Source organism: Syngnathus typhle, linkage group LG4 (assembly GCF_033458585.1).
Source record: "Syngnathus typhle isolate RoL2023-S1 ecotype Sweden linkage group LG4, RoL_Styp_1.0, whole genome shotgun sequence".
Classification (NCBI taxonomy): domain Eukaryota; kingdom Metazoa; phylum Chordata; class Actinopteri; order Syngnathiformes; family Syngnathidae; genus Syngnathus; species Syngnathus typhle.
Window position 1 is genome coordinate 3,527,871 of NC_083741.1, and position 72,089 is coordinate 3,599,959.

At 43.1% G+C, this 72,089-nt stretch overlaps 1 protein-coding gene across 1 annotated transcript; it reads right to left on the reverse strand.

Moving 5' to 3' along the window:
- Positions 1–9,643: 9,643 nt before the first annotated feature.
- Positions 9,644–56,882, reverse strand: stard5 (StAR related lipid transfer domain containing 5). The gene is made up of 6 exons (XM_061276218.1): positions 56,354–56,882; positions 48,640–48,689; positions 31,284–31,416; positions 30,853–30,970; positions 13,196–13,289; positions 9,644–13,031 (listed from the first exon to the last, which is right to left on the reverse strand). Exons 1-6 carry the CDS (start codon positions 56,441–56,443, stop codon positions 12,875–12,877), a joined length of 642 nt encoding a protein of 213 aa, XP_061132202.1. The 5' UTR covers positions 56,444–56,882; the 3' UTR covers positions 9,644–12,874.
- Between the last annotated feature and the right edge of the window lie 15,207 nt (positions 56,883–72,089).

Sequence of the window (72,089 nt, forward strand, 5' to 3'; positions counted from 1 at the left end):
ACCATCACTGTGACAGACATCCAAGAGAGAGTCTCAGGTATGAAGAACTGGACAGCACCCGGGCCAGATATGATCCATGCCTACTGGATTAAGAAGCTCACTGCACTCCATGAGCGCCTAGCAGAACAAATGAACCAGCTACTAAAAGTTGGAACTCACCCCGAATGGTTAACTGAAGGACGCACAATCCTGATCCTGAAGGATCCCACGAAGGGTACAGTCCCATCCAACTATCGGCCAATAACCTGTCTCCCTACAACATGGAAGATCATGTCAGGCATCATAGCGGCTAAGATAAGTGTGCACATGGCTCAATACATGAGCACAACACAGAAAGGCATAGGCAGCAATACCAGAGGAGCCAAACACCAGCTGCTGGTTGACGGAACAGTCGCCCGAGACTGCAAGACTCGACACACCAACCTGTGCACTGCCTGGATTGATTACAAGAAAGCCTACGACTCCATGCCACACTCATGGATCACTGAATGCTTGGAACTGTACAACATCAACAGGAACCTGAGAGCCTTCATTGCAAACTCGATGGGACTGTGGAAAACAACCCTTGAGGCCAATTACAAGCCAATTGCACAAGTCTCCATCAAATGTGGCATATACCAAGGAGATGCTCTGTCCCCACTGCTGTTCTGCATAGGTCTGAACCCCCTCAGCCAAATAATAAACAAGACTGGCTACGGATACCGACTCAAAAATGGGGCCACCATCAGTCACCTCCTATACATGGATGACATAAAGTTGTATGCCAAGAGCGAGCGAGACATCGATTCACTGATCCACACAACCAGGATCTACAGCACAGACATTGGAATGTCATTCGGACTAGAGAAGTGCGGTCGCATGGTGACAAAGAGAGGGAAGGTAGTCCATACAGATGGGGTCTCACTCCCAGAAGGCCAAAGGAAGAGACTCAGACCACAGATGTCAAGACACGGAAGCTCCTAACCATGCACGGAGGGTTCCACCCTAAGTCCAGCACCCTGAGACTGTACACTAGCCGCAAAGAAGGAGGCCGAGGACTACTGAGTGTGAGAGCCACTGTTCGGGATGAAACAGCCAAGATCCATGAGTACATCAAGGAAAAGGCCCGAACGGATGTCGTGCTCAGTGAATGTCTCAGACAATGGCAAACAGAGGAGGAGTGGCTAGAGACACCATCATGGGAGGACAAACCCCTACATGGGATGTACCATCGACAGATAAGTGAAGTGGCTGACATCAAGAAATCCTACCAATGGCTGGAAAAAGCTGGACTGAAGGACAGCACAGAGGCACTCATCATGGCTGCACAGGAACAGGCTCTGAACACCAGAGCAATAGAGGTCAAGATCTACCACACCAGACAAGACCCAAGGTGCAGGCTGTGCAAAGAGGCCCCTGAGACAGTCCAGCACATAACAGCAGGGTGTAAGATGCTAGCAGGGAAAGCATACATGGAACGTCATAACCAAGTGGCTGGCATAGTGTACAGGAACATCTGTGCAGAGTATGGACTGGAAGCCCCAAGTTCAAAGTGGGAAGCACCCCCTAAGGTGACAGAGAATGGGCGAGCCAAGATCCTGTGGGACTTCCAGATCCAGACTGACAAGAAGGTGATGGCGAACCAACCGGACATTGTGGTGGTGGATAAACAACAGAAGAAGGCCGTGGTAGTGGATGTAGCAATACCAAGCGATGGCAACATCAGGAAAAAAGAACTTGAGAAGCTAGAGAAATACCAGGGCCTCAAAGAAGAGCTTGAGAAGGCCTGGAAAGTGAAGGCCTCGGTGGTGCCCGTGGTCATTGGGGCACTTGGGGCAGTGACCCCCAAACTGGAGGAGTGGCTACAGCAGATTCCAGGAACAACATCAGACATCTCAGTCCAGAAGAGTGCAGTGCTAGGAACAGCCAAAATACTGCGCAGAACCCTCAAGCTCCCAGGCCTCTGGTAGAGGACCCGAGCTTGGAGTGGGAGACCACCCGCGGAGGGTGAGAGGGGATTTTTTTTTTTTTATATATATATATATGTATATATGTAGTCCTCAGCCTCCTTCTTTGCGGCTAGTGTACAGTCTCAGGGTGCTGGACTTAGGGTGGAACCCTCCGTGCATGGTTAGGAGCTTCCGTGTCTTGACATCTGTGGTCTGAGTCTCTTCCTTTGGCCATCTTATTATTCCTGCAGGGTATCTGATGACTGGCAGGGCGTAGCTGTTTATTGCCCGGATCTTGTTCTTGCCATTTAGCTGACTTCTGAGGACTTGCCTTACTCGTTGTAGGTATTTGGCTGTGGCTCCTCTCCTTGTGGCTTCATCGAGGTTGCCATTTGCTTGTTGGATACCGAGGTACTTGTAGCTGTCCTCAATGTCTGTTATTGTTCCTTCTGGGAGTGAGACCCCATCTGTATGGACTACCTTCCCTCTCTTTGTCACCATGTGACCGCACTTCTCTAGTCCGAATGACATTCCAATGTCTGTGCTGTAGATCCTGGTTGTGTGGATCAGTGAATCGATGTCTTGCTCGCTCTTGGCATACAACTTTATGTCATCCATGTATAGGAGGTGACTGATGGTGGCCCCATTTTTTTATAAACATATATATATATATATACATATATACATATATATATATATACATATATACATATATGTATATATATATATATATATATGTATATATATATATATATATATATATATATATATATATATATATATATATATATATAGTGCGTGTGTATTGTGTGTGTGTGTGTAATACTGTGTATACAGTGCCTTGCGAAAGTATTCGGCCCCCCTTGAACCTTTCAACATTTTGCGACATTTCAGGCTTCAAACAAAGATATAAAAGTTTAAAATTTTTTTCAAGAATCAACAACAAGTGGGACACAATCGTGAAGTAGAACAAAATTGATTGGATAATTTAAACTTTTTTAACGAATAAAAAACTGAAAAGTGGGGCGTGCAAAATTATTCGGGCTCCTTGCGCTAATACTTTGTAGCGCCACCTTTTGCTGCAATTACAGCTGCAAGTCGCTTGGGGTATGTCTCTATCAGTTTTGGACATCGAGAGACTGGAATTCTTGCCCATTCTTCCTTGCAAAACAGCTCGAGCTCAGTGAGGTTGGATGGAGAGCGTTTGTGAACAGCAGTCTTCAGCTCTTTCCACAGATTCTCGATTGGATTCAGGTCTGGACTTTGACTTGGCCATTCTAACACCTGGATACGTCTATTTGTGAACCATTCCATTGTAGATTTGGCTTTATGTTTTGGATCATTGTCCTGTTGGAAGATAAATCTCCGTCCCAGTCTCAGGTCTTTTGCAGACTCCAACAGGTTTTCTTCCAGAATGGTCCTGTATTTGGCTCCATCCATCTTCCCATCAATTTTAGCCATCTTCCCTGTCCCTGCTGAAGAAAAGCAGGCCCAAACCATGATGCTGCCATCACCATGTTTGACATTGGGGATGGTGTGTTCAGAGTCATGAGCTGTGTTGCTTTCACGCCAAACATATCGTTTTGCATTGTGGCCAAAAAGTTCGATTTTGGTTTCATCTGACCAGAGCACCTTCTTCCACATGTTTGGTGTGTCTCCCAGGTGGCTTGTGGCAAACTTTAAACAAGACTTTTTATGGATATCTTTGAGAAATGGCTTTCTTCTTGCCACTCTTCCATAAAGGCCAGATTTGTGCAGTGCACGACTGATTGTTGTCCTATGGACAGACTCTCCCACCTCAGCTGTAGTTATCTGCAGTTCATCCAGAGTGATCATGGGCCTCTTGGCTGCATCTCTGATCAGTCTTCTCCTTGTTTGAGAGGAAAGTTTGGAGGGACGGTGGGTCTTGGTAGATTTGCAGTGGTCTGATACACCTTCTATTTCAATATAATTGCTTGCACAGTGCTCCTTGAGATGTTTAAAGCTTGGGAAATCTTTTTGTGTCCAAATCCGTCTTTAAACTTCTCCACAACAGTATCTCGGACCTGCCTGGTGTGTTCCTTTGTCTTCATGGTTCTCTCTGCGCTTTAAATAGAATCCTGAGACTATCAAAGAGCAGGTGCATTTATACGGAGACTTGATTACACACAGGTGCATTCTATTTATCATCATCAGTCATTTAGGACAACATTGGATCATTCAAAGATCCTCACTGAACTTCTGGAGTGAGTTTGCTGCACTGAAAGCAAAGGGGACGAATAATATTGCACGCCCCACTTTTCAGTTCTTTATTTGTTAAAAAACTTTAAATTATCCAATAAATTTCGTTCCACTTCACGATTGTTTCCCACTTGTTGTTGATTCTTGACAAAAAACTAAAATTTTACATCTTTATGTTTGAAGCCTGAAATGTGGCGAAATGTTGAAAGGTTCAAGGGGGCCGAAGACTTTTTCAAGGCACTGTATGTTCCTCATCCTACACACTTGATTCAAATTATCAGCTCAAAAGCAAGCTCTGTATAGACATGATAACAAATCTGATCATTTCAATAAGGTGTGTTGTGGGCGGGACGTTTTAGATAGGTGCCCTGGAGGACTGGAGTTAGTGCCCCTGATGTATCAGATGGAGACAAAAGCTTTAATTCGCTGGCCTTATGTTTTTGTAGCAATACGCTCAGGTAAATTCAATATGAATATATATAATTGTTTCTACTTGCAGATAAACACATTCACAGTACTGAATTGCCATGTCATTGACATATAGACATTGCACATATTTTAGATGTGGGACCACCGTGAGTCTGCTATAGTAACATATTCACAAAGTATGACAGTATTAAAAAAAAAATTCATGCAAGAACACGAAAGCAATTCAACTCAGAAAAGGTAGTACCGTTTTTTTCCGTGTATAGTGCGCCTCCATGTATAGTACGGCACCCCTAACAATGGCATGCTGATGCTGGAAAAAAGCTTGTACCCATGTATAATACGCACCCAATTTTTATGAATTTTTTTAAAAAAAGATTTTAATTTTTTTTTTTTTTTTTTTTTTTTAAGTCCCAAAGATCGTCACACACGCAGGGAGGCAATGGGTCCCATTTTTAAAGTCTTTGGTATGGTCTTAACTAGGCTGGATGTCATTTTTTTTGTTGGCGTTGATTTCTCCGACTGCCCCTAAACGCACCACCGCGCTCCGTGCGCACACGGCGGCTCTGTATGGGAGAGACGTTGAAGAGGAATAAAAACACCCTTGGAAACCAAAACTTGCCCCTCGTCGTGACTCGGAGCCGCAACAAATGTTTCGGATTTGTGTAGGGTACATTGTGACAGACGGCAAACTAGCAGGTGATCGAGCGAGCGTCTGATACAAGAGCATTGCGGTCGTATGGAGCGTGTTTGAAATGAACAGCAGAGACGAAAGGAACAAGGCAAAGTGTTGTGAAATAAAATATTACCTGTAATACGCATTTTGTTATTTGCTGATTGAAACTGCTAATTAAACTGTGAATTGAAACTAATAGGTGGAGAACTGAACTCTCGCTCTTTATATAGCTGACGTGTCTTGCGCAACCGTTCTGCGCATCTGTAATGGCGGCCTCCGTATGACGTCCGGTCCGCGATGGAGATTAAAAAACAAACAATATTTGACAATAACACACCATCGAGGATTGCACCATCGCATCAAACGATGTGTCGTCAATTATGAATTTTACTAAGTGTGTTGGGCAGGATGGCTGAATGCGATGCGCGATTGACAACAAACAAGAAGAAAGGTGAGTTTTATTTCGGGGGAGATTTGTCATGTCTCGTCCCCAGTTTTGCTATGTGTCTAGGTTGCCATAGTTTCTGTTCGTGTCACCCCGCTCTTCCTGTGTCACCTCAATCGATGTAACGTGTTTTGTATTTAAGTCCTGTCTGCCCCTCGCTCACCGTTGGATCATTGCATGTGTTACTGTCATTCTGTTCCTGTCTTTGGTAATGGTCTTTTTGTTCCACGACTTTGTCGGTCAGTCCTGTTGTTGGTTTTGTTGTACCATGACTTTATTTAAAAAAAAAAAAAGAAAAAAAAATTTAAAAAAAAAAAATTTAATTTTTTTTTTCTTTGTACCCATGTATAATACGCACCCCAGATTTTAGGACAATAAATTAGTAAAATATTGCGCACTATACACGGAAAAAAACGGTATTCTTACATAGAGCCACGTGATTATTGTACATAATGTAACCTTGTGTAAACAAAATGAAGGAACATGCCTGATTATCATTTAGGCAATATTTGTAAAGTCATCAAAGTATTTTGAGGGCTAATTGAACCTGCACAAAAACTTCATAGCATCACAGCATCTCATGTTGCTTGAGACATCTGCTGACTGTTTATTACACAGCCAGCAGACGTCACAAATGAATCTTTGAAAAGACCGACAAAAAAGTTTTAAAATCATGAATTATGTTATACAGCAGGGATTGTCAACAAGTGGTCCTCGGCCGTCTAGTGGTCTGTGGCGGTATTGCACGTGATCCGCGAAATTGGAAATGGAAAATATTTGTAACATTTTTAAAACTAAAATTGAGCTATAATTTAGACTTGATTTATTTTCCAGCTAATTTTCTGGATGATTTACCCATCCAATTATGTCAATTGTAGCTGAGATTCCCAAAATAGGCACACAGATGCAAATAAATAGCCTGTATAGGTCTAGAGCAGGGGTCGGCAACCTTTTTTACTCAAAGAGCCATTTGGGACCGCCCCCCAATGAAAAGAAAGCACCCGGAGCCACAACCCATTTTGATATCATTATTATATATAATAATAATATAATATAATATAATATAATATAATATAATATAATATAATATAATATAATATAATATAATATAATATAATATAATATAATATAATATAATATAATATAATATAATATAATATAGTATAATATAATATAATATAATATAATATAATAAAAACCCCGGTAAGGTTTTTTAAGTTTTTCCTTGCCCTTTTGGGAGCTTAAGATCAGGGGATGCTTTGAGAATAATTGTCAATTTCTGTCTATGTGAAGCCCTTTGAGACTGCTCGTGATTTAGGGGTATACAAATAAACTTGACTTGAATTATATTATATTATGCATGTATATATTATGCTATGTACAAAAACCTATTGCATTTATAAAATGAAATCAACAAACTGCTGCAGTGAACACAGAATTTTATTTCTCTATGTAACAAAAAGCATTTTACACTTGGTTGATGCTTAATTTCAAATCAAATACCCGGTGTCTATTTGAGTCCTCGTATTTAAGAAATAAAAATCCAAACTTACCCAACCCACTGAACAAAAAATGGAAACAGCCTGCAGTCACCTGTCCTCTTATTTATGAGATAAAAATCCAAACTTATCCAAATATTATCCACCAGCACTGAACAAACAATGCAAACCAAAAAAATGCGCAGTCTTCTTCTGTCCCATCGCGTGTACTGGAGTGTGCAGCCAGTTGTCCTCCTGAGTTAAGAAAAAGGACTACTTCACTTAATATCGGTGGTGGTGTGTGTTAGGGTTTGCAGAATATCTTCATCGTATGATTATGTTGGAATGTAACCTGTAACAATTTAACTAGCTTGTCCTGTCTAGACAAAAGTAGTTGACCAAAGTGCTAAGATCTTTTCAACTGATTGACTAGACGCAGAGGAAGCAATCAAAGTTGCTTTGTTTACAGAAAGTCGTAAAAGCCCCCCTGCTATGCTTTGATCAGCAGGGGAGCGGCTTCACCCTATCCTGTGTGTTCCCACACCCCCACTTTCAACCCCACTCTGTTTCTCTCAATAAATATGCACCTGAAAAGGCCTGAGTCAGACCTCCATTCGACCATCGCTGTAAGCACAGCTATGAATGGACTCTCCGCCTGCAGGTGTTTAAAATGACTTGCTTGACTCCTGTGTGGTTCTTGCAAAATAAGTTGGAGTGAGCACCACCCTAACAGTGTGCTGGAAAAACGCCGGCTGCCAGACGTGAGGGACGCCAGGAATTCGAATGTCGCATATCGGCGGATGCGACGCATATTTTGGGCGGTGAAAATATTAAAAACGTTTAATTTTAATGTTACAAGTTTACCATAATCTTCAAATTCAGAATTATATTTTAAAATGAACAAACTAAAATAATATTTGATTTTTATAAAATATTCATTATGTTCCAAACTCACAGGGAGCCACAACAGAAGGATGAAAGAGCCATGGGTTGCCGACCTATGGTCTAGAGCAGGGGTGGGCAAACTTTTTGACTCGCGGGCCGAACTGTGTTCTAAATTTGGACCGGAGGGCCGGACAAGGAGCAGATGGACGTAGGCGTTGTGTGAAGTCATATAAGCGACCTGTAAAGGTCATTGCATAAAAGATCTTGGCCTTTAGTAGGTAGTAAAGCATGGATATTCCAAACAATTTTTTTGAAAACAAATGCATTTATTAACAGCATTAAAAAAATAATAATTCACTAAAAAACTGCTATCAGTGATTCTCATAAAATACGACACTGTTATTATGAATAACAATCTCCATCACTTCAGTGCCTGCAGGTCAGATTAATGAAAGATGTTTATCTTATGAGATCACATCAAACGGCAAACATTCTGACCAAATATATCATCTTGAAGAATCGGTGAAAGCATACATCCAAATAAAGTAATCAAAACAGCAACACGGTGAGGGGTATCTGAAAATCAGAGCAGAGTTTTAACTCGCAAACACCTGGTAACAGAGGTGAGGAAACGGGAAACACCTCCTTAAAGTAAGCCTTAAGAACTTTACAGGTTAAGATTAGTCGCAAATAGGTGGTGCATCAATGTCCTTGAGCATCCTGCATTGTTTGAAAATGAGAATGGTCGCTAGTTTCAATCCCTGCTATGTGTACAAATCATATTGAAAATGCATTTTTTTACAATAAACTTGAGAGCCTCCCGTTCATTTTCAGTGGGAACAGTGTTGTTGGTCTCCCTTTTTTGCTAGTGCGTCATAGTCTGGAGTAAAATTTGTTGTGGCAATTCTTAGGCGAGATCCGAGGTGTTGGTCCGTTTACCTTGATCTGTGACGGGTTGATGTTGATGTGGCTGAACGTCACGTCGCGTACGTCGAGCCAAATTGTCCACTCTTTTTTAACATTCGGCACTCACTTCTTTTTTTCGGGCCACTCATTTTAATGGAAGGATTCCAGGGGAAGGTTTGTGGGTGGCTTTAGCGCAAAACTGCATCTGAAAGCTCAGCGCGCGAATTATAAGAATGTTGTCGTCAAAGCCCACGCTCTAAATTCGGGACTGATACGAATAGAGCGAGAGTGCGCCAAGTCCGTACTACTGAGTACGTACACGCACTTGTGAGTGTGCACCGAGCTTTCTGACACGGCTTCCGGTAGTAAATGCGCAGGCGAGCGCTTCGCCATCTGCTGGGAAAACGCAGTCATTGCAGGCAAAATGACCAAAAAAAAAAAGTTTAATAATACAATTTGTTCAGGGTTGGCGGGCCGGATTAAACGGTCCCGTGGGCCGGATGTGGCCCGCGGGCCGTAGTTTGCCCACCCCTGGTCTAGAGGTATAGATCCTTCTTCAGTGCAAAATAAAATAATATTCCGCCAAAGCAGTGGTCCCCGAATTGTGGTGGTCCCTTGGACAAAACCAGTTGAAAACCCCTGTTATGCAGGCAACGCACAGTTATTATTAAAAAGTACATTTCAGGGATATTTTGTGGTATTTATTTCTTGCAAAGTCTTTCCATAGCACAGGAAAGCCTGATTCAAATATTATGGACTTTATTCTAATATTATGGACTTCTAAAAGTCTATAATCACTCAGAAGTCCCACGATTTGAGAGTAAACATTTTTATCTTATTACAGGTTGAGCAACCAGGGGTAAAAAAAACTCCCTTTTGATAGGCAATCTTAAAGGTATTAACTTACTACAATAGAAACAAGATTACTAGGGTAACACACAGGCTATATGAAACCACTAGAATTTCTATGGTGTGAAATAATCAAAATAGGCTTTTTGCAATGTCTGCTTTTGTGTTTAGCAGAAACAAATGCCCATAAAACAAGTTTTAACATCACAGATCAGCAAAAGTCTAATCATATTTGCAATCGCAGGACAATCATGCACATATCACAGGCAAACACGCACAGAACACTTACTATACATTTAAAACATAGTTGGATTTATTGGCCTCTCCAATGTCTCTTTGAAAAAAATAAAATAGTTTCAAAGCCAAGGGCATGGATCCAGTCGAAAAAGCCAAAGATTCTGAACGAGTGGAGTTTTTTTTTTTTAAAAGACAGATCTTTAGAAGTCCATTAAGACTATGAACTGAATAGAACATTGAGTAACTGGAAGGTAAGCTGTTAAAAAAATAATAACCATGAGAGTATTGGGGAGATGTTGAGTAATGCATTTGCTTATGATTTGGCATGCAGGACTGAGGTAATGGGCTACTGGAGCTATGGGTGTTCAAAGAGCCGAAATACAACTGCTTCCACATTGACTTGACGATCATTATTACCGTAATTTTCGGACTATAAATCACGGTATTTTTCATAGTTTGGGTGGGGGGGGCGACAGTTAAAGACAGAAACTAAGACAAACAATACTTAATACCGTAATTTTCGGACTATAAGTCGCGTTTTTTTTTTTTATATATAGTTTGGGTGGGGGGGGTCGACTTATACTCAGGAGCGACTTATGTTTTTTTCCACAAATTTTTACTTGATCATTAACACATCACTTACAAGTATATTGACCACTTCACATGTTATTTTTAGTATAGTTGATCACTTCACATGCTTTAATATCTTTATCTTGAACATATTCAAAACATGAAAAATAGAGAGAAAAAAATCAAATAAATTAACACTTTAAAGCGCCATATCCTCTGGACATTTCCTCTGTCACCAGGATGACAAAGGACGAGAAATTTGATCGATGGATTTAATGATTTGGAGTGACACAAATGGTTTGATAATATTGTTGTTTATGTGATAGTTATTTAAAATATAGTTTATATATCGTTGTATGGGCCTGTGGAATAATTTGAACTGCGGCGCGGCACATGGCATTGTTGACAAAGGACGATCGATAAAAGACGAGAAATTTGATCGATGGATTTAATGATTTGGAGTGACACAAATGGTTTGATAATATTGTTGTTTCTGTGATAGTTATTTAAAATATAGTTCATATATCGTTGTATGGCCCTGTGGAATAATTTGAACTGCGGCGCGGCACACGGCATTGTTGACAAAGGACGATCGATGGATTTAATGAATTGGAGTGACACAGATGGTTTTATAAACGTGTTATTTATGTAATAGTTTTTTTTAAGTAACTGAATGTTACATCAGGCCCGTTCTCAGCTCCTCAGTTGTGTTTGTCACGTTAGCATACCGTATCGTTTAGCCTGTTGTTGCTCGTTCATGTCTGTTCTTATATATGTTTTTTTCACATTTTGGGGCATTTTATGGCTGGTGCGACTTATACTAAATTACGGTAATTGCGTTAATGTTTAAGCATGTTAACTGGCAGTATAATTAATTATTTAATGTGTTAAAGTGAGAGCCCAGTTAATTGTCTTGCCAGTGTTTGTGCAGAGACCGTATTTTGACTTTTCAGCAGGGTTTGTTCAAGTTTGCAATTGCAGAATTTTTTTTTAACCAGTTCAAAATTTGATGATATCATAAATGACAATCAATAATCAATAACCATGCTTGTGTGTTTTGGAATATAATCCAATATTGGCTTCATATGAGACTTTTCCACCGAACTGCGTACTTCTGACTTTTTCAGACCAAAATAGTCACTCTTGGGGTAAGCGCAAATCCGGGGTGGGCAGTGGGTGTCTTTGCATTATGGTTAGAGCAAGAAGGGAGAGTGACCCGTGCAATGAGCAAGTTGTTAAGGAAATAAAGACTTGGATGCTGTTATGATATTTAAGACCTGCTGAAAGTGTTAGTCTTTGGAGAGTTTTTTGTGTGCTTTTTCCATAACGCGTGTCTATGAAAGATGAATGACATTGCCATTTTATGTGTTCATTTGCTCCCAATGGAGGAGCGTTAATTTTTATTTTTTAGTTATTTTTTCTTTAGCGGGCATTATATTGATTGACCTTGTGTATAAAGTCATTTTCTTCTGTGTTGCTTAACCGGTTTAAGCCTGGAGCGCATTACCACGTTTCAACCACTAGAGTGCTGTTATGTTCTATCCGCAAATACATCGTTTTTGTTTTCCTTGACTAATTGTCAATCTCATAGCCAATGAAATGCATCAGAATTAACATGTGACAGCACCGTCTGCTCGTAGAATTTCCTGGAATTTTTTTCAAGCACAGTAGATGTAGGAATTTCAAAATAAGTGAGGACTTCGAACCTGGAGAAGTATTAGATGGGGATTTGTGGCTAAAATATGTGTGGACAGCGGGGATGAAGATTTTGAAGGCTTCAACTCATATTGGAGGACTAATTAAATCAAGGCTGTTTCAAACGCACTCGTCTCCCTGGTAGAATTTTAAAAATAGATATTGACTGTTAATAGAAATAAAGGTTTATATGAAAGCCGCAAGTGAATGTTTTTGGAATTATGTTTACATCTGCTACAGGGGCTGCCATATCAATTATATAGTAGGCATTGATAATATTGTTGAATTTCCAGAGCCAAATGTCTTTAGTATACAACGAATGCAAAGAAATTGACCTATGCCTTCCAATTCTTTTTGAGTTCAATTAGATATTAGAAGCCTTATTTTTCCATGGGTGTGAATGTAAGTGTGAATGCGTGTTTTGTACAGTATGATCCCTGCAATTGACGGGCTATCAATCAATGGTACAAACAAGCCTTGCATGACAGTGGCCAATAGCCTCTAGCTCACCCGTCCGTCACCCTAATGGTGACAGGAGATATACAAAATGGATGAAAATTCAAATGTTTTTAGTTTTTAGTGATTTAACAGCCTTGGTCAGATTGCTGTAAAACTCTGTCATGCTGGAAGGGAAAAAGGAGTCGACCACAGAGCGAGGGAGTAAGCCACCAAGGTCCGTCTGGAAGAAAGTGAGGACTTGGGTTTTGTTGGGCTCTCTGCAAAGAGAGAACCTACGTAAGATGATAGCAATTGGAGCATGACAGAGAAATGCAAGCAGCGACAGCTGACATATTGAATGAAAATAAACGCAATTTTTGCAAAACAGAGATGCAACAGCTGATGAACTACCTACCGGCCAGCATGTACTTAATTCACTTACGCTGACATAGGGACACAGATGCAGCCGCACGGATGATTGAACCCTCTCACGTAACCTGACTGAACAGGGCAGCCCCGATGACTCACGTTAGTGGCTGTTTGGTAGGACACAAAACACACATGCATATACAATCCACACTTTGACTTTACTGCAGTTCCCACACATAATACAATAGTGTCATGTGCTCTGGGATCTCGTAAGCCATGTTTTGAACATTAACTACTTGTATTACTACGAGGGATGGGCGAGGGACTAGGTACGAGGATACCAGATATCGGGACAATACCTTGTTTCAAGCCTTATCTAACTTATTGCCTTACTTTAAAGGCTTCAGGTACCGTATTTTCCGCCCTATAAGGCGCACCTAAAAACCTAAATTTTTATCAAAAGTCAACAGTGCGCCTTATAGCCCGGTGCGCCTTATATATGGATCAAGTGATGAATTTGTTGATCCATACTGGTTGTACACAGTGCTCTGCCAAAATGTTTTAGTACGTTTTAGTACGACTAGTAAATTACAAGGTCGCATCGCTTCCCAGCATTACGGTAACTGTAGTCAGGGGGCGTCACCGAATAGCTGTTGTACCCGCGAGGCTATTTCATTTCAAAATAGGCTGCTCCGTTAATGTTTCGAGTAAATCTACGGATCGATATGGAAGGGAAACATAGGTAAGTAGTACCAATGCGTTAGATCAAACTTTAGTCAGTTCTGATCATTTTATAGGAGATCGTTTGAGAGACGCGATTGTTTACACTTTGCTGAGGCTCATGGGAGATTGCGAGCTGAGGGTCATGTTTTTTTGCGGATGGCTAATGCTATAACGATAGCTGCTATACGCGCGAGGCTATTTCATGTAAAAATAGGCTGCTCTGTTAATGTTTGGAGTAAATCTACGGATCGATATGGAAGGGAAACATAGGTAAGTAGTACCAATGCGTTAGATCGAACTTTAGTCAGTTCTGATCATTTTATAGGAGCTCGTTTGAGAGACGCGATTGTTTACACTTTGCTGACGCTCATGGGAGATTGCGAGCTGAGGCTCATAGGAAATTGCGGATGGCTAATGCTATTATGATAGCTGCTATACGCGCGAGGCTATTTCATGTCAAAATAGGCCGCTCTGTTCATGTTTCGAGTAAATCTACGGATCGATACGGAAGGGAAACATAGGTAAGTTGTACCAATGCGTTAGATCGAACTTTAGTCAGTTCTGATCATTTTATAGGAGCTCGTTTGAGAGACGCGATTGTTTGTTTACACTTTGCTGAGGCTCATGGGAGATTGCCAGCTGAGGGTCATTGGTTTTTGCGGATGGCTAATGCTATAACGATAGCTGCTATACGCGCGAGGCTATTTCATGTCAAAATAGGCTGCTCTGTTCATGTTTCGAGTAATTCTACGGATTGATATGGAAGGGAATCGTAGGTAAGTAGTACCAATGCGTTAGATCGAACTTTGGTCAGTTCTGATCATTTTATAGGAGCTCGTTTGAGAGACGCGATTGTTTACAGAGGGCTCGTTGGTTATTGGCTAGTGGGTGCAGACCGCAACCCTAGTCAACCTCAGTTTGTTGCAGTAAAGCTTCTATTTTATGCGCCTTATAGGCCGGTGCGCCTTATATATGGACAAAGTTTTAAAATGGGCCGTTCATTGAAGGTGCGCCTTATACCCCGGTGCGCCTTATAGGGCGGAAAATACGGTACTTATGAGGAACACCAATATAAGCAACTGAAACCTAAGGCAAAAAAAAAAAAAAAAAATCTCACCGAGTAAGATTTCTTGCCAGTAGCTGGCTGTTTGACATATTGGTATATAATTTGCGTCAGTAAGACAGAAAGGTATTTGTCCACAACGATCTGTCATTGTGATCAATAAAATTCTATTTTTCACATGTACTAGTGGCATAAGTACTTGGTATAGGTATCAATAAGTAGTAAAGAGTGAATACCCATACTGGTATCAGTCTGAGAAGAAGTGCCATCAAACATCCCTAATAACGACGTTTTAAGCCCGTCAATATGCACTCATGTGAAACGGGATTGGATTTTACTACCGTATTTTTCAGACATTGAGTCGCGTTTTTGTGTAATTATTCACACATTTTTACTTAATCATTAACACATTACTTACTACAGGGATGAGAACGGCGAATGAAACAAAACACTAAAAAGTAGCCCCACTGGGGGGCCGAATGCAGGCCCTATTGGGGGCCACAGGGGTCCAGGGGCAACACCCCGGAGGGGCCTCAGGGGGAAAAGCTCCCTGGAAACCCCTGGATTTTGGCAGTATAGCAACACCAAAACCATTCATTTCATCACTCAATTTCAACAGTTTTGTTAAAAAAATATTCTTGCTTGGTGGGCTGCCAAGGTGAATATAATACAGTCAAGCCTCGGTTTTTGACCACAATCCGTTCCAGAAGGCGGTTCGAGAAGCGAATCGGTTGAATTCAGAATCTATTTTTTCCATTACAAATAATGGATTTTTTTTTTTTTAATCCGGTCCAAGACTTTAAGCATTTTTCATATGCGCATTTTTGTCCGATCGCGCAACTGCAGCGCACCGCCAAACGCGCAAACGTAGCGCGTCGCCGACCGCGCAACTGCACCGCGCTGATCGCATTATTGTGATAGAGCCGTCGCTGAAATTTAGAAAATATTGCTCTCGAGCCATGCCCTTCTGAAGTAGTTCCTGATCCCGTTCGACATAATGGAAGTTTAAAGCAGTTAAAGTTAAGATTACTTAAAACGTCTTTCTTTATTGCTCCCTCAACATGCTACAGGTTAAAGTCCAGTCACATTTTTCTAATGGGCCGTGTCCCACTTAAAGTGGTCCCCATGGAACACAATGCTCACAAATAAACTATTATTAACTATATTATAAACTATAAATCCTATTGTTACATCTTTCTTTTCTCAAGTTAAGGCCTTTCCTTTGAACGTAGGGCATTAAGTGCAACAACAAGTCGAAAAGAACAGCAGCGACTCTACTCCGAGTCTCTCCCGGATGACCGAACTTCTCACCCTATCTCTAAGGGAGAGCCCGGACATCCTGCGGAGAAAACTCATTTCGGCCGCTTGTATCCGGGATCTCGTTCTTTTGGTCACGACCCATAGCTCGTGACCATAGGTGAGGGTAGGAGCGTAAATCGACCGGTAAATTGAGAGCTTTGCCTTTTGGGTCAGCTCTCTCTTTACCACGACGGACCGGTACAAAGTCCGCATTACTGCCGACGCTGCACCAATCCGCCTGTCGATCCCGCGCTCCATCCTCCCCTCACTCGTGAACAAGACCCCAAGATACTTAAACTCCTCCACTTGGGGCAGGATCTGATCCCCGATCCAGAGAGGGCATTCCACCCTTTTCCGATCGAGGACCATGGACTCGGATTTGGAGGTGCTGACCCTCATCCCGACCGCTTCACACTCGGCTGCGAACCGCTCCAGTGAGAGCTGGAGATCACGGCCTGAAGAAGCAAACAGCACCACGTCGTCTGCAAAAAGCAGAGACGCGATGCTGAGGTCCCCAAACCGGACACCCTCAACGCCTCGGCTGCGCCTAGAAATTCTGTCCATATAAACTATGAACCGAATCTGTGACAAAGGGCAGCCTTGGCGGAGTCCAACCCTCACTGAGAACGAATCCAACTTACTGCCGGAAATGCGGACCAAACTCTGGCATCGGTGATACAGGGACCGAACCGCCCTTATCAGTTGGCTCGGTACCCCGTACTCCCGAAGCACCCCCCACAGAACCTCCCGAGGGACACGGTCGAACGCCTTTTCCAAGTCCACAAAACACATGTGGACTGGTTGGGCGAACTCCCATGCACCCTCGAGGATCCTGCTGAGGGTGAAGAGCTGGTCCACTGTTCCACGGCCAGGACGAAGGCCACACTGTTCCTCCTGAATCCGAGGTTCGACCTCCCGACGGACCCTCCTCTCCAGCACCCCTGAATAGACCTTACCAGGGAGGCTGAGGAGTGTAATTCCCCTGTAATTGGAACACACCCTCCGGTCCCCCTTCTTAAAGAGGGGAACCACCACCCCAGTCTGCCGATCCAGAGGCACTGTCCCCGATGTCCAAGCAATGTTGTAGAGGCGTGTCAGCCATGTTAGCCCCACAACATCCAGAGCCCTTAAGAAATCCGTGCGGATCTCATCCACCCCCGGGGCCGTGCCACCGAGGAGTTTTTTAACTACCTCGGTGACTTCGACCCCAGAGATTGGAGAGTCCGCCTCAGAGTCCCCAGGCCCCGCTTCCACAATGGAAGGCGTGTCGGTGGAATTGAGGAGGTCTTCGAAGTATTCTCCCCACCGACACACGACGTCCCGAGTCGAGGTCAGCAGCACGCCATCTCCACTGTAAACAGTGTTGACGTTGCACTGCTTCCCCCTGCTGAGACGCCGGATGGTGGACCAGAATTTCCTCGAAGCCGTCCAGAAGTCATTCTCCATGGCCTCGCCAAACTCCTCCCACGTCCGGGTTTTTGCCTCAGCAACCGCCGAAGCCGCGTTCCGCTTGGCCATCCGGTACCTGTCAGCTGCCTCCGGAGTCCCGCACGCCAAAACGGCCCGATAGGACTCCTTCTTCAGCTTGACGGCATCCCTTACAGCCGGTGTCCACCAGCGGGTTCGGGGATTGCCGCCACGACAGGCACCAATGACCTTACGGCCACAGCTCCGGTCGGCCGCCTCAACAATGGAGGCGCGGAACAAGGTCCACTCGGACTCAATGTCCCCCGCCTCCCCCGGGACGTGTGAATAGCTCTGCCGGAGGTGGGAGTTGAAGCTCTTCCTGACAGGGGATTCCACCAGACGTTCCCAGCAGACCCTCACAGAGTGTTTGGGTCTGCCAGGTCGGACCGGCATCTTACCCCACCGTCGGAGCCAACCCACCACCAGGTGGTGATCAGTTGACAGCTCCGCCCCTCTCTTCGCCCGAGTGTCCAAAACATGCGGCCACATATCCGATGACACGACTACAAAGTCGATCATCGAACTGGGCCTAGGGTGTCCTGGTGCCAAGTGCACACATGGACACCCTTGTGTTTGAACATGGTGTTCATTATAGAAAATCCGTGTCGAGCACAGAAGTCCAACAATAGAACACCCCTCGGGTTCAGATCGGGGGGGCCGTTCCTCCCAATCACGCCCTTCCAGGTCTCACTGTCATTGCCCACGTGAGCATTGAAGTCACCCAATAGAACGATGGAGTCCCCAGAAGGAGCGCTCTCCAGCACTTCCTCCAGGGACTCCAAGAAGGGTGGGTACCCTGAGCTGCCGTTTGGTGCATAGACACAAACAACAGTCAGGACCCGTCCCCCCACCCGAAGGCGGAGGGAGGCTACCCTCTCGTTCACCGGGGTGAACCCCAATGTGCAGGCGCCCAGCCGGGGGGCAATAAGTATACCCACACCTGCTCGACGCCTGTCACCGTGGGCAACTCCAGAGTGGAAGAGAGTCCAGCCCCTCTCGAGATGGCTTGAACCGGAACCCAAACTGTGCGTGGAGGCAAGTCCGACTATATCTAGTCGGAACTTTTCTGCCTCGCACACCAGCTCGGGCTCCTTTCCAGCCAGAGAGGTGACATTCCATGTCTCAAGAGCCAACTTCTGCAGCCGGGGATCAGACCGCCAAGGTCCCTGCCTTTGGCCGCCGCCCAGCTCGCACTGCACCCGACCCCTTTGGCCCCTCCCACAGGTGGTGAGCCCATGGGAAGGGGGACCCACATTTCCTTTTCGGGCTTTGCCTGGCTGGGCCCTATGGGCGAAGGCCCGGCCACCAGACGCTCGCCTTCGAGCCCCGCCTCCAGGGTCGAAAAGAACACATCTATAGAAACACAAGCAATACTCGGCTCAAAGTTCAAAACACATTACATTTCAGGAGTGTAACCACAACATTTCCAACGTATAAAACACTTTTGTCTTATTTTTTTTTCATACTGTATTCATACTGTGTTTCAGGTAGTGGGGTCTGATAACTCGGCGACCCAATCTGGTGTGTGACCCTTGTTCCCCTGCTGGGGTATACGATGATGTGGTTCCCTCCGTGGGTGTTTGTGTGGGAGCCTCGTGTTGGAGAACATCCTGTGCGACTGCGCCTGAGGTGGCGACGATTCCTTCTCAGGACCCCGCCTGACTCTAACTCCACCTCATACGATCTGTGGCTCACTTGCTGAACCACCTTGCCTGGTCTCCGGTTTCTGTGTGTGTCACAGGGCTGTACTCTTACACTGTCGCCATTCGTAAGAGTGTCCATGTCTTTTGCCGTCCGGTTGTAGCATTTTCCTTGTCTCTCTGTTGTTTTTCGGTCCCTGGTCGTTATGTGTTACCTCAGGTTCCAGCAGTGTGCCCTTTATGGGAAGCAGAGTCCTGGTCCTCCTGCTCAGCAGTCTCTGTGCTGGGCTTGTGTTGGGACCCTGGCTTGGTGTGTTTCGATGACCCAGCTTGGCTAAGTAGGGATCCTGTCTTGCTGATGCAGCCTTCAGCATCAGTCGCTTGGCGGTCTTTACTGCTGATTCTGCCTTCCCATTGCTCTGTGGGTAACCCGGCGACGATGTCCTATGTTCAAAGCCCCACTTCTGGCTAAAGCGCTGGAACTCCAGGGATGCATATTGGGGTCCGTTATTTGAGGTAACAGTGTCAGGTATTCCCTGTCGAGCAAAGTGAGCCTTCAGTTTTCTGATAACGGTATTGCTCTTAGTGTCAGGTAAGTAATCTACCTCCCAGAGATTTGATTAATAATCCACTGTTATTAGATAGTTTTTGCGGTGGGAGGAGAAAAGATCTGCTCCTACCTTGGCCCAGGGTCTGCTGGCCATGTCATGTGGATGTAGTGTCTCTTTCTGTTGTTTTGTGTCCACCGACCTGCAGATGTCGCATTTGGAGATGAAGGTCTTGATCTCCTCGTTCATCCCCAGCCAATACAGACACTCTCTCGCTCTCCTCAAACATCCCTCCACACCCAGGTGTGAGGAGTGAATTCTGTGTCCCATGTCCACCCTGAGAGTATCTGGTATCACAGCTCTGTCTCCCCGGAACACCATGCCATCCTGGGAACTCAGTTCATCTTGGAAGTCGTGGTAGTGCCGTATGTCATTTGGTAAGTCCTTTTTCCCCTTTGGCCACCCCTGCAGTATTCTGTTTGCCACACTCTGTAGTTTTGTGTCCTCTTTGGTTGCAGCCCTGATGGCACTCAGTCTCTCTGCCAAAATGGGTAGGTAGCTGACCATGTTCACAGTCTCTATGTCCGTCTCACACTCTCCCTTGGTGTTCTCTGGTAAGTATGCTCTACTGAGTGCGTCTGCAAGCAGCTTATCCCTGCCTGGAACATATGTCACCATAATGACATACTGTTGCAGTCTGAGTAGCATTCTCTGCAGTCTTTTTGGTGCACTAAGTAGTGTTTTTCTGTGTGTATTCTCTAAGGGTTTGTGATCACTCTGTACTGTGACCTCTCTTCCGTAAGTATACTGATGAAACTTTTCCATTCCAAACACTATGGCCAAACATTCTTTTTCTATTTGAGCATAGCCCTTTTCAGTCGATGTGAGTGCCCTGCTACCAAATGCAATTGGTTTACCTTTCTGTGTCAGGGCGGCCCCCAGCCTGGTATCTGAAGCTTCACACTGGAGTGTCAATTCCTCTTCCTTGTAGTACTGGAGAACTGGTGCTCTGGCAATTTTGGTTTTCAGTCTGTGAAATGCTCTTCCGTTCCCACATGTTCTTCTTATGTGTGAGTTGTCTCAGAACCTCACAGTCATCAGAGAGATGATCATAGAATTTAGAGAGATAATTGACCATCCCTACTATTCTCTGTACACCTTTCACATCAGTGGGTTTTGGCATGTCTGTAATTGCCCGTACTTTCTCAGGGTCGATCCTCAGTCTCTCGGCTGTGAGGAGATGACCTATGTAGGGTACCTCTTTTTGGCTAAGATGGAATTGGTCTGCATTCAGCTTGATGTTGCGCTCTCTGCACCTGATTAGGAAGTGTCTGACCTTCTCGTCATGGTCTTTTCCGCCTCCTCTTGTGTTGCTCCTTCCCGTGATTAGTACATCATCTGCTATGATGTAGACTCCAGGGAGGCCCTCCAGGGCCTGCATGAGCTTTCTCTGGAACACTTTCGGCGCTGGGCTTATTCCCATTGGCATTCTCAGCCATCGGGAGCAGCCAAATGGGGTGGCGAATGTGGGAAGGTAACTCGACTTTTCTTCTAGTTTCACATGCCAGAAGCCTTGCATCACGTCACAGACTATGAATACTTTTGCCTTGGACATCAGTATGTCATCAATGGTTGGGAGTGGATAGTGACTTCTTTCAGTGCTCTATTCAGAGGTTTTGGGTCTATACAGATCCGGAGCTTCCCAGTAGGCTTTTTCACTGCTACCATGCTACTGATTCAGTCGGTGCAGCGTTCCACTGGTGCAATTATCCCTCTTCTCTCTAGATCTTTGCGTTCCTCTTGCAGAGGTGTCATCATGGCTACAGGCACTCTGCGTTTCGGCAGTTTCACTGGCGGTACGCTGTCATCTATCTCTATCCTATATTCACCCTCCATGCAGCCCACACCGGTGAACACATCCTCAAACTCATCCATTATTTTGTTCATGGTTATGTGACCGCCATTTGTCACTCCTTCACTATGCTGTCAATAGCCAGAATGTGCTCATATTTCACTTTTATGAGTTTCATGGCTTCACTGGCTTTTCTGCCTAGTAAAGGGGTTCTGCTGTTCTGGTGCACTACTTGGAACTCTAATCTGTAGTTTATTGTTTCTGGGATTTCTGACTTTTACCCAACACGTACCTAGTGGAGTCAGCTTTGTCCTGTTGTACATCACTAGCACTTTCTTGGTGTGCTCTAGCTGTGTGTCTGGGTTTAAAAGATCAATGGGGACGATATTACCAGTGGCCCCACAATCAATCTGGAAATCAAAACTTTTCCTTCAATCTTCATCCCTGGAAAGAGCTGTTGGCCCTGACTGTGGCTGTCTTTCAGCGATTCACCTTTTCGCTCTCTCCCTGTTCTTCCCTTATACAGTTGACATCCTCATACAAGTCACTGTCACTTGTCTCCTCTGTAACGGCATGTACTCTCCTCGTTTTCCAACTGGTCTCTAGTCTTGATTTGCACTGAGCTGTGAAATGGTTTTCCTTCCCACACTTCTTACACTTTTTCCCAAAAGCCGGGCACCTTTTCTTGCTACGGTCATGTGTTTTTCCACAGAACCTGCAGTGAATCTCGTTCTCCCTCTGTGTCAGATCTGTCTGCTTCACTGCGTGTACTTCCTCTACTGTCAGTCCTTGAAGCGTCTTACTATCCTCCCTCGATAGTTCCGTAGATCTGCAAATGTTCAGACATGACTCCAGCGTCAGCTTTTCCTCCCTGAGTAATCTCTCCCTCAGTGTTGAGCTGTTTGTACCGCACACTACATGATCCCTTACCAAAGAGTCTCTAATGCCTCCAAAATTGCAGATGCTAGCCAGTACTTTCAAGTCCGTTACATAGCTATCCACATTTTCATCCAATCCTTGATTTCTCGTAAAGAATCAGTACCTCTCCACTGTCTCGTTTGTCTTCGGATTGCAGTATTCGTCAAACTGTTTCATCATTGAACTCACTGTGGTCCTTGCAGAGGGGCTCGCACTAGCCAAAGTTGTCCACAGTTCTCTGCCCATTTCTTCGATGAGGAACAACTTCACTTCAGTCGTCTCGTCCGCCGTTGGCATGGTAAGGTTCATGTAAAGTTTGAACTCCTCTTTCCAACTTCTCCATGACTTCGCCAAATTGGTGGAATCCACTGCCAACGTTCCTGGTGGTTTTAGCCCTTCCATTGCCATCAGCTAACCAGCTAGTGCTAACGTTCCGTTGCATTAACTACGGTAGGTAAATTAAAGCACAGCACATTTTGGCGTGTACACTGCTGCCAGCATGTTACATTATGTTCTATTCCCGACTGTACATAATGAAAGTTGAAAGCAGTTATTCTTGCTTACTTAAACGTCTTTCTTTATTGCTCCCTTCAACATGCTTCAGGTTACAGTCCGGTCACATTTTTCTAATGGGTCGTGTCCCACTTAAAGTGGTCCCCATGGAACACAATGCTCACAAATAAACAATCATATTGTTACAGTTACCAAACCCACGTCTTGTCTGGTACTTTGGGAACGCTACAACAGGGACGTGCGGTCAGAGGAGGAAAGGGAGGCTACGCCTCCCCTGTCATCATGAAAAGGGGAAAAACAAATTCAATTGTTTTTATTATCGTCATTTTCCTTTTAATTTCAATAATTTTGTATCATTTTGAACCAAAATCGATGAATTTTTATAGTTATTTTAAAACCGAAGACAATTTGCTCTAGCCTCCTCTGAGGATTGCGTAATCACACGGCTGCCTATGTTGACAGGCCATGCAGTTAGACCAGGGGTGGTCAAACTTTTTGACTCGTGGGCCGAACTGGGTTCTAAATTTGGACCGGAGGGCCGAACCAGGAGCAGATGGGCATAGTGTAATATAAGCGACGTGTAAAGGTCATTGCATACAAGATTTTGGCCTTTAGTAGGTAGTAGTAAAGCATGGATATTCCAAACAAGTTTTTTGAAAACAAATGCATTTATTAACAGCATTAAAAAAAAAAATCACAAAAAAACTGCTATCAGTGATTCTCATAAAATACGACACTGTTATTATGAATAACAGTCTCCATCACTTCAGTGCCTGCAGGTCAGATTAATGAAATATGTTTATTTTATGAGATCACATCAAACGGCAAACATTCAGACCAAATCTATCATCTTGAAGAATCGGTGAAAGCATACATCTAAATAAAGTACCGTTTTTTTCCGTGTATAGTGCGCCCCCATGTATAGTACGCACCCCTAAAAATGGCATGCTGATGCTGGAAAAAAGCTTGTACCCATGTATAATACGCACCCAATTTTTATGAATTTTTAAAAAAAATTTTTTTTAATTTATTTATTTATTTATTTTTTTTTTTTTTAAGTCCCAATGATCGTCACACACGCAGGGAGGCAATGGGTCCCATTTTTATAGTCTTTGGTATGGTCTTAACTAGGCTGGATGTAATTTTTTTTGTTGGCGTTGATTTCTCCGACTGCCCGTAAACGCACCACCGCGCACGGGAAAGAGGCGGCTCTGTATGGGAGAGACGTTGAAGAGGAATAAAAACACCCTTGGAAACCAAAACTTGCCCCTCGTCGTGACTCGGAGCCGCAACAAATGTTTCGGATTTGTGTAGGGTACATTGTGAGACAGCAAACGAGCAGGTGATCGAGCAAGCCTTGTCTGATACGAGAGCATTGCGGTCGCATGGAGCGTGTTTGAAGTTAACAGCAGAGAAGAAAGGAACAAGGCAAAGTGTTGTGAAATAAAATGCACAGAACGGATGCGCAAGACACGTCAGCTATATAAAGAGCGAGAGTTGTTTTCTTCCTATTAGTTTCAATTCACAGTTTAATTAGCAGTTTCAATCAGCAAATAACAAAATGCGTATTACAGGTAATATTTTATTTCACAACACTTTGCCTTGTTCCTTTGGTCTCTGCTGTTCATCCTAAAACACAAAGGCGCTCTTTAAGCAATGCGACAGTGAGCGCCCGGCGCGCTGCACCAAATTAAGCTCCCTGCGCAGTGCGCACTGAGGTCCACTTAAATTTTAGAAAGTACATCAGGACTTTAAAAATATCTTCTAAATTTCAGCGACGGCTCTGTCACAATAATCAACCAGCGCGGTGCAGTTGGGCGGTCGGCGGCGCGCTACGGTTGAGCGTTCTCTCGCGCGCTCTCTCTCTCGCTCTCGCACACACGCAAACCGGATATCATACGGAGGCCGCCATTACAGATGCGCAGACGGATGCGCAAGACACGTCAGCTATATAAAGAGCGAGAGTTCAGTTCTCTACCTAAATCCGTATTACAGGTAATATTTTATTTCACAACACTTTGCCTTGTTCCTTTCTTCTCTGCTGTTCACTTCAAACACGCTCCATGCGACCGCAATGCTCTCGTATCAGACAAGGCTTGCTCGATCACCTGCTCGTTTGCTGTCTCACAATGTACCCTACACAAATCCGAAACATTTGTTGCGGCTCCGAGTCACGACGAGGGGCAAGTTTGGGTTTCCAAGGGTGTTTTTATTCCTCTTCAACGTCTCTCCCATACAGAGCCGCCTCTTTCCCGTGCGCGGTGGTGCGTTTACGGGCAGTCGGAGAAATCAACGCCAACAAAAAAAATTACATCCAGCCTAGTTAAGACCATACCAAAGACTATAAAAATGGGACCCATTGCCTCCGTGCGTGTGTGACGATCATTGGGACTTAAAAAAAAAAAAAAAAATTAAAAAAAAAAATTACAAAAAAAAATTAAAATTTTTTTTTGTACCCATGTATAATGCGCACCCCAGATTTTAGGACAATAAATTAGTTAAATTTTGCGCACTATACACGGAAAAAAACGGTAATCAAAACGGCAACACGGTGAGGGGTATCTGAAAATCAGAGCAGAGTTTTAACTCACAAACACCTGGTAACAGTGGTGAGGAAACGGGAAACACTTCCTTAAAGTAAGCCTTAAGAACTATAGGTTAAGATTAGTCGCAAACAGGTGGTGCATCAATGTCATTGAACGTCCTGCATTGTTTGAAAATGAGAATGGTCGCTAGTTTCAATCCCTGCTATGTGTACAAATCATATTCAAAATGCATTTTTTTACAACAAACTTGAGAGCCTCCCTTTCATTTTCAGTGGGAACAGTGTTGTTGGTCTCCCTTTTTTGCTAGTGCGTCATAGTCTGTAGTAAAAAAAATTGTGGCAATTAAGAGAGATCCGAGGTGTTGGTCCGTTTACCTCGATCTGTGACGGGTTGATGTTGATTTGGCTGAACGTCACGTCGCGTACGTCGAGCCAAATTGGCCACTCTTTTTTAAACACTCTGCACTGTGTCCACCTTGCTTTTCCTTGGGCGACCATTTTAATAGAAGGATTCCAGGGGAAGGTTTGTGGGTGGCTTTAGCGTAAAACTGTATCTGAAAGCTCAGCGCGCGAATTACAAGAATGCTGTCGTCACAGCCCACGCTCTAAATTCGGGACTGATACAAATAGAGCGCGAGTGCGCCATGTCCGTACTACTGAGTACGTACACGCACTTGTGAGTGTGCACCGAGCTTTCTGACACGGCTTCCGGTAGTAAATGCGCAGGCGAGCGGTTCCCCATCTACTGGGGAAACGCACTCATTGCAGGCAAAACGACCCAAATTTATTTTAATAATACACTTTATTCAGGGTTGGCGGGCCGGATTAAACGGTCCCGTGGGCCGGATGTGGCCCGCGGGCCGCGTAGTTTTCCCACCCCTGAGTTAAACTGAAATGCTCTCTGTCTTTATGTCCCTGTTTAAGTGTTCAAACACTGTGGCTATATTAATTAATTCCCGTAGTTAAGCTGGTGTGTATAAGATCTTGTTTTATGTCATCTGTCTGTAATGTCGTGTTTCTTTAGATCAGTGGTCCCCAACCACCGGGCCGCAGACCGGTACCGCTCCGTGGGTCACTTGGTACCGGGCCGCCAAGCAGCACAGAATTTTTTTTTTCTTTTTTTATCGACGATCAATTAATTCAGGTCAAGACACTTGTCCCGGTCACGTGACATGTTTCCCAGTCGAGCCCGCAAAGCTAATATGTGGCGACAGGCTAACTAACCAGGCAATGAAGCATTCAAAACTGTCTCAACACATGGAGCCCAAGCATCCTGCAATAAAAGACAAACCTTAACCACTTCGGGTGTCATTGTCTCCGATTACGTCTAGATAGGACCGTCTCGTTTCTGAGAAACAAACTCAGTGCTCCCACTAATTCAACGTAATGGTGAGTTTTATTTTTGTGATTTGTACTTGTTTTTATGTCAATCGTATCATTTTATTTCATCGTATTTATATATTTATTATAAATGTATTATTTATTTATTTATATAAATAATAATAATAATAATAATAAATTATATTTATAACGCACTTTACATTTGGGGGAATCTCAAAGTGCTACATGGCAGATAAAAAAACAAGAAAACAAAACAAGGACAAGTTTAGAACAACTGGACGACAACCAAGATATGAGGAAAAATTACGGAAATGCTAAGGTAAAAAGGTGAGTTTTAAGTCCAGTTTTGAAAGAGTCAGTGGATTGGGGTGCTCTTAGGTGGTCGGGGAGGGAGTTCCACAGTGTAGGGGCTGTATAGCAGAAGGCTCGGTCGCCCATGGTGCGCAGCTTGGTTTTAGGAACGTGGAGAAGGTGTGAATTGGATGAGCGGAGGCTTCGGGTGGCAGGTTTTGGGGCAAGGAGTTCTTTGAGGTATGGGGGAGCATGTCCAAGGATACAATGGTGAGTGAGGAGGGCGATCTTATAATCAATTCGGAATTTGATGGGGAGCCAGTGCAGAGAACGGAGGATGGGTGTGATGTGATTGCTTTTCCGCACCCCCATCAGGATCCTAGCAGCGCTGTTTTGAATGTACTGAAGCCTCTGGAGGCTCTTGCTAGGGATCCCGATGAGGAGTGCGTTACAATAGTCTATCCTTGAGGAGACAAAGGCGTGGACAAGTTTCTCAGCATCCGTCAGGGTAAGTGTGGGGCGGAGTTTGGAGATATTTCTGAGGTGGAAGAAGGAGGTTTTGCAGATGTGTTTTATGTGTGACTCAAGGTTGAGTTGAGGGTCCAGTTTCACACCCAGGTTGGTGACAGTGGCTGAGAGGGGAATAGTGAGACCGGCGAATAAGATGCTTGTTATTGGGCAGGTATGGATCTGATGGGGAGTGCCAATTAACATGGCTTGGGTTTTGTCACTGTTAACTTGCAGGAAGCTGAGATTCATCCACGCCTTTATCTCCTCCAGACACAGGGAGAGGATGGATGAGGGAGATGGAGAAGGCTGGGTTATGGAGGGCGGGGGGTCAAGTTTGAGGTATAGCTGGGTGTCGTCCGCATAGCAATGAAATGAGATGCCGAACTTCCTGATTATATTGCCGAGGGGTAGTATGTAGAGAGTGAAGAGGGTAGGACCGATAATAAATGTATTATTTATTTATATAAATGCCGGTCCGCGAAAATATTTCTGACATGTAACCGGTCCGTGGCGCAAAAAAGGTTGGGGACCACTACTTTAGATGAAAAAAACGGCTTTGAAAAGAGATCTTACGGAGGCTACGAAAAAAGGTTCTCCAGCCTTGTAGTGCTAGTGATCCCGGGATGCTTCATGTGCCTACCTGTAGAATAAGAGCTCTCCAGTTCAAATTTACAGTGAACAACTGAGGAGCAGTCGTCCATTTGTTTCGTTTTACATTCATTTTTTTTTGTGTTTTTTTCCTGTTTTTACATTTCGTTTTACAATGGCGGATTACATATCCAAACGATTTTCAACTATGGATTTTCGATCGAAGCAGGAGGTCATCAGTAAAGGAAGACCAACTCCAGAGTTAAAAAGTTTGATTCGGACAATGGGACTTTAGAACGGAGTGGTATAAATGATCGAAAACAAGTTTTTGATTTCATGTGCTTTATTGAGTGTTTTTATGTGTGAAGACCGCTGATATGAGATTTTAATTAAACTAGTTCCAATTAAATAAGGAATAAGCCACACTAGAGCAGCGTTCCCCAACCTTTTTTGTGACACGGTTAGGTGCCAGACAAATTTTATCGGGGGGGGATGTCAGTGCCTCCCCAGTCATGAACCTCACCGCGCTACAATAGTTAGTTTTAGTTAGTTAGTTAGTTTATTGTTTAGCACATATTATATCAATAACTGTGCAAGGAGGGAGACGAAGCCTAGGGCTTGTAAAGAGCTCAACTCCTTCTAACCCCAAATTCCAACCCTTAATGCTGAGTGCCAAGCAGGGAGGCAATGGGTCCCATTTTTACAGTCTTTGGTATGACCCGGCCGGGGTTTGAACCCACAACCTTCCAGTCAGGGCGGACACTCTAACCACTAGGCCCACTGAGCTGGTTGTATACGTAGAGCTCCGGAGTCAACAGCTGATTTTTATTTTATTTTTTTAAGTGATACAGAGGACAAAGATTTCGATGGATTTAATGATTTGGAGTGAGACGGATGGTTCGATAAAATTGTTGTTTATGTTATAGTATGATATATACCGTATTTAATCAAATTATCGCCCATATTCTAATCATCGCGCAGTGTGTGTTAGCGATGACAAATGAATATCTTGCACCAAACGAATCAAGTATAATGAAGTAAATGTTCCTCTTTTTGTTTGCTAATGGGACGTCAAACGCTTTGTGTGGCGGGCTCCATCTAGTGTGGAAACTGAGAAGTGCAACAGAGTTGAGCTCAAGCTTCTTGTGCGGGCCATATTCAATTATGTTTTCAGAATTTGCTGCGGGCCAATAAAAACTGGGGGCGGCCCGCAGTTTGGACACCCCTACCTTACATTATACACATGGGCTACACAACAAACTGATGAATACCGTTTTTTTCCGTGTATAGTGCGCAAAATTTAACTAATTTATTGTCCTAAAATCTGGGGTGCGCATTATACATGGGTACAAAAAAAAAAAATATTTTTTTTTTTTTTTTAAGTCCCAATGATAGTCACACACGCAGGGAGGCAATGGGTCCCATTTTTATAGTCTTTGGTATGGTCTTAACTACTTCCTTTCTTCTCTGCTGTTCACTTCAAACACGCTCCATGCGACCGCAATGCTCTCGTATCAGACAAGGCTTGCTCGATCACCTGCTCGTTTGCTGTCTCACAATGTACCCTAGACAAATCCGAAACATTTGTTGCGGCTCCGAGTCACGACGAGGGGCAAGTTTTGGTTTCCAAGGGTGTTTTTATTCCTCTTCAACGTCTCTCCCATACAGAGCCGCCTCTTTCCCGTGCGCGGTGGTGCGTTTACGGGCAGTCGGAGAAATCAACGCCAACAAAAAAAAATACATCCAGCCTAGTTAAGACCATACCAAAGACTATAAAAATGGGACCCATTGCCTCCCTGCGTGTGTGACGATCATTGGGACTTTAAAAAAAAAATAAAAATTAAAAAAATTTTTTTAAAAAAATTCATAAAAATTGGGTGCGTATTATACATGGGTACAAGCTTTTTTCCAGCATCAGCATGCCATTTTTAGGGGTGCGTACTATACATGGGGGCGCACTATACACGGAAAAAAACGGTAACTAGCTTTGAAATCAGAGAATATTTTGAAAAGGTGAATGATAATAAAAGTTGCTAGCAATAGCTCTATTTTTTAAAGCGAAGACAATTTGATGCACATTTTGTCTTTGCGGGCTACATAAAATGATGTGGTGGGGCATATCTGGCCCCCGGGCCATGGGTTTGACACATATGCTGTACAGGATCACAGAGAGCTGAATGGAGGCTATCTAAGATTGAGCAAAAGGCTGACTAAAACCTGGACCTGTTGCCAGTGCATTGTCACAGAAGCTAAGGAAAAAAAATCATGCCAAAAAGAATCATTCAAAATACAAAACACATTAGTTTTTTTGTTTTTTTTCTGGCACCGTCATGTGTGGCAGCCTTCCAGCGGTTAATTGAATTTCCCCCCGGGGATCAATAAAGTATCTATCTATCTATCTATCTATCTATACAAATAAATTCGTTACACACCATTCGAAGAAATTGTGCCGTCTTCATATTGCCTAATTAAAATGACATCAACAAAGTCTCGAGGCGCTATGATACCCATAGCTGCTGAGGGTGTGACTGTTCGGCAGACGGAGATGTCCTGCAGAAGATTTGGAGACAAGACAGTTTCTCAGAGAACTGCTTTGAAAAATGTATATTACGTCATCTATCACACACATTTAAAAGCTGTACTAAAAAAAATACTATAAGCACAACAATCAATGAATTATTTTTTATTCAACTGAGAGGAGTATGAGCTAAACAAAAACAACATAGAAGGTAGAATCACAACTTTTTTGCCTCATGACCTGACCCAATTTGATTGTAAATAGTTTATGGCCAATCATACACCAAGTGTAAAATCTGCATAATGGTCATGCAAAATGTCTGTAAAACTGGTAATATTTACAAACCTCTGTGATTTGTTCCAAAAGTTCAAACTTCTTCACATTATTGTCCCACTTGACTCTGAGCCCTTTTGGTACCGGTTTCAGACACTCCCATACATTCTCTAAGGTGTCATTTATAACTCCATCCCCTTTATAGCTGCAGAAGTCAAATCAGAAAACACAGATTACGCCAGATACAGCCTTATAACTCCATCCTCTTTATAGCTGCAGGAGTCAAATCAGAAAACACAGATTACGCCAGATACAGCTTCATATTGCATTCATTCTCGGAGCAACATAACTAAACCATTAGGAGGTATGGGGTATATGCCACGGATATCCGGTAAGACCCGTATTTCTAAACCGCATGAGGGCGCTCTAGGCCTGTGGAATAATTGGAACTGCAACTGACAATGAGTCTGACGTCAGCACCGCAAATACTTCCGGAGTTAGCGGAGTTGTTTAAAAGTAACACAGAGGATGAAGATTTCAATGGATTTATTGATTTGGAGTGACACTGATGGTTCGATAAACTTATTTATGTTATAGTTATTGGAGCTATAATTTATATATACCGTAATGTTCGGACTATAAATCGAGTTTTCTTTTCATACTCAGGAGTGACTTAAATGTTCTTTTTCACAAATTTTTACTTGATCATTAACTTACTTACAAGTATAGTTGACCACTTCACGTTATTTTTAGTATAGTTGATCACTTCACATGCTTTGATATCTTTATCTTGAACATATTCAAAACATGAAAAATAGAGAGAAAAAATCAAATAAAGTAATTAACACTTTAAAGCGCCATATCCTCTGGACATGTCCTCTGTCACCAGGATGACAAAGGGCGAGAAATTTGATCGATGGATTTAATGATTTGGAGTGACACAAATAGTTTGATAATATTGTTGTTTATGTGATAGTTATTTAAAATATAGTTTATATATAGTTGTATGGGCCTGTGGAATAATTTGAACTGCGGCGCGGCACACGGCATTGTTGACAAAGGACAATCGATAAAAGATAAGAAATTTGATCGATGGATTTAATGATTTGGAGTGACACAAATGGTTTGATAATATTGTTGTTTATGTGATAGTTATTAAAAACAAAGTTTATATATCGTTGTATGGGCCTGTGGAATAATCTGAACTGCGGCGCGGCACACGGCATTGACAAAGGACGATCGATGGATTTAATGAATTGGAGTGACACAGATGGTTTTATAAACGTGTTATTTATGTAAGTTTTTTTTTAAAATAACTGAATGTTACGTCAGGCCCGTTCTCAGCTCCTCGTTTGTGTTTGTCACGTTAGCATACCGTATCGTTTAGCCTGTTGTTGCTCGTTCATGTCTGTTCTTGGTGTTGGATTTTGTCGAATAAATTGCCCCCCAAAATGCGACTTATACTCTGGAGCGACTTATATATGTTTTTTTTTCTCACTTTTTTGGGCATTTTATGGCTGGTGCGACTTAAACTCCGGAGGGACTTAGAGTCCGAAAATTACGGTAGTTACTATACAGGCCTGTGGAATAATTGGAACTGCAACTGACGATGAGTGACGTCAGTGCCGCATGCACTTCCGGAGTCAGCAGCGGCGTTGTTTAAAACTGACGCAGAGGACAAAGATTTCGATGGATTTAATGATTTGGAGTGACACGAATGGTTTGATAAACTTGTTATTTAAGTTATAGTTATTTTAATATCTGTTAATATGTTACGTAAGGCACGTTCTCGGTTCTTCGTTTATGCATCGTTAGCACACCGTATCGTTTACCCAGTTGTTGCCTATTCATGTCTTTTCTTGATGTTGGATTTTGTCAAATGAAGTTCCCCCAAAAATGCGACTTGTAGTCCAGTGCGACTTATATATGTTTTTTCTTCTTTATTATGCATTTTATGGCTGGTGCGACTTGTACTACGGAGTGACTTATAGTAGTGTTCAGAACAATAGTAGTGCTATGTGACGAAAAAGATGAATCCATGATTTGATCAGATATTTTATCCAGCTCAACGGCCTCTACCTGCCCCTAGTCCACAGGTAGGACAATCCAATCAAGTTGAAATGGAAAAAAGGCTGTGAAATTAGGCTATGAGTAGGAAAACATAGAAAAGGGGGTGTTTACATTAATAGTGGTGTGGTGCTCAGTAAGTCCATCCATCTATTTTTTGTACCCATTATCCCCACGGGGGTCGCGGGTGTGCTGGAGCCTATCCCAGCAGTCATCAAGCAGTCGGCGAGGGACACCCTGAATCAGTTGCCAGCCGATCGCAGGGCACAAAGAGACGAACAACCAGCCGCAGTCGCGCTCACACCTCGGGGCAATTTGGAGTGGGCAATCGGCCTACCAAGCATGTTTTTGGGATGGCGGAGGAAACTGGAGTGCCCAGAAAAACCTTATGCGGGCACAGGGAGAACATGATAACTCGACCCAGGGAGGGAACTCCGAACTGTGAGGTGGACATGCTAACCAGTACGCCACCACCGCTTAGTGAGCTTGTCAATTTTGTGGAACAAACCGGTGTGAATCAGGTGTCCCTATTCTAGTATGAAGCCATGATCTGTTGAACATGGTTTTCTTTTTGAAAGCCTGAGCAAAATGGGAACAATTTGAGACATTATTCACAACAGCATACTTCGATTCAGAACTTATTAATAAGGGGGAAAATGCAGGTGCAAAAAATTATATGTTGTTCGTCAACAATAACCTCTAATGCACTAAAATGTACAAAAAAAGAGACGCTTTGAAGAAAATGAAAAACAAGCATCAAAACGGATTGAAGAATACACGGGGTCCTCCGTTTACGATGACCTCGAGTTACGTTGTTTTGTGTTTACGACACAAGTCTCATATTATTTTTCATGTTATTTCAATGATTTTTTTTTTTGTATTTCATCTCATATATTTAAAGCCGTTTTTGGACCGGTTTTGCCGGTAAACAGCAACTTCAAGCTCAAACTCTCCGACGGACAAACCAGGGATGTAACTCAGCTCTGCTGCATCCAGTATGCACACGTGTGGATGAGTGATGAATTGAAACAGACGAGTGTGCTTACAAAAATCTCCAAAACGTGCTTTGAACGACTGCAGGAGTTTAGATGTCAAGCTACCTAGCTGCCGAATATCAACATGTTGAGAGGGGTCTCTTGCTGTGCAGGCAGCTTTAAATTCCCTCAGTTTTTCAAAGTGCAGTAAACGCCCCGTCTCAATATCCGCAACTAAGAGCTCTGGCTTATTCTCAAATGCAGACACAGCTTGTTGAAGGGATGCGACTGTATTTCCAATGCCTTGGATTTTCACGTTGAGTTTGTTTAGATGGGCAGTCATGTCCACAAGGTAGTTAAACTTCAGAAGCCACTCGATGTTGGTTAGTCAGGATGCTCAGCACTTTTCATTTCGAGAAAAGTCAGGATTTCGCTAAGGCAAGCTGCGAAACGGCCGAGCACCTTTCCTCTTGACAACCACTGGACATTGCTGTGCAGAACCAGACCAGGGTAGGCATTTCCAACTTCATCCAGCAGTGTTTTAAACTGGCGATCATGTAACGCTCTGGCAACAATGAAGTTGAACACCGGAATCACCAACAACATCACCTCACCTAGTTGCTCGCCACACATTTGCGCACAAAGCGCCTCCTGATGCAGAATGCAGTGAAGACTGACGATAGGTCTGTGTTCATGTTGACGAAGAAGGGCCACGAATCCTCGTTTTTTTCCCAACATACATGGAGCACCATCGGTACACAGAGAAATGAGTTTATCCATAGGTAGATTTTTCTCCTGGGCAAACTCCATGAACGCCTTGAATAAATCCTCCCCTCTTGTTGATCCCTTCATTGGCAAAATAGAAAGACTTTCCTCACGCAGCGTGTCACCGGCAACATATCTTGCAATCACACTGAATTGGGATACATGGCTCGCGTCTGTTGATTCAGCCAAAGCGAAGGAGAAGTAGACTGCTGTGTTTATGTCCCTCACTTGTGTTTCCTCCACTTGATTTGCCATCATAATGGCCCGATCATGAATGGTTCTTGCTGACAGAGGCATGTCTTTTATCCGTTTGAGTATCTTTTCTTTATCCGTGAAGTCGTCAAAAAGTTAATTAGCCACATCAAGCATAAATGTTTTGAAATACTCGCCATCAGTGAATGGCTTTCCGTTCCTCACAATTGCTAATGCGCCAGCAAAACTAGCTGAATTAAAGTCACCTTGTCTGGTACATAAACGGAGTTTCTGCTGACTAGCTTGGACTTTCCTCTGGAGCTCTTCTTCTTTCTGCATTCATGCATTCTTTCTGCTGTCCCCAGCTGGGTACTTGGTTGCAAATGTCGCATGTCGTGTCTCAAAGTGGTGCTTAATATTGGAGCGTTTCATTGATGCAATTTTGTCATTGCATATGAGGCACATAGCAGAGCCTTGTCTCTCCACAAATGCGAATTCTTCGGTCCACTCACTCTGAAATGTTCGGTAACCGCCATCTTTTTTTCTCTTTGCCATCAGCGAGGCAGGCACATAGTGTGGGGAAGTGCGAAAAGCGAAGTCATGGTCGAACGTCCACTAACCAGCAGCAGGTGTGCGAGATATGGCCAGATTTGAGGGGTGTGGTCATGCGTGTGTGACAGGAGTATTGTCTCATAAAAATCACGCTTTTTTGTCCGACCTGGCGTCACCCTTCTGTACACCGAAGGGCAGTTGGGATTGGCAGATATGATGCAACCGTGGATTTCAGTGGATGGATTGCAAACGTGATTGTATTTTATATGATGAAAGCTAATTTAACATTTTGATTTCAGTAGGTCTATTTTTTACTTTGATAATATAACAAAGTTATTTATTTCTTCAATTGAGTAAACAAATGTCAGATTTGTCCACGAGCCAGACGCAGTCACCAAAAGAGCCAGATATGGCTCGCGAGCCATAGGTTCCCGACCCCTGGTATACACCATTTTGGACTCTTGCCTAATTTCTCGCTTGCAACGCCCCATCCAGTGTGCAAGCCAACCACAGGAATAAATGTAAGGAATTGTTTTCACTTTTTCTATTACTGTACTGTTTCTTTTTATTACTGTTCCGACCCACATCGAAATTCAGTTTACGTCGCTGCGTAGGAACGTATCGACGTCGTAAACCGAGGACCCCCTGTATCCAAAACGGCGAATGCTCACCATTGAGGAGTACTAGGATGATCAAAGACTGTTTGGCGTTACTTCTAAGTACTGTGACAGTTAGAATATGCCTTTGTGAAGTTAATTTATTTGCAAGAATCCCCCCTAACCCCCAAGTCCAGTGGTGTCAAACGTACGGCCCGCGGGCCGGAACCGGTCCGCCAGTGGGTTCAGTCTGGCCCGCGGGATAAATCTGCATTATCAAAAAAGAATACATTTAATTTTCTTTAACATTTGCAGTTCCTATATTGTCCGGTAGGGGCATTGCGTTTTAGTCAGTTCTATCGCTTTACCCGCTTTTTCTGTTGACCCTGGCACCCTCTTCAGTGAAATGTCTTTGTCGAAAAAGAGAAAAGTGGAGACAGAGTGTCGGATTTTTCAAGAAAAATGGACCTCTTCCTAAATGTTCACGGAGGTGAATGGGAAACCCGTGTGCCTGGTGCATGCAGCAAGTTTCTGTGCTTAAGGAATACAATATTCGGCGCCACTATGAAACTCAGCATGGAGAAAAATACAACAGCTTGCACGGAGAACTGAGAAAACAGAAGGTAAATGAAATGCGGGGGCGTCTGAGGAAACAGCAATCTGTTTTCACCCGGAGCCGAGAGGTCAGTGATGCTGCGGTGAAAGCCACCTACGTAATTGCTAGCCAAATAGCATTAGCGTCAAAGCCATACTGTGGCGGGGAGTTCGTCAAAAACTGTATGCTGAAGGCTGCCGAAATTGTGTGTCCTGAGAAGTTTTTGCCAATATTAGCTTGACGAGAAATACCGTGGCAGACAGAATTTCGGAACTATCGGCAGACTTGGACAGCCAACTGAAACGCAGAGGGGATTCATTTCTGGCATTTTCCATTGCAATTGATGAGAGTACTGATATTACCGACGTCACTCAACTGGCCATATTCATTCGTGGAGTTGACGAGACTTTGACTGTCACAGAAGAGTTTCTCGAGTTGGTGCCTATGACCGACACCACAACCGTTGATGACATTTTCCGCTCCGTTGTTGGATCGCTAGACAGAGTCGGGACTGGTCCTGCGCCGTAAGCCTGGCTACTGATGGTGCGCCGTCAATGATCGGGAAAAAGGCAGGTGTGACAAAGTTCAGAGAGAAAGTACAAGCCGCAAATGGAAGAGCTGATTTTTGGACATTTCATTGCATTTTGCATCAGGAGGCATTATGTTGCAAGTCGCTAAAAATGGATCACGTCATGGAGGTGGTTGTCCGAACTGTTAATTTCATCCGAGCCAGAGATCTCAATCATCGTCAGTTTGACAGCTTTCTCAGTGACTGTAACATTACCCATGGTCTGCCATACCACACTGAAGTAAGATGGTTAAGCAGAGGTGCTGTGCTGAAGCGCTTCTTTGATCTACGTGGGGAAATCTGACAATTTATGGAGAAAAAAGGAAAACCTGTTAAGGAATTACAGTGCCCACTTTGGCTGCAGGACCTTGCATTTATGGTTGATATTACAGAGCACTTGAATAATCTGAACAAAATGTTGCAAGGACGCAAAAATATTGTAACACAGTATTATGACTGTGAAGTGACACAGTACAAAGACAAGATTTCAGGGTTGCTGAGGGAGTTTGAGAAGCGATTTCAGATCTTTAGCGAACTTGAGACAGAATTTGCAGTTTTTCGGTCACCATTCACAGTCAGACTATCAGGCTATCTTAAATTGACAGCACTGGCTGCAAAAATGTTGTCCATGTTTGGGACTACCTACCTTTGTGAGCAGGTCTTCTCAGTAATGAACATTAATAAAACAAAGCTTCGCTCAAAGCTCACACATAAGCACTTAAATGAGATTCTGAAACTGGCTGCTTCTCAGGACATGATGCCTGATATTGATGCACTTAATCCTATGGAATGCTGCTTTCAACATTGCACTATAAAAATAAACAGCTCTGAATATTTGCTGTTGTAATTGCTGGGAAAGTCAGTGCTAGTCAGTTTTCTTGTCAGTTTTCTTTGCATTATTTCTTATGCATGCCATATATGTTATGTGAGTTTTGCACTTGAATAAATGTAAAAGTGTTGTTGAAATTGCACATACTTTTCTTAAAAACTCTTAGGTTGTTCATAATATATTTAGTAAAAGGGACAATTCATTTCATATAAAGATTTTTATAATTTACGTCTTCTTTGCACTAATACAAAGAAAAAAAGTGGACTTGTTAGTTCTCTATCATTTTGGATCTGGTCTGGCCCCCTTGAGATCCGATTAAGTTGTATGCGGCCCCCAGACCAAAATGAGTTTGACACCCCTGCCCTAGTCCCTTTGTTAAATAGTAGCTGTGCAAAAGCTTACAATTGACCAAATACCGTAATTTTTGGACTATAAGTTGCGTTTCTTTTCATAGTTTTTGACTTATAATAAGGAGCGACTTGTGGTTTTTTTTCAAAAATAAAAAAAATAAAACGCGAAACCGCGATAAACGAACTGCGATGTAGCAAGGGGTTACTGTAATTTGAATTTCAAGTGACATCAGCAGCGCGACGCGGCGTGGCACGGCGGTTATTTACAAAAAGGACAAAGATTGATCACGGGATGACGAAGGGCCCCACGTACTACCGGGATCATTAGCGGCTTTTTTTCTAAGTGACACGGAGGACAAAGAGTTTGAAGGATTTAAGGCAGGGCTGTGGACTCGGTCGGGTTTTTGCACCGAGTCCGAGTCCGGCCTCATGGCCATGAGTCCGAGTCCGGCTGTCCATTTTTTCTGTTAATTCATGTGACTGATTAGTCTTTATTCAAGGCTAATTTAGATCAAAATCTAAACAATTACAACAGTTTTGTGATGGCTTTGTCTTTATTAAACATATAAACGAATACAATAAACAGATACTTTCAAGTTTTAATCATTAATTACACCATTATAGCTCAGACATTTATCTAAACACAAATAATTAGTGACGACCCCTTATTTGGAAACCGAAAAACCCATGTCGTACGGCGTCAGCACTATGTTGTTTTCAACAAAAACATGAAGAACTCACGTTTGCGTCAGTCAATTTTAATTTTTATAAAGGATTACTCTCATTTGATGCCCTCCGCGTTCTGCCATTGAAGCGGGGTGCATTCAAAGACCAGTCGTACAGACGGAACACTCATTCACTTCACCAAAACGCAACAATATAATTACGTGAGCTCTTTGCATAAACCTCGATGCAAAGAAACTCCTCTTTTTGGGTACAGGCTACAAGGAGTATATATTACAAAGGAGACTTTATACCTAATTGTGATCATCATTCATCCATCCATCCATTTTATTTTATTACTCATGTATTTTCAAAGCAAATTAATATTGTTGCATTTATTAATTTGCTTTAACATGACAGCGCAATATAATTAAAAGCTGACACGATAGCAATGTCAAACGTGTTCATTTAAGAAAAAGCCACACACGTTTTGTGATCAAATCTTTCATAACGAGAATGATTTGAGTGAATTGATTTTACAATTTTTATCCCCCCTCCCCACCATCTGTCACTTTGCTTGGGACAAAAGGAGCCTTCAGAACTGAAATTTCGTCTCAATTATTCATTCAAATCAATTCACTCAAATCATTCTCGTTATGAAAGATTTGATCACAAAATTTTTCCGTCTGTTCGACTGGTTTTTGAATGCACCCCGCTTCAAAGGCAGAACGCGGATGAATTTAAAGACAATAAATGAGAATAATCCTTTATAAAAATTAAAATTGACTGACGCAAACGTGAGTTCTTTATGTTTTTATTGAAAACAACATAGTGCTGATGCCGTACGACATCGGTTTTTCGCTATAATTCGGTATAATTCGACGTAGTCCAAACTCACCCAAAGTAAAGGTTTCATGGGAATATTATTGTCATAATTGTCTGGACCATATATGATAATTGTTTAATGGTAGTTATTGATAGATCTTGAAGATGTCAAGTTATAGGTGCATATAGCACGTTCATTGTAAGAGGGGAAGAGATGTTGTGTATTTTGGGCTAACTCAAATTCCGTAGTAGAAAAACCCCAGAAGTGGGATGGGCGCATTCTGTGTTGTTGTAGTACGCCCTGTGAACGCACTGTGAGTAAGGAATAAAGCAGTTATCATTCACGTCGTTGTCCGACCTATTCTTGCTATCTAAGAACCTGGAAAATAGTAAGGATATAACATATCACGGGTCATTACGACGAGTTTGGTGGAGTTTTTACTGCTTCTTCCAACTCCTACCGCGCTGACTGTAACCTGACACTCTCTGGCTGCAACTTGCCTCTTTTTTTTTTATTGTCTGACTCGGTGGACTCGGTCAAAATCAGCACTGAGTCCGAGTCCGGCAAAAATGACCGAGTCCGACCGAGTCCGAGTCCCCGAGTCCGAACCGAGTCCACAGCCCTGATTTAAGGATTTGGATCGACACAGAAGGTTTGAAAACTATTATGGCTTTCACGCACGCCCGGTCCTACTCTACGGCGCTCTCTTTCACCTCCGTGGATAGAAGTCGGGGGCCGGCGCTCGGCCGGGTGGCCATCCGGGGACGGTGCTCGGACATGGCTTTTACGCACGCCCGGTCCTACTCTACGGAGCTCTTTTTCACCTCCGTGGATGGAAGTTGAGGGCCGGCGCTCAGCCGGGTGGCTGTCCGGGGATGGTGGATGGGGCTCGGTCATGGCTTTTACGCACGCCCGGTCCTATTCTATGGATCTCTCTTCCACCTCCGTGCCTGGAAGTACACGCCGCCACACGCCTGGAAGTTTTGTTAAATAAAGAGCCGTTTACCAAACCTTTCCTTGTACTTTGTTAACGCTACAATATATTTATATAGTAGCTCTGTGGAATAACGACGAGGCTGACGTCAGGCCGCACGCGCGGCGTTGTTGACAAAGGACGAGGAATTTGATCGATGGATTTAATGATTTAAAGTGCACAGATGGTTTGATAATATTATTGCTTATATAATAGTTATTTGATATCTAATTTATATCGGTATATGGGCCTGTGGAATATTTTGAAGTGCAAGCGCCGTCAGCGGCGCCCACCCATTGTTGACAAAGGACGATCGATGGATTTAATGAATTGGAGTGACACAGATGGTTTTATAAATGTGTTCTTTATGTAATAGTTTTTTTAATAACTCTGAATGTTACGTCAGGTAGGGATGGGAGGATCGATAAAAAATATCGATATATCGATCCAGGCTGCTCATTTTTGAGTATCGATCTCCCTAGCTAAAATATCGATACTTACAATTATTTAATTATATTTTTCCTCATTTTTTTTCTGCTCCAATTTGACGACTTGCACTCATGCTAGCACTACTTTTCCTTCCGCCTGCTGCACCGGCGTGTCCTGCTGCACCGGCGTGTCCTGCTCTGCTCTGCTCGCGCCCCCTTTTCTCACAAGCCAAGCCCTCCTCCTCCGCCCCCGTTCCAATCCAAACAAACACAAACAAGCATGGCCACGGCGGCGGCCCAGTCCGAACGCAAGAGAAGTCTGGTTTGGGGATATTAGATTTTACTTAATAACAACGAGGCAAAATGTGAAATATGTCACAAAACAATTAAATATTGTGGCAACACCACAAACTTGACAAAACATTTAAGCAAAATTCACCCCACGGTTCATGAAGAGCTGCAGTTGAAACGTGCCGCAGACACTAATGCAGCGACGGAAAACCCTGCAGCCACACCGAGGCTAAGGTACCAAAGTACCTTAGAAGCAGCGTTTCAGAAAGGCAAGACATATCCAGGTATCAGGTGCTAACCAAAAATCGTAAGCATTTGTGGTTGATGTGCTATTTGAAGCAATAATTACTACGCTTTAGTCAGTCATTTATAAATAAAGTTTTCCCCTTTTCAATTTGTGGTCGAACGCCATACGTTTTATTTGTAACTCCACTTCCTATAAACAACACTAAAGTATTACAATATTAAATGTAAGTATCCAGTGGCTTTACAAATTGATAGTTTTGCTGCTCATGACGATTAAGCCCTGCATCTCTGTTGGTACCATGTCTCTTTTTAGATTACCGTTTTTTTCCGTGTATAGTGCGCCCCCATGTATAGTACGCACCCCTAAAAATGGCATGCTGATGCTGGAAAAAAGCTTGTACCCATGTATAATACGCACCCAATTTTTATGAATTTTTTTTAATTTATTTTTTATTTTTTATTTTTTTTAAGTCCCAATGATCGTCACACACGCAGGGAGGCAATGGGTCCCATTTTTATAGTCTTTGGTATGGTCTTAACTAGGCTAGATGTAATTTTTTTTGTTGGCGTTGATTTCTCCGACTGCCCATAAACGCACCACCGCGCACGGGAAAGAGGCGGCTCTGTATGGGAGAGACGTCGAAGAGGAATAAAAACACCCTTGGAAACCAAAACTTGCCCCTCGTCGTGACTCGGAGCCGCAACAAATGTTTCGGATTTGTGTAGGGTACATTGTGACAGACAGCAAACTAGCAGGTGATCGAGCGAGCGTCTGATACAAGAGCATTGCGGTCGTATGGAGCGTGTTTGAAGTGAACAGCAGAGACGAAAGGAACAAGGCAAAGTGTTGTGAAATAAAATATTACCTGTAATACGCATTTTGTTATTTGCTGATTGAAACTGCTAATTAAACTGTGAATTGAAACTAATAGGTGGAGAACTGAACTCTCGCTCTTTATATAGCTGACGTGTCTTGCGCAACCGTTCTGCGCATCTGTAATGGCGGCCTCCGTATGACGTCCGGTCCGCGATGGAGATTAAAAAACAAACAATATTTGACAATAACACACCATCAAGGATTGCACCATCGCATCAAACGATGTGTCGTCATATATGAATTTTACTAAGTGTGTTGGGCAGGATGGCTGAATGTGATGCGCGATTGACAACAAACAAGAAGAAAGGTGAGTTTTATTTCGGGGGAGATTTGTCATGTCTCGTCCCCAGTTTTGCTATGTGTCTAGGTTGCCATAGTTTCTGTTCGCGTCGCCCCTCTCTTCCTGTGTCACCTCAATCGATGTAACGTGTTTTGTATTTAAGTCCTGTCTGCCCCTCGCTCACCGTTGGATCATTGCATGTGTTACTGTCATTCTGTTCCTGTCTTTGGTAATGTCACCCTGTCTTTTTGTTCTACGACTTTGTCGGTCAGTCCTGTTGTTGGTTTTGTTGTACCATGACTTTCTTTAAAAAAAAAAAAAAAAAAAAAAAAAAATTAAAAAAAAAAAAAATTACATTTTTTTTTCTTTGTACCCATGTATAATACGCACCCCAGATTTTAGGACAATAAATTAGTTAAATTTTGCGCACTATACACGGAAAAAAACGGTATACTAAAAGACAAAACATTTTCCCAACAACAGAGAGAGAGAGAGAAAAAAGTAAAGAATAGCTCATTTTTATTAAAGTTATACTATTAATATGCATCTTCCACTAATGCACTAATGTCTAAAAAGGTTAATAATTCATGTACATGACCTAATACTTTTTTCTACAAAATTCAATAGATGACTCTCCAAGAGCAAGAATGCCACTGCATTTAAATTGTTTTTTTGGCAGGAAATTACACTTCCGGTATCGATATCGGATCGAATATCGGGTAGTTTGGGTAGGAAATACTTGGTATCGGATCGATTCCAAAATCATTGGTATCGCCCATCCCTAACGTCAGGCCCGTTCTCAGCTCTTCTTTTGTGTTTATGTCACGTTAGCATACCTATCGTTTAGCCTGTTGTTGCTCGTTCATGTCTGTTCTTGGTGTTGGATTTTGTCGAATAAATTGCCCCCCAACATGCGACTTATACTCCGGAGTGACTTAATATGTTTTTTCTCACTTTTTTGGGCATTTTATGGCTGATGCGACTTGTACTCCGGAGCGACCTTTAGTCCGAAAATTACCGTAACACCCCAACGGGCCTAAAAAGAAATCGAGGACTATTTTGTGGACTTATGAGAGTAAAACTGTTCTTTTCGGGTCCAAGGGCCACAGACAATTTGTGAGACAATCTCTAAACTCTGAATTCAAGGCACAGTTCACAGTGAAGACAGTCAAGCATGTTAGTGCAGGCCTCATGATATGGGCACTTTTCTCCTGCTATGGTGTTTGAATATGTCAAAATACTTGCGGTCATGCTGCCTTGTGCTGAAGAGGACATGACCTTGAAATGGGTGTTTTGACAAGGCAATGACCCCAAACACACAAATAAACAAGCAAAATTTTGGTTCTAATCCAAAATTCGAGTTTTGGAGTGGCACTGAACTTGTTCACACAGTGAATTTATGGGGTGTCATCAAAAAGTGTCGTCTACTTGTTTGTCTATCGTGTACTATGTCTCGTCACCGTGGGATAGAGGAAACGGATTTTTGGTTTCTTTGTGTGTCTTGACATATGAAGGGATTGACAATAAAAAAGCTGGCTTTGAAAAGCTGTTTCTGAAGCAAAACCAAGAAATGTGAATGAATTGTGGAATGTTGTTAAAAAAAACTTCGAGTAGAATAACAGCTGAACTCTGCCAAAGGTTGGTTAACTCTATGCCTTGCACTTGTGAAGAAAACTTGAATAAACTGAGCTTATGTAAAGAAAAAATACTAGTTTCGTGAGTCACAGAATTGCTTAAATAAGGCAGTTTGAACATAATGGTTTTGAGTTTGTAGCATCAACAGCAGATACTACCGTATTTTCCGCCCTATTAGGCGCACCTAAAAACCAAAATTTTTATCAAAAGTCGACAGTGCGCCTTATAGGCCGGTGCGCCTTATATATGGATCAATACAGTAAGCAGCCGCTGGCCGATTTCATTTTCCCCCGTAGAAGAAGAAGCGTGCGGTAGAAGAAGCGCGCGGTAGAAGAAGCGCGCGGTAGAAGAAGAAGCGCGCGGTAGAAGAAGAAGCGCATGGTAGATTCAAATTCCATTTGTTTACGTGCAGACCCCAAAATGGCTCCTACTAAGAGACACGCCTACGACGCAGAATTCAAACTCAAGGCGATCAGTCACGCAGTAGAACACGGGAATACAGCAGCAGCCAGGGAATTTAACATTAATGAATCAATGGTGCGGAAGTGGAGGAAGCAAGAAGACGACCTGCGCCAAGTAAAGAAAACTAAACTGAGTTTCCGAGGGTGCAAGGCGAGATGGCTAACGTTGGAGGACAAACTCGAACAATGGGTTGTTGAACAGAGAGCAGCAAGTAGAAGTGTCAGTACAATCACTATTCGAATGAAGGCAACAGCGCTAGCAAGCGAACTTAACATTAACAATTTTAAAGGCGGTCCTTCTTGGTGCTTTCGTTTCATGAAAAGACGTAATCTCTCCATCCGCGCACGGACTACTGTTTCACAGCAACTGCCGAAAGACTACCAAGAAAAGCTAGCCACTTTCCGCGCATATTGCAAAAACAACATTACTGAAAAAAACATCCGGCCAGAGCACATCACCAACATGGACGAGGTTCCACTCACCTTCGATATTCCTGTGAACCGCACTGTGGATAAAACGGGAGCACGCACGGTAAACGTTCGCACCACAGGGAATGAGAAGTCCTCCTTCACTGTGGTTCTCGCTTGCCAGGCTAATGGCCATAAACTTCCACCCATGGTCATTTTCAAGAGGAAGACCTTGCCAAAAGAAAACTTTCCAGCCGGCGTCGTCATCAAAGCTAACTCGAAGGGATGGATGGATGAAGAAAAGATGAGCGAATGGTTGAAAGAAATTTACGTGAAGAGGCCGGGTGGCTTTTTTCACACAGCTCCGTCCCTATTGGTCTACGACTCCATGCGCTCCCACGTCACAGTTGGTGTCAAAAAAGCACACCAATTCGATACTCGCCGTCATTCCGGGTGGATTGACAAAAGAACTCCAGCCGCTAGATATTGGTGTCAACAGGGCATTCAAAGCTAGACTGCGAACTGCGTGGGAACAGTGGATGACAGAAGGCGAACACACGTTCACCAAGACAGGGAGACAGCGCCGGACGACATACGCCAATATCTGCCAGTGGATTGTAAATGCCTGGGCTGATATATCAGTCTCAACTGTGGTCCGAGCTTTCAGGAAGGCAGGAATTGTCACTGAACTGCTAGACAACAGCAGCGACAGTGACTCGATTAGTGACAACGCCGACGAGACGGAGCCGGGCATATTGGATCCCGTAATCGCCCCACTGTTTCATTCGGACACTGGAGATGAAGAATTCGAGGGATTCACGGATGTGGAATAACTTTATAAAGTGAGCTTTACACGTTTATTTTGCGTGCTGTGTTGTGTGACGTTTGACGTTAACGTTTGAACAACGTTGAGTTATTTATATATTGTTATTGCTTTGCACTATTTCGAGTGTTACTATATTGCAGTGCTTCTCAATTATTTTCTGTTACGCCCCCCCCTAGCAAGAAGAAAACTATTCACGCCCCCCCCCTCCCCACCGTGACTATCCTAACTTGTCTTGTAAGTCGTAAAATGTTGCACTGTCGCAAACGTCACAGAAGTAACAATGAGAGCGCCACTGCCCCCTGCTGGGAAGATGGGCAATTACACTTTATTCTAGTACTGCAAAAAAAAAGCCTGTTCCCCAGGGTCACACGCGCCCCCCAGGTATAGCACGGCGCCCCCCAAGGGGGGCGCGCCCCACTATTTGAGAAGCACTGCTATATTGTCATAGCGCTAACGTTTGATTTACCTTAAGAATTCGAGGGATTCACGGATGAGGAATAACTTTATAAAGTGAGCTTTACACGTTTATTTTGTGTGCTGTGTTGTGTGACGTTTGACGTTAACGTTTGAACAACGTTGCGTTATTTATATATTGTTATTGCTTTGCACTGTTTCGAGTGCTACTATATTGTGATAGCGCTAACGTTTGATTTACCTTAAGAATTCGAGGGATTCACGGATGAGGAATAACTTTATAAAGTGAGCTTTACACGTTTATTTTGTGTGCTGTGTTGTGTGACGTTTGACGTTAACGTTTGAACAACGTTGTTATTTATATATTGTTATTGCTTTGCACTATTTCGTGTTACTATATTGTGATAGCGCTAACGTTTGATTCACCTTAACAGTATCAGACTGTTTCTTACGTGTTTATTGAATCCAAGAAAAGTTCCCCTCCATTATGTGATATAAATGTTGCACTACATGTTATACCCTGCTGTTGTTAATCTATAAATAAAGTTTAACTGACCTATCTGACTGTTTTGTTGACATTCCCTGTAGCGTAGCTCCTTCTAATGAATGCATAAGGTAACCCCAGCCTCTACTGTAGCCTCTATTTTATGCGCCTTATAGGCCGGTGCGCCTTATATATGGATGAAGTTTTAAAATTAGCCATTCATTGAAGGTGCGCCTTATAGCCCGGTGCGCCTTATAGGGCGGAAAATACGGTACTATTATTGTGAACACCCACTTTTCTAGTTTTCTTTTTACTAAGAGCTCAATTTCACAGCAGTAGTCCACCCTCGCCCCCTAAAAAACTACATCGGCATATGCAGCTTGAGACAGCGTGTATGTAGAGGCAATACTGTTCCACTGTCCCTGCACCCCCCCCAAAATGTCTGAAGACTCTCAGCAGAATAGGTAATATATTGATTAACTTTGCTCTTTTACTTCTATTACATATGCCTGCTCATTTCTAGGGGTGTAACGATTCATCGATACACATCGATTAATCCATATAATGCTCTACGATTTGTTGGCATCGATTCTAAACGTAAACATCGATGTTTATCGCCCGTTTTTGACCTCGGACATTAGACGCGACTTTATTTTGAAATCCAGTTCATTGTTGCTTGCTTCCTCTTTCCGGGAGCAGTGCGCGCCGCGGCGCGTTGTGTTGTGAGCAGAGCAGGCACGTGAAAGGGGAGCCGACAACTACGCGGCTCCTGGGCTGGTGCTATAGCTAGTGTCCAAGAAGACGAGGAAATTCGCTCCCCTTTGGGCTTCAAGTCATTTGTTTGGAAGCACTTTGTAATAACAAAGAGTTTGCAGTACCTTTTTGATTTTGCGTATGAATTGTTATAAATCAGGATATTGTTCTATATCGATCGTAGAGCACTATATCGTGATGTATCGTGAATAAATCACAGCAGGCTTTAAGATATCGGCAAATATCGTATCGTGGTTTTTTGTATCGATATATCGTATCGTGACAAAACCCGCGATTTACACCCCTACTCATTTCTCACTAAAGACTGTTTCATCATTTTATTAAAATGAATATTATGAGGTTGAGGGTTCTCACACATTCCCTGGGAACTCGGACGAAGGTCGCCATGATACAATGACGTCATTCTGTGGAAGACAAGAAAATTATATTTAGTGATAGAGAACTACTGTTAGAATTTCTAGGTTTGAAAATAACTAGCCAGTGATTTTGGAGCTGGATCTACAATGAACTGCAGGTCCAAGTGCCAAAATTAAATGTAATAACTTTATTAGCAGTGTTATGTGTGTATTTTGACAAGCCGGCATTGATCAAATTTATCTGATCCATTAACAGGTGATGCACTCAACACACACCTAAGACTCAGATGTAAACTTGTGTGATCAGATAAAGATACAGTCCGCCGCCTACTGCACGATGACTGCTGGGATAGGCTCCAGCACGCCCGTGTGGGGACAAGCGGTATAGAAAATGGATGAACAATGTACAACAGTTAAGAAATTTTACAAGGGATGGCTTTAGTGCTATACATTTGCAATTGACTGCCACTTCACTAATGGCATATCAGAATAGGCTTGTGTTAAGATTCTATTTTGGCAGAGCGAGGGGGGATTTGTTTGATGTTTGGGGAAAATTGTTGTACTTATATCCCCAACAATACTGCTCCCGATGGGAGTTTCACATCAGCACTGAGGGGACTGAGGGAATTGTCCAATGAATTAAAAGCATACTCAGGTATATCTAGTCCATTCACCGTAATTTCTGGACTATAGGACGCGACTTTTTTCCAAAATTTTGAACCCTGCGGTTTATAGTCAGGTGCGACTTATATAAGGATTTTTTCGTGATTTTTGTGATGACTTGATTACTTTTATACACTGCGGTATCTTGAAGAAAAAAAACAAAAATCCTATTTTAAAACACTACTATGGCTGCTGCTTATTCTGGCTGTGTTGCTTGTGACTATTATGAGCTTTAGTAGGAATGCACGCTAGGTGACCTGCGTCAAAGGGCTCTAAACCTTTTCTCTTACTCTGCCATGTGACTCAGAGATTCAACAAAGCAGTGGCGCTGTTTGGACCATCTGCATTGTATTAAAACCCAATCAATCAGCATTTAAGTCAAAGTCAAAGTCTGCTTTATTGTCAACATCTTCACATGCCGAGACACACAAAGAGATCGAAATTACGTTTTCCCTATCCCACGGTGACAAGACATATTACACGATAGACATACAAGTAAACGACGCAATATAAAAAACAAGAAGGCACAAACAATAAATAATAAGAGTAACAATAAATAATAAATAGATAACACAACGAATAAAAGCCAGTGTGCATACAGACAGTAAAAGTACAGGACGCTACGCAGAACGGGGAAGCGAGTTCAGGATCCTGACAGCCTGGAGTATGAAGCTGTTTGAGAGTCTGGTGGTGCGGGAGCGCAGGCTTCTGTACCTCTTCCCAGGGGCAGAAGCTCGAACAAAGAGTGAGCAGGGTGACTCACATCACTCACAATCGTGGCCGGCTTGCGGGTGAGATGGGAGGCGTAAATGTCCTTCAAGGAGGGGAGCGAAGCACCAATAATCTTACCAGCCGTGTTCACTATGCGCTGCAGGGCCTTCAAGTTGTAGTCAGTGCAGCCGCCACCCCAAACAGCAATACAGCTGGAGAGGACGCTCTCAATGGTGCCGCGGTAAAATGTAGTCATTAAATTCAATTCTTCTGACATTTTGCTCACCAAAAACACGTTGTAATGAACGTGAACTTTTAATGCATTTTACTCAGGTTACTTTGAACCCCGAGGCTTAAATGGCGGCGCGGCGTATTTATGGATTTTTACGGCCTCCAGGGGGGCGCTCTAGCAGGAAGCAAGAGCGAGACAGACGAAGAAGCGATAATGCGCCAAAGAAGACGTGCTAGTTTGTGTTTTTTAACATTTCGCGCATCACGCACACACCCTCATCATGGAAAACACATGAAGAAATGCATTTGATACAGCTTTTAAGTTAAAAGCAATCGATTTGGCTGTCAAAGAGGGAAATAGAGCTTGAATGGCGGCGTGGCGTATTTATGGATTTTTACGGCCGCCAGGGGGCGCTCTGGCAGGAAGCAAGAGCGAGACAGACGAAGAAGAGATAATGCGCCGAAGAAGACGTGCTAGTTTGTCAAGACGGACATTACCGAAAGGAAGCTTTTACACACAAATGGCGGCGCGACGAGTCGTATTTATGGATTTTTACGGCCTCCGGTGCGGTATAGCAGGAATCAAGAGCGAGACAGACAAAGAAGAGATAATGCGCCGAAGAAGACGTGCTAGTTTGTGTTTTGATAGGCGTATAATTCACATGAAGAAGAGACAGAACGAGATCAAGACGGACATTACTGAAAGGGAGCTTTTATACACAAACCGTCATTATGGGGGACAAAAGAAATGCATATGATGCCACTTTTAAGCTAAAGGCAGTCGATGTTGATGACATTGTGTTGCGTCACCCTTTTCTTTATTTCGTGGTCCCGTCTACTCTGGAGCTATACGTGTCGCTTGATAGTTTAATGTAATTTAGCGCTTCGTGCATGAATAAAATTAGCATGATTGTTGTGTTATCTGCTTATTTATTATTACTCTTATTATTTATTGTTTGTGCCTTCTTGGTTTTTATATTGCGTCCCTTACTTGTATGTCTATCGTGTAATATGTCTTGTCACCGTGGGATAGAGAAAACGTAATTTCGATCTCTTTGTGTGTCTCGGCATGTGAAGACGTTGACAATAAAGCAGACTTTGACTTTGATGAGCAGACCCTCATCACACTCGAAGAAATGCATAAAAGCGACGACGAAAAAGACTGAGAAAGTGTGAGGCGAAGGATATCTAACGCGATTCCAATCGGACACTGAGGAGGAAGACTTCGATGGTTTCAGTGCACAGGAGGAAGATGAAGACAATGAAGCTCTTTATTTTACTTTTACTAGTATGTTTTTTTAATCAGCCCTGTTAGTGCTGTGCTACCGTGTTGCTGCTGTGTTACCGCCGCGTCACAGGCAGTGTTTGGAAAGAAATGTTAAGGTATGTTATTAAAACTTTAAAAAAGCTTTCTGTGTCCAGTCTTTCTTTGTTAATAACTCGCGTGCACACTTCCGTGTTGCTGCGGTACTACTGCTGCGTCAAGGCAATGTTTAGAAAGACATGTTAAAGTATGTTATTAAAACTTTAAAAAGGCTTTGTGTGTACTGTCTTTCTTTGTAAAAAACGCGTGTGCACGTGCGGCTTATAGTCCGGTGCGACTTATATAAGAAAAAAAACTAAAATATCCCCGAATTTTAGCTGGTGCGGTTTATAGTCCGGTGCGGCTTATAGTCCGGAAATTACGGTAATGACTTGTTGGAGAAGTGGTTTGGTAAGTGGAAAGGGGTAGTCAGTATTGTAATTATTTCAGGTGGACTATTTGTGTTTTGTTGTTGCTGCTGTGTTCCTTGCATTAAGGTCTGTTGAGCGTGCCGAGGGGGACGGCGTTGTCGAGTTAGTCAGATTTAGGGTCCACGAAGACGGATATATAGATATAGTTGTTTATTTTGCTTTCTCATGTACTCCACAGGTTTCATCGCTCGCACCGGGTACACTAATAACTGACACAAAGATAGAAAAGATAATTGGAATCAACCTCCCATCTATCCAAGACTTGTACCTGTCCAGGACCAGGAAACGTGCAAGTAACATCTCTACAGACCCTTGTAACCCAGGTTGCAGTCTGAACTACTCCCCTCCGGACAGCGTCATAGAGCTCTGTACGCCAAAACCAGCAGACACAGAGACAGCTTCTTCCCCCAGGCTGTTGCTCTGATGAACTCACACTACTCTTAGAGCAGGGGTCTCAAACTCAATTTACCCGGGGGCCGCTGGACGTAGATTCTGGGTGAGGCTGGGCCGCAGCAGGTTTTTCACAAGAAAAGCTCTTACAAAAACATTCCAGTGTTATCAAAAGTCTTTGTTTATTCATCCTTTTTTGTCTTAGAAAATTTAAATAAATTAACAACTCATAAGTTTAAAAAAAATCAGTAAGAAATAAAATAACAATAATAATTCAGCAGATATAGAAGACTGAATAAACCAAATATAGTTGCTGACTAGAGAAATGTAATTATTATTCAGATTCAAATATCTGTATTAACAGCTCTTTAACCTGTAACTTTCTGAACATGAATGGAACATTGAACATAAACTGTTATGAACATGGCTTCTTCTGCCTACTTCTTACTGCTAGAGACCTGGCAGCGCTTCCTCTTGCATAGCCGAGCCACATTTGGCTTAAGGGAGGAGGCAGTCGAGACCCTCAGTAGGGCTTGAAGATGCTCATCTGTTAGTCTGGACCTGTACTTGGACTTATTGAAGTTCAAGGTAGAGAAGAGCTTTTCACACAAGTATGTGCTGCCAAAAAGACACATGATCCGCTTGAACATTCGGGAAAGCTCAGGGAAGCTGGGGGGCAATTCTCTCAAAAATTGCCCAAGCTTGTCTGCTTTCCCACTCACCTCCCTGAACTTGGCTTTGAGTTCAGAGTTGCACTGCAGGTCAATGAGCTCCATTTGAAGCACAGGGGGGGCGTCTTGCACATCAAAGCAGAAGGGGTCTGCAAAAATTTGAAATGTGGCTCTGTGCGTCTTGAAGTCTGCAAATCTCTGTTTAAATTCCTCTTCTAGCTTTAAAATGGCATCCACATACTTCTCACTACTGAATGGTGTGCCTGAATCAATGAGTGCTTTGCATGTTGGGAAATGGCAAAGGTTTGTCTGAGAAAGATGGGCTTTCCATAACATGAGTTTTGTAGAGAATGCTCTCACGTTGTCATAGGCAGCACTGACAAGTTGCCCCTGGCCTTGCAACTTCTTGTTCAGTACATTAAGCTCATGTGTAATATCAACAAGAAAAGCCAAGTCCATGAGCCATTTGGGGTCACTTAGCACGGGAACAGCAACCCCATCTTTCTCCATGAAGTCTTTCACTTCCGCTCTCAACTCAAAAAATCTCTTCAATATGCTTCCCCTGCTGAGCCAACGTACCTCGGTGAAGTAGAGCACATCCCCATATTCTGACTCCATTTCCTCTAAAAAAGCACGGAACCTTCTGTGCTTTAAGCCCCTGGATCTGATGTAGTTGATACATTTCACAACGACAGACATAACATTGTCAAACTTCAGGCATTTGCTGCAAAGGGCCTGCTGATGGATAATGCAGTGCAGAGCAATGGCCTCCTCCACACTCTCCTCTTCCAATTTTTTTTTAACGAGTGCCACCAGTCCATTTTTCCTCCCTGTCATTGATGGCGCTCCATCAGTTGTTATTCCAACAAACCTCTTCCATGATAAACCGGCATTCTCAATGGCATCACATAGCTGGTGAAATATCTCCTGAGCGGTGGTCTGGCCATGCATTGGAATAACTGAGAGCAGCTCCTCTATGACTTCAAAATTGTCATCAACACCACGGACATAGATGGCAAGCTGGGCAGTGTCGGTGATGTCTGTGGTCTCATCAAGAGCGACTGAGTATACACTGAAACATTTTGCTTTTTCACACAGTTGATCATAAACGTCACTTGACAGATCAGTAATGCGCTCTGCCACAGTGTTGGCAGAAAGGCTGATGTTGCTAAACTGACTTTGTTTTTCTGGACAGACAATACTTGCAGCCTGTAATATGCAGTTTTTGACAAATTCACCTTCTGTGAATGGCTTTCCTGCTTTAGCAATCATCTCGCTAACAACATAGCTAGCTTCGACTGCTGCATCATTCTCTTTGGTTGCTTTCTTAAAGAAATCCTGTTGCCTCAGTAGACCTGTTTTAAGATTAACAACCCGGTTGGCTCTCTCATCTCCCTGGCATTTCTCATACTCCTCAGCATGTCTAGTTGTGTAATGACGTCTCAAGTTGTATTCTTTGTGCACTGCAACTTTCTCTGTGCAAATAAGACACGTCGGGATGCCCCTGTGCTCAACAAAGAAATATTGCACTTCCCACTTCTCTTGAAATTGTCTGTGCTCATCACCAACCTTTCTCTTCACTGCAGGCTTTGAACAAGACATGTTTGGGGCTTTTGTAATATTATTTAGTTGTACTTGATGTCACTGTCGCGTTTCAGTTTCGGTGTTTTTCGGCGCTTCCGCATCCGGTCACATTGCCGCGCGTTCGCAATCATAGACATAATAAAAGGGTAGACCCCGCTGGGGATGCTGCGCGGCGAGAAATGCGGCCGCCATCTTGGTCAGATGACCAATCGCTAATTCTGTTGTCACAAGCCTGAGCTACGGGAGCCCACAGGTGTTAAAAATATAAAACCCCCAGATGCATGTGAGAAAAAATGCGCGGGCCGCATTAACACAAAGATTTTATTTCAGGCAGGGGGCCGCAAAACATTGTCCTGAGGGCCGCAATTGGCCCGCGGGCCGCGAGTTTGAGACCCCTGTCTTAGAGTCTTGGAGTCATTACTGTGCAATAACATCCTGCTCTCCACACCTTTTTTGAGTTGTCTACACTGTTTGTACTATGTGTCCTCTCTGCATCTGCATCATTTCTCCTAGCTGGAGTTTTGAGTTTTTCCTTGCCCTCTTGGGAGTTTAACATCAGGGGATGTTTGAGAATATTTGCCATTTTTCACATCCTGAGTGTTGTTAGTCGCCTAAATGTTGAACAGAGGCTGTATGGCGAATAAAAACTCTTGAATCTTAACACACACTACATAGAGACCACATTTGGTTATACTTTTCCATTATGTACTACACCACACTTGTGGTCCCTAAAGATACTGGCGACTCAGAGTCGGTCCAAGGGGGGTGGACCTGATAGTAAGAGCTTTGCCGTGTAAGAGGCCACGCGCAGATTTTGGCTCACACAACAGGGGGTGGGATAAACTGGCTGTTTAGGCCATGTCAAGTTTAGTTGAGTGACCCATTACTCAAGCAGAGGGATTGTTAGAATAGGCCTCTTTGGCACATGTGATTAGCTAGGTAGCTTGAGGTATCCCATTATCTTGCTGTAAGGCTTCTCTTGCTTTCACTGGCTTCCCCTCCTCTATGACACTCTTTGTACATACATATGAGTTGATCTCAGTTAAGATTGCAAGGTCACACATTATTTCACAGGCTAGGCAAAGTCGCCCCCTTGCAGGAGGGCTGCCAAAAGTAGTATACTCTCTCTTCTCTAGCAGAGAAGGCCCCACAGCTGTCTCGATCTTTCTGGCATACATTGAATAGTTAGCATACTGAGACAGCAACCTCCTGGTAATTACTAATAGCATAGCAAGCATTAAAAATAAAGAACTGGGACAAACTCTAACAGTTACAGATGACAATAACACCAACAACAATAACAACAATAATAATAATAAATATAATAAAAATAATAATAATAGTGATGATAATAATATTTTTTAATTATTATTAATATCCTTTGTTTTACCCAAAACAGTAGTAAGCATTAATAATAAGTGACCAAACCATGAACTGGCGCGACACACTCAGCCATAGCGTGCACGCAGTTTGTCCAGTAAACTTAACATAAAATAATAAAATGAGTAATTTGCGTTATGAAAACGCCATTTCAGTCAAACGAAATCCTAACAAAAGTTAAAATTCTGCTTTTGGCAACACGTTCATATATCTTATGTCGGCAAACGGAAACGCCGTTGAATTATACTCATTTTAGATTACTTGTATTGTTAGAACATAATGCATTATCTTAAGGTTTCTTCATTTTATCGATCTAGTAGCATGTGAATGAACATTTTACAAACCTACCGATTTTTTGCAGACTTTCCATCCGGATTCATCGTTCCTGTAGCTCTGCAAACACTCAGCCACCACATTCGCCTTATGTTCATAATCCATGGTAGTTAAGCAGTTGGAAGTTACAATTTAGAGCGTACCATAAATAAATGCAGCAGTTTTCATTTGACTTACTAGTTAACTTTCACCACCATTTTCTCTGAAAATAAAAAACGTATAGAAAGAGTACATTATGGTGTTTCGTATAATGTAGTGAATAGTGGTAAAAAATATACGTTAAGCACGTCGGCCAAATTCTGTTCAGGCGATCTTTGACCAATCCGAAGCTAGCGTTAGCCACAATGAATGAAATGTGCTGGACATCACTGACTGAACAGGAAGCTCGTTGAGTACGTATTGAATACAACACTTCGCAAGCACAGCTATAACTATCAATAACTATAAATCCACCCCCAACGCAATGTAAAGGCACGAATGCCCCGCGTACTACGTTGCAAAAGAAAGAAAAATTTGTCGAGTCGACTCATGTTGGGGGGTGGGGGTGGGGTGGGGAACAACTTCCGGTGAATAATTTTAAAAAGAAATCCAACATCGACAGCGGAAGATGTGTTGTTGTTTTTAAATTGTAAATTACAGCGAACCTTCGTTTTTCGCGGGTGTTACGTTAAAAAAGAACCTGACATAGACGTAATCTGCATATTCATTATTAATTATTATTATCGTTTCCGTTTTTTTTCGTGTATAATGCGCAAAGTTTAACTAATTTATTGTCCTAAAATCTGGGGTGCGCATTATACATGGGTACATTTTTTTTTTTTTTTTTTTTAAGAAAATCATGGTACAACAAAACCAACAACAGGACTGACGTGGAACAAAAAGACAGGGTGACATTACCAAAGACAGGAACAGAACCCAAACAGACATCATGACAGTAACACATGCAATGATCCGACGGTGAGCGAGGGGCAGACAGGACTTAAATACAAAACACGTTACATTGATTGAGGTGACACAGGAAGGGAGGGGCGACGCGAACAGAAACTATGGCAACCTAGACACATAGCAAAACTGGGGACGAGACATGACAAATCTCCCTCGAAATAAAACTTGAAATCACCTTTCTTCTTGTTTGTTGTCAATCGTGCATCGCATTCAGCCATCCTGCCCAACACACTTAGTCAGTAAAATTCATACTTGACGACACATCGTTTGATGCGATGGTGCAATCCTTGATGGTGTGTTATTGTCAAATATTGTTTGTTTTTCAATCTCCATCGCAAACCGGATATCATACGGAGGCCGCCATTACAGATGCGCAAAACAGATGCGCAAGACACGTCAGCTATATAAAGAGCAAGACTTCAGTTCTCTCCCTATTAGTTTCAATTCACAGTTTAATTAGCAGTTTCAATCAGCAAATAACAAAATGCGTATTACAGGTAATATTTTATTTCACAACACTTTGCCTTGTTCCTTTCTTCTCTGCTGTTCACTTCAAACACGCTCCATACGAACACAATGCTCTCGTATCAGACGCTTGCTCGATCACCTGCTTGTTTGCTGTCACAATGTACCCTACACAAATCCGAAACATTTGTTGCGGCTCTGAGTCACGACGAGGGGCAAGTTTTGGTTTCCAAGGGTGTTTTTATTCCTCTTCACCTTCTGTCCCATACAGAGCCGCCTTTTTCACATGTCCGCACGTCACTTTCCTCTCTTTTCATCTGATCGCGGTGGTGCCTTTACGAGCAGTCGGAGAAATCAACGCCAACAAAAAAAATACCTCCAGCCTAGTTAAGACCATACCAAAGACTATAAAAATGGGACCCCCATTGCCTCCCTGCTTGGCACTCAGCATTAAGGGTTGGAATTGGGGGGTTAGACTACCAAATGATTCCCGAGCGCGGCGCCGCTGCTGCTCACTGCTCCCCTCTCCCCCAGTGGATGGATCGAAATCACACGGGGATGCGTCAAATTCAGAGGACAAATTTCACCACACCCAGATGCGTGTGTGACGATCATTGGGACTTGGGTGCGTATTATACATGAGTACAGGCTTTTTTCCAGCATCAACATGCCATTTTTAGGGTGCGTATTATACATGGGGGTGCATTATACACGGAAAAAACGGTATTATTATTATTATTGATATTAATATACCGTATCATTTTTTCAGGCAATTTACGCCTCTCACACTGGCACCGTTTTGCTCTTATTTATTGTGTTATTTGTTTATGTATTATTTATTCATCACTCTTGTTATTTATTGTTTGTGTCTTCATGTTTTTATTTTGTGTCGTTTACTTGTATGTCTATCGTGTACTATGTCTCATCACCGTGGGATAGAGGAAACGTAATTTCGGTTTCTTTGTGTGTCTTGACATGTGAAGAGATTGACAATAAAGCAGACTTTGACTTTGACTTGTCACAAGCCTCATGCAGCCCCCACAGTTAATTTTTTTTTCTAATCGTTTGTTAGAACTTTTACAATGTAAAATGAGAATAAATATGAGCTGCGGGCTGTGAGAAGAAGCCTCCTCAATTCATGGACGAAGCATATCACAACACTGACATTGAACTTTGTGCTTATGTGTTTGCATCAAAATATCCCCTAATTATCTTGGCTTATTATTTTGCATCTGTGGTGTACAAAGAAATTCTTCATTCAAAGTGGGCTGGTCTAAACTATGAAATCTCAGGGCTGAAGTCCCATTGCGGCCCTGCCCAGAAGTTAGATCGTATGGGTTGGGGGAATGAGGGAATGTCTGCCCTGCTTTTGCAACCACAAATCTTAATAAGGCCTCTGATCCACTAACAAAATTGACAGCAGAGGCCAGTGTTTCAACAAGTTCACTCCGCATTTGCCAGCAGTAGGTTCAACAGCAGCACAGGAAAACACGATACCAAAAAGCACAGTTGATTGAAAATTACATTTTCCAATACAATTTACAATGTTGGACCTGTAGTCCAAAAGCAAGGACCAGATCCTTGATCATGAGTAGGGCCAGACACATGCTGCACTAAATTAAGAGTCAATGGCCCGGTTTAGGAGACAAGTCTTAAACCTAGAGACAGTCTAGTATGCTGTTTGGCCCAATTTTAAGTCACTTGCACGGATTTATACCATAAAATAGGTATAGATTCAGCCTGTTCTGGTTTAAGCAAAGCAATTGCAAGAGTATGGATTAGAGCTACTCTGACTAAATTGAAGTTTATATTAATCCAGTCAGTATTACCTTTAATTTAGTACTACTGTTTGTGAAAGGGAGCGCAGATACTTTGGGAACATGGAGTATTTGGAATACCTAAATGAGCAGCAGCAATCAGGCCGGCCAGGCAAATACTTGTGGATAGGAGTAATCCATTGAATGAATTTGAGTTAATAATCTTTAGAGAGCCACTGTACAAAGAAGATGTAACGGACATACCGTTTTTTTCTGTGTATAGTGCGCAAAACCAACAACAGGACTGACCGATAAAGTCGTGGAACAAAAAGACAGGGTGACATTACCAAAGACAGGAACAGAAAGCAAACAGACATCATGACAGTAACAGATGCAATGATCCGACGGTGAGCGAGGGGCAGACAGGACTTAAATACAAAATGTTAGGGTTTGCAGAATATCTTCATCGTATGATTATGTTGGAATGTAACCTGTAATAATTTAACTAGTTTGTCCTGTCTAGACAAAATTAGTTTACCAAAGTGTTAAGATCATTTCAACTTATTGACTAGCTGCAGAGGAAGCAATCAAAGTTGCTTTGTTTACAGAACGTCGTAAAAGGTCCCCTGCTATGCTTTGATCAGCAGGGGACCCGTCTTCACCCAACCTGTGTGTTCCCAAACCCCCACTTTCAACCCCACTTTGTTTCTCTCAATAAATAAGCGCCTGACGAGGCCTGAGTCAGACTTCATTCGACCATCGCTGTGAGCACAGCGACGAGTGAACTCTCCGCCTGCAGGTGCCTAAAATGACTAACTTGTCTCCAGTGTGGTCCTTGCAAAATAAGTTAGAGTGAGCAGCACCCTAACATTTTGGTGCCGAAACCCGGGACCCTCATACCCGCCATCTGGCTGACGGAGGAGGACGTGCTGCATTGTCGACAAGCCAGCGTCCTTTATGGGGACCTGGAAAAGAAAGTCCTGGGAAGAGAATTTCTTCGCTGGGCCAGCATCTTAGGTCTGCCTTCGTCTGTCAGAGGTGGTTTGACGGGGTCCCACATTGCAGCGGACCGAGGAGACAAGTGAGTCATGGAAAAAAGCGCAGATACGGCTTTGGTTTGTCCTAGCTATGAGATACGGCTTTGGTTTGTCCTAGCTATGAGATACGGCTTTGGTTTGTCCGAGCTATGAGATACGGCTTTGGTTAGTCCTAGCTATGAGATGCGGTTTTGGTTTGTCCGAGCTATGAGATACGGCTTTGGTGTTTCCAAGCTAAACAGCTGGGGTTTAAGTCCCAGTGGAAGGAACGGGTTAAGAAAAAGAACAGAGCTTCTTTTTCTTAAGTGAAGAAGGGCGTGGATTCTTTTTTTTTTTTTGTCCATTGTTCCAAGCTGTTTGCATGAATGTTGTGTGGTTGAGTGTGCGACTGGTAGGATAAATTGACTGCAGAGAGAATTTGGTCAGAGGTCGATTGAAACCTGCATTGAGGATCCTCAAAGAAAAGAAAAAAAGAAATAACACAAAAAAAAATTGTATAAACCTAAAGTACCAAATTAAGATGGGAAATAAGAACGGTAGATTTTTAGCTCTTGAAGATGAGAAGTTCATGGCGAGTAAATGTCTTAATTGTATGCAATACATGCCGAAGTGGAGGAAAAAGTATAGTGTAGAAGGAAAGAGAGAGAGTTGAATTGTGCTAGAATGTGGTTGAAAGCTTCGCAAGAGAGAAGAGAACAAACTCAAGAGACAAAAAATGGAAAGATAAAAAGTGATGAGACCACCATTCAATTAAGGTTTGGAAAAGAATTCTGGGTGCACAGTGGCATCCCATTTGATGATGATAATGATCTAAATGAAGATGCAACGATCTTCTTCCGAAGCTCCCAAAAGGGCAGAGGAGGAGTAAAAGACCAACAAGGCCGCAGGCCGCCATTCAATTCAAACTCCAGCTCAAATTTGGACTGTTGGAACTGTGGGAAACGGGGCCACTTGGCGAGAGTGTGTCGTCGTGTAAAACAATACCAATCAAAGGGTGGAGGAGGAGGCAGAGGAAAAGCCAAATTTTCAACATGTCAAGCTTCCCCCCCCCCTTTTTTTTGACCGCTCATGCTAATACAGAGACATTGTATGCTACATTTATTAGAAATTATTGATTGGTTGTGTTGTAAGATTATACGATCTTCTATATGCAAGCTGAATCTGAGAGGTTGAGTTCTTTAAATTTGAAAACAAAGAAAAAACTTAATTTAATTAATTTGCCAGCCGTTTTTATTGTATTGAGTTTTTTTTGGGATTAGTGGATTGTTCTATCAGGAACCTTGAATTGAAAATGGTATGTGAATGTTGTGTGGAGTGCTTGGATGAATTGGGACCAATGTGATGGAAAGACTCCTTTTTGGAGACCGTGTGTGAGATGCAAATGAGCATTGATGACTGAATGCCCGACTGAAGGGAAAATACAGGTTGAATGGTTGAAGTTGTTGGAGACTGCTATGGGCAAGTAGTTGAGCGACTTTGAAGGAAGAATTATTTTGAGTAAGTTAGATGCTAGGAAGGGAAATAAAAAACCCGAGCAAATACAAACGAAAGAAAAATAAAGGTTGCTTTTGACAAGAGTTGCAAAGAACAGACGAAGAACAGTCCTTGACCCGGCATTTGCGTTTGGCGGTCGTTGATGTGGTTCCCAGACCTGTGTCTTGTGGTTTGTCATTTGTAACGTTTGGCTGTTGTGATCCTCCCAAACAGACATAAGTGATTTGTGCTTTTGTTGTATGTTGTAATTGGTTAGTGGGAGGACTGCTGGAGCTTGCTCCTTCGGTGTCTCACCTGTGCCTTCCTGCCTTCCATTGTCTCCACTTAGACTGGACTGTGGAGGGGGGAGTGTGGTATTGTGGTGTGAAAAGGGTGTAGGAGCCGGCTCCTGTGGTGATTGATATTGTAATTTGATTGTGGGGGAGACTGATGTAGGTGTGGGGCTCTGGACTCTGCGGGTAGCTGTTTGCTGGGTTGGCGCGAGTGGGGGACGGCGCCATTGATTGTCCCAGTACTGGCCAGGCTGGGATAAATCAGTATGAAAATGCCGGGCCCCCCCCTCTTGCTTCCCTTGCTGTGGCTACGCGCGGAGTAGGGTCGTACCCACTCCAGGGGTGTGCTGAGTGCGTGGTGGCAAGTGATGTTGAAGCAGGGTGATGCCTAGGGAAGGTGTGACAATAGTTGCACGAAGAATAAAAGGCACTGAGGAAAGAAAAAAGAAAAAGAAAAAGTATAACCAACACGTCAAAATAGAGGATGACGTCTGCGCAGCGTTGTTTGTTGGTGTTGTTTGTGAGCTCTGTCTCTGCTGTTTTTGTATTGTCTGTGTGTTGTGTTATGTGTTAAAAGAATGAAATTCGCTAATATAGGTGCACTAAAGAATTTATTTATCTGTAGTCTATCTGATTTGCACCGCAAAACAAAACCGATTTTGTTAAGATAGGAAAAAAAAAAAAAGCGAGCAATTTGTTTATGGGCAGTAACTGGTCCACGCTCCTTTAGTGCCTAGCCTTGGTTAGACAAAATTTGAGAGATAGAAAGAACTTGCTTTCTGGAATTAGATGATGTACAATTATGAAATACCGACATTTCGAAGCTAGATTTAAAATCTGAGAATAAGAGAGCGATTAAGTTAGTTAAAGTTATGAAACTGCAACAGTTAGCTATTATATTATTTTACCAGCAGTTATTTTTTTTATTTTTTTTATTTCTTTTATTCGATTGGTGGATTGGGTTGTTACGTTGAGAGAGGAAAGGAAACGATACAAATGGGCAGCTGTATTGAGCCATGGGGTTGTCACGTGCCGTTGACACCTGGCTCAACAGGGGGGATGGAAGGGCAGTTCAGTCAGCTTTATACAACATATGAATTTGATTCATAGTCAAAACGCTTATAAAAAATTTTTTTGTAGAGCTTGTTTAACATGTGCTTAACACGATCCACAGGGTTATAATGCCTGGTCATAATAGATGCATTCTAAAAATGGATTGAATTGGCTTCAAAATAAACACTGAAGGCTTTAACAGTGGCAAAAACGTTATGTAAAGAAATAATAGTTTGTCAACAACTGCTGTAGATGTTAAAGAATGGAATCAATATCTCGAAAATGAATGTGGATAGTTTGTTTACTGATTGTGAAAATGTGCGACAAAGTGTTCTATATAATATCCGTTGAATGGAAGAAAAAGAAAAGAAACCATTGCTTTTAGAGAATGTAGTCAACCAAAATTATATATGTACCGACATGCCAAGATCTGGGAAAAAGCTGGAAAAAATAAAAACATAATGTCTTTAAATTTGAGAGGCGACGATGATCTGACAGAAATTGATGCAATTCAAATCCCCAGAGGAGTTCCTGATTAATAAGAATTAATTGACCAAATTGAAGCGGGATGGGAGTCCTCCATTTGCTGCTGGTGGACGATGAACAAGAACGTTGACAGGATAAATTACATCCATTGCAACATGCAGAAATTGGGCAAACGGACACAAGCGGGACTTGAGGCAGTGCACGAACAGCTAGCCATGCCTTCCCTAATGTCAATCCAGAACCGCAATGCTCTTGTTATGTTGTTGTCTGGGAAAGGAAGGGTCTGCGCAATGTTCAGGGAACAATGCTGCACCTTCATCCAGAAGGACACCGCCCCTGATGGGAGCCTGACGAAGATGATTGCAAACTTGCAATCCCTCAACATGAGGATGAAAGAGCACAACAAGTGGATGACTGCTTTTGGGAAGTATAAAGCCCTTGTGTCCTCAATTACTGCTATACTCACCTTGTGTGGATGTTGTTGTATTCCATGTCTCCGTGCTCTGTTTAATCGTCTTATCACTACAGCAATCTCGCCCATGGACGACGAGATGGCCCGGGTATGCCTAATGTCTGAACAGCAACATGTTGATGATAACGATGATGATGATGCAAAATTTTGCACTTGAGTTTACAGACTTCTTCCCAGATCTGTGTGTTTCCGAATAATGATGTCGCAACATTTATCCTCTTTGGTGGAAATATTTGTGCGCATACTTGTGATAAACAGGGGGGAAATGTTGGAATAATTTAAGTGAGGCCTTGGCCTGCCAGACCTGTAGGCCTTGTCTTTACGAGTTTATGCAGAGCTTATTTGCATAGGCGAAATGTTCTTATTTGGTTGGAAGAAACTTTATTCCTTTTAGTTAACTGTAGGTTTGGTTCATAGATTGTTGTTGATCAGACCTGTTTTTCTTTGTTAAGTGTTAAACACAGTTTGAAGTAGTTGCGTACAAGTTATCCTATATTTACTCAATGTTTGTTTAAGGAACTGCATACCTTACATTTACTTAACATTTGTTTTAGTGTTTAGGACGAGTTACTTATTGTTATTGTGTATTAATTTACTAAGTAGATAAAGTCTAGCCAAGGTCTAGTTGCATTGTTCCACAGGAAAGTGGCAATTGAAGTTATCTGATCTCACTCGCGGACAACTCGGCCAACAACTGGAGGAGAACAGATGGACAAACTCAGCGGGGGTCACGGGTCGACAATGAAGTGCTAGTTCACACCACACTACATTCCTTAGCTAATCAACGTTGCTACAGACACAATCTTCCCTCCCTTTGGTGTAGCAACGCCTCTGTAACCAGGGCAATCAAAACAGTGATGAGAGGAGCAGAAGAAACATCTCAAATGACTAATGCAAAGGTTGCAGAAAAGGTGCTGTTTTTTGCTGTTTTCCGGACGTGCTGCTGTCCTTTCGGTGGCGGATCCAGGTCCAGATCACCCCAACGTTCCCAAGAAGGAGGGGGACGGAGCCTGCGTCGACTGGACCCTATAAATTGGTGGAGCGCATCTCACGTGCCGTCCGGCTGGCCGGCAAAGGAGGATCGTGGTATCATCTGTCCCAGTGCGCCCCAGTGAAGGGTTCCTGCAAGGAACCAGACCAGCCATCGACAGTCCCCGCCCCGGTTCATACAGAGGCAGAATAATCCTCTTCCCCCTTGGTGGCCAGGTAGTCCACCCTGAGCCACTGAAGACAACTACCACGCAGCAGACATTCCCAAATTCTCCCCGGACGGAGCAGATCTGCGAAGGGGGTGAGAATCGTGCTCACCCTCCACCAGTGGGCGTGCCAAGCCCCCAACGGCTGAACAATCACGAGCAGTTTTTTATCTTGATTGATAACAGTCTGGTCGCCTAAGGCAGAGGGACCGTGTAACTCTTTTCCTGCACATAATCTGGCCGCAGGTTTTTTGAGTTGCACATACTTTGGACTGGAGTATTGAGGAAAAACCTCATCTTCACTGGAAGTTATTGCTTTCATTGTATTTTCTTACTTATGTTTGATTGATCGAGGTTGACATAATCATATGATAAAACAGGAGGGAGATGTTAGGGTTTGCAGAATATCTTCATCGTATGATTACCGTTTTTTTCCGTGTATAGTGCGCAAAATTTTACTAATTTATTGTCCTAAAATCCGGGGTGCGCATTATACATGGGTACAAAAAAAAAAAAAAAAAAAGTTTTTTTTTTTTTTTTTTTTTAAGTCCCAATGATCGTCACACACGCAGGGAGGCAATGGATCCCATTTTTATAGTCTTTGGTATGGTCTTAACTAGGCTGGATGTAATTTTTTTTGTTGGCGTTGATTTCTCCGACTGCCCGTAAACGCACCACCGCGCTTCGTGCGCGCACGGGACAGCAAACGAGCAGGTGATCGAGCAAGCGTCTGATACGAGAGCATTGCGGTCGCATGGAGCGTGTTTGAAGTGAACAGCAGAGAAGAAAGGCAAAGTGTTGTGAAATAAAATGCACAGAACGGATGCGCAAGACACGTCAGCTATATAAAGAGCGAGAGTTGTTTTCTTCCTATTAGTTTCAATTCACAGTTTAATTAGCAGTTTCAATCAGCAAATAACAAAATGCGTATTACAGGTAATATTTTATTTCACAACACTTTGCCTTGTTCCTTTGGTCTCTGCTGTTCATCCTAAAACACAAAGGCGCTCTTTAAGCAATGCGACAGTGAGCGCCCGGCGCGCTGCACCAAATTAAGCTCCCTGCGCAGTGCGCACTGAGGTCCACTTAAATTTTAGAAAGTACATCAGGACTTTAAAAATATCTTCTAAATTTCAGCGACGCCTCTGTCACACTAATGCGACCAGCGCGGTGCAGTTGGGCGGTCGGCGGCGCGCTACGGTTGAGCGTTCTCTCTCGCGCTCTCTCTCTCGCTCTCGCACACACGCACACGCGCACACACGCAAACTGGATATCATACGGAGGCCGCCATTACAGATGCGCAGAACGGATGCGCAAGACACGTCAGCTATATAAAGAGCGAGAGTTCAGTTCTCTACCTAAATCCGTATTACAGGTAATATTTTATTCCACAACACTTTGCCTTGTTCCTTTCTTCTCTGCTGTTCACTTCAAACACGCTCCATGCGACCGCAATGCTCTCGTATCAGACAAGGCTTGCTCGATCACCTGCTCGTTTGCTGTCTCACAATGTACCCTACACAAACCCGAAACATTTGTTGCGGCTCCGAGTCACGACGAGGGGCAAGTTTTGGTTTCCAAGGGTGTTTTTATTCCTCTTCAACGTCTCTCCCATACAGAGCCGCCTCTTTTCCGTGCGCGGTGGTGCGTTTACGGGCAGTGGGAGAAATCAACGCCAACAAAAAAAATTACATCCAGCCTAGTTAAGACCATACCAAAGACTATAAAAATGGGACCCATTGCCTTCCTGCGTGTGTGACGATCATTGGGACTTTAAAAAAAAAAAAAAATAATAAATAAAAAAATAAAAAAAAAATAATAAAATTTTTTTTGTACCCATGTATAATGCGCACCCCAGATTTTAGGACAATAAATTAGTTAAATTTTGCGCACTATACACGGAAAAAAACGGTAATCACATGACACAACACAATTTTAACTTTTGAAGTGATTTGCCTTGCAGTTCCAAGCCCTCTTGAGCGCAAGTGTGTGTGTGTGCTTGCACACAGGGCGTTGTGATGCAAAGTGCAGTGGTGTTGGAGTAGTAGTGCTCGTAGTTAGTGCATGTTGCATGCTTCTTCCTGCTTGCTACCTTCTGCTTTCAGCTACTGCCGCCGGCTGGCCCCCTGTCTCCGGGGGCGAAAAGAGGAGCCGAGTGCGTAAGTCTCCTCAGCCGATACATAGCCTCTCCACCGTCAAGAGTTCTGCATGCCTCCCCATGGCCACACATGGTAACTGGGTGCCTCACGGCTCCAGGCCAAATTGCAGGGGATCAATCGGGGGAGCAACAGTGGGCCCCTAGGCATGACGTACAGGCCCACCGGCGGGTGGATGTCCTGGCACCCGCTAACCACTGTCCCAGCTATGGGGGAAATAGCACCCCCGCTGCCTTGTGGGTATCGTCTATAATAATAATAATAATAATAATAATAATAATAATAATTCATTAAATTTGTATAGCGCTTTTCAAAAACCCAAAGATGCTTACAGGGAACAAGGCAAAGACATACATGAGGGGAGGGGGACCGGGAAGAAACAATCGGATAAAATTAAGAAAAGGAAACCAGTTATGGGTAGGGAAGGTCATGAGCTTGGGAGAAGAGGTAAGTTTTTAGACGGGACTTAAATATGGGGGGTGTGGGTGAGTGACAGACAGAGTGAGGGAGAGAGTTCCAGAGTTGGGGTGATGCGCAGGAGAAGGCTCTGTCACCGAAGGATTTTAGTTTAGATTTTGGGACTGTCAGATGTGAAGTATTGGAGGATCGGAGAGGACGGTTAGGGCAGTAGGGGACAAGGAGGTCGGATAGGTAAGTGGGAGCTAGGTGGTGAAGGGCTTTGAAGGTGAGGTGGAGTATCTTGAAAATGATACGCTCCTTAATGAGGAGCCAGTGAAGAGAGTGGAGAACAAGAGGGATGTGTTCACGGGACCGGGTGTGGGTAAGGAGGCGGGCAGCAGAGTTTTGGACTAGTTGAAGTCTATGGAGTGAGTGAGCAGTGATTCCAGTGAGAAGGGAGTTGCAGTAGTCAAGCCGGGATGAGATGAAGGCATGGATGAGGGATTCAGCGGCAGGGAGAGAGAGGCAGTGCCGGATTTTGGTGATGCGTCGGAGGTGGATGTAGGAGGTCTTGACAACTGAGCTAATGCTGGGTTTACAGAATATCTTTATCGTATGATTATGTTGGGATGTAACCTGTAATAATTTAACTAGCTTGTCCTGTCTTAACAAAAGTAGTAGACCAAAGTGCTAAGATCTATGAGATACGGCTTTGGTTTGTCCGGGCTATGAGATACGGCTTTAGTTTTTCCAAGCTATGAAACAGCTGGGATTCTAGTCCCAGTGGAAGGAACGGGCTAAGAAAAAACAGAGCTTCTTTTTCTTAATTGAAGAAGGGCGTAGATCAGGGGTGGGCAAACTTTTTGACTCGCGGGCCGAACTGGGTTCTAAATTTGGACCGGAGGGCCGGACCAGGAGCAGATGGACGTAGGGGTTGTGTGAAGTCATATAAGCGACCTGTAAAGGTCATTGCATAAAAGATCTTGGCCTTTAGTAGGTAGTAAAGCATGGATATTCCAAACAAGTTTTTTGAAAACAAATGCATTTATTAACAGCATTAAAAAAAAATAATTCACTAAAAAACTGCTATCAGTGATTCTCATAAAATACGACACTGTTATGAATAACAATCTCCATCACTTCAATGCCTGCAGGTCAGATTAATGAAAGATGTTTATCTCATGAGATCACATCAAACGGCAAACATTCTGACCAAATATATCATCTTGAAGAATCGGTGAAAGCATACATCCAAATAAAGTAATCAAAACAGCAACACGGTGAGGGGTATCTGAAAATCAGAGCAGAGTTTTAACTCGCAAACACCTGGTAACAGAGGTGAGGAAACGGGAAACACTTGCTTAAAGTAAGCCTTAAGAACTTTACAGGTTAAGATTAGTCGCAAATAGGTGGTGCATCAATGTCCTTGAGCATCCTGCATTGTTTGAAAATGAGAATGGTCGCTAGTTTCAATCCCTGCTATGTGTACAAATCATATTCAAAATGCATTTTTTTACAATAAACTTGAGAGCCTCCCGTTCATTTTCAGTGGGAACAGTGTTGTTGGTGTCCCTTTTTTTCTAGTGCGTCATAGTCTGGAGTAAAATTTGTTGTGGCAATTCTTAGGCGAGATCCGAGGTGTTGGTCCGTTTACCTTGATCTGTGACGGGTTGACGTTGATGTGGCTGAACGTCACGTCGCGTACGTCGAGCCAAATTGGCCACTCTTTTTTAAACACTCGGCACTCACTTCTTTTTTTCGGGCCACTCATTTTAATGGAAGGATTCCAGGGGAAGGTTTGTGGGTGGCTTTAGCGCAAAACTGCATCTGAAAGCTCAGCGCGCGAATTATAAGAATGCTGTCGTCAAAGCCCACGCTCTAAATTCGGGACTGATACGAATAGAGCGAGAGTGCGCCAAGTCCGTACTACTGAGTACGTACACGCACTTGTGAGTGTGCACCGAGCTTTCTGACACGGCTTCCGGTAGTAAATGCGCAGGCGAGCGCTTCGCCATCTACTGGGAAAACGCAGTCATTGCAGGCAAAATGACAAAAAAAAAAGTTTAATAATACAATTTGTTCAGGGTTGGCGGGCCGGATTAAACGGTCCCGTGGGCCGGATGTGGCCCGCGGGCCGTAGTTTGCCCACCCCTGGCGTAGATTCTTTTTTTGTCCGTTGTTCCTAGCTGTTTGCATGAATGTTGTGTGGTTGAGAGTGTGCGACTGGTAGGATAAATTGACTAAATAACAGTTCTAGCATTGATCCACGACAATAACACAGGCTGGTTATTTGTTGAAAGGTCAATTTAAACCTGCATTGAGGATCCTCAAAGAAAGAAGAAATTTAGGAAAAAAAATTGTATAAACCTAAAAAAGAAATACCAAATTAAGAGGGGCAATAAGAACGGTAAACCTCTAGCTCAGGGGTGGGCAAACTACGGCCCGCGGGCCACATCCGGCCCACGGGACCGTTTAATCTGGCCCGCCAACCCTGAACAAATTGTATTATTAAACTTTTTTTTTGGGTCATTTTGCCTGCAATGACTGCGTTTCCCCAGTAGATGGGGAAGCGCTCGCCTGAGCATTTACTACCGGAAGCCGTGTCAGAAAGCTCGGTGCACACTCACAAGTGCGTGTACGTACTCAGTAGTACGGACATGGCGCACTCGCGCTCTATTTGTATCAGTGCCGAATTTAGAGCGTGGGCTGTGACCACAGCATTCTTGTAATTCGCGCGCTGAGCTTTCAGATGCAGTTTTGCGCTAAAGCCACCCACAAACCTTCCCCTGGAATCCTTCCATTAAAATGAGTCGCCCAAGGAAAAGCAAGGTGGACACAGTGCCGAGTGTTTAAAAGAGAGTGGCCAATTTGGCTCGACGTACGCGATGTGACGTTCAGCTACATGAACGTCAACATCAACCCGTCACAGATCGAGGTAAACGGACCAACACCTCGGATCTCTCCTAAGAATTGCCACAACAAATTTTACTCCAGACTATGACGCACTAGCAAAAAAGGGACACCAACAACACTGTTCCCACTGAAAATGAAGGGGAGGCGTTTTGAATATGATTTGTACACATAGCAGGGATTGAAACTAGCGACCATTGTCATTTTCAAACAATGCAGGATGCTCAAGGACATTGATGCACCACCTGTTTGCGACTACTCTTAACCTGCAAAGTTCTTAGGGCTTACTTTAAGGAAGTGTTTTCCGTTTCCTCACCTCTGTTACCAGGTGTTTGTGAGTTAAAACTCTGCTCTGATTTTCAGATACCCCTCACCGTGTTGCCGTTTCGATTACTTTATTTGGGTGTATGCTTTCACCGATTCTTCAAGATGATATATTTGGTCAGACTGTTTGCCGTTTTATGTGATCTCATAAGATAAACATCTTTCATTAATCTGACCTGCAGGCACTGAAGTGATGGAGACTGTTATTCATAATAACAGTGTCGTATTTTATGAGAATGACTGATAGCAGTTTTTTAGTGAAATCTTTTTTTTTTTAATGCTGTTAATAAATGCATTTGTTTTCAAAAAACTTGTTTGGAATATCCATGCTTTACTACCTACTAAAGGCCAAAATCTTTTATGCAATGACCTTTACAGGTCGCTTATATTCACACAAACACTACGTCCATCTGCTCCTGGTTCGGCCCTCCGGTCCAAATTTAGAACCCAGTTCGGCCCGCGAGTCAAAAAGTTTGCCCACCCCTGCTCTAGCTCTTGAAGAAGATGAGAAGAAGAGTAGATGTCTTACTTGTATGCAATACATGCCGAAGTCGAAGAAAAAGTATGGAGTAGAAGGGAAGTTGAAAGTTGAAGTGTGGAAGATGGTGGTTGATGTTTGGAGGAGAGTGTAGATGGGAATTCAAAGGGACTGAAAAAGAAAAGAAAAGGGAGTGAGTTGAATTGTGATAAAATATGGTTGAAAGCTTCACAAGAAAGAAGAGAACAAATCCAAGAGACAAAAAATGGAAAGATAAAAAGTGAGACACCATTCAATTAAGATTTGG

Bases quoted from the DNA above. Each gene is read 5' to 3' on its own strand.
- stard5 (XM_061276218.1), bottom strand. From the start codon at position 56,443: ATGGATTATGAACATAAGGCGAATGTGGTGGCTGAGTGTTTGCAGAGC. The intron at 31,417-48,639 runs GTGAGAACCCTC...TGACTTCTGCAG, and splicing joins TCCGAGTTCCCAGGGAATGT to CTATAAAGGGGATGGAGTTA. The intron at 13,032-13,195 runs GTAAGTGAATTA...CTCTCTTTGCAG, and splicing joins ATCTGTGTCCCTATGTCAGC to AGAGCCCAACAAAACCCAAG.